Source organism: Quercus suber, unplaced genomic scaffold, assembly GCF_002906115.3.
Source record: "Quercus suber isolate HL8 unplaced genomic scaffold, Cork oak 2.0 scaffold_1040, whole genome shotgun sequence".
Lineage (NCBI taxonomy): Eukaryota > Viridiplantae > Streptophyta > Magnoliopsida > Fagales > Fagaceae > Quercus > Quercus suber.
This window is the reverse complement of record NW_027070451.1, coordinates 1-51,987: the sequence shown is the minus strand read 5'-3', so window position 1 is coordinate 51,987 and position 51,987 is coordinate 1. Positions and strand designations below refer to the sequence as shown.

General features: G+C 33.2%; 4 protein-coding genes across 4 annotated transcripts; 1 reads left to right on the top strand and 3 right to left on the bottom strand.

The window, feature by feature from the left end:
- The first annotated feature begins 9,281 nt into the window (after positions 1 to 9,281).
- On the top strand, positions 9,282 to 14,499 carry LOC112032645 (probable pectate lyase 12). Its single transcript, XM_065769065.1, has 5 exons — positions 9,282 to 9,793; positions 10,093 to 10,553; positions 12,494 to 12,936; positions 13,294 to 13,502; positions 14,259 to 14,499. Exons 1-5 carry the CDS (start codon positions 9,663 to 9,665, stop codon positions 14,449 to 14,451), a joined length of 1,437 nt encoding a protein of 478 aa, XP_065625137.1. The 5' UTR covers positions 9,282 to 9,662; the 3' UTR covers positions 14,452 to 14,499.
- A 6,603-nt stretch (positions 14,500 to 21,102) lies between these two features.
- LOC112022918 (transcription factor MYB27) lies at positions 21,103 to 23,616 on the bottom strand. Its single transcript, XM_024055542.2, has 4 exons — positions 22,123 to 23,616; positions 21,908 to 22,037; positions 21,681 to 21,781; positions 21,103 to 21,578 (listed from the first exon to the last, which is right to left on the bottom strand). The coding sequence occupies exons 1-4, from the start codon at positions 22,235 to 22,237 to the stop codon at positions 21,235 to 21,237; spliced, it is 690 nt and encodes a 229-aa protein (XP_023911310.2). The 5' UTR covers positions 22,238 to 23,616; the 3' UTR covers positions 21,103 to 21,234.
- A 372-nt stretch (positions 23,617 to 23,988) lies between these two features.
- LOC112022919 (uncharacterized) lies at positions 23,989 to 28,179 on the bottom strand. The gene is made up of 4 exons (XM_065769068.1): positions 27,727 to 28,179; positions 27,525 to 27,635; positions 25,045 to 25,113; positions 23,989 to 24,271 (listed from the first exon to the last, which is right to left on the bottom strand). The coding sequence occupies exons 1-4, from the start codon at positions 27,874 to 27,876 to the stop codon at positions 24,221 to 24,223; spliced, it is 381 nt and encodes a 126-aa protein (XP_065625140.1). The 5' UTR covers positions 27,877 to 28,179; the 3' UTR covers positions 23,989 to 24,220.
- A 3,781-nt stretch (positions 28,180 to 31,960) lies between these two features.
- LOC136061450 (serine/threonine protein phosphatase 2A 57 kDa regulatory subunit B' beta isoform-like) lies at positions 31,961 to 37,334 on the bottom strand. The gene is made up of 2 exons (XM_065769067.1): positions 35,935 to 37,334; positions 31,961 to 32,546 (listed from the first exon to the last, which is right to left on the bottom strand). The coding sequence occupies exons 1-2, from the start codon at positions 37,126 to 37,128 to the stop codon at positions 32,223 to 32,225; spliced, it is 1,518 nt and encodes a 505-aa protein (XP_065625139.1). The 5' UTR covers positions 37,129 to 37,334; the 3' UTR covers positions 31,961 to 32,222.
- Between the last annotated feature and the right edge of the window lie 14,653 nt (positions 37,335 to 51,987).

The window sequence follows — 51,987 nt, the reverse complement described above, 5'->3', positions numbered from 1 at the left end:
ATGCCATTTTTTTATTTGTTCAAGTAGTGGGTTATGAATAATGGAAAATAAAAATATCAATAATGGATCCAATTGAAATTAATTGTATAGTACTCACAACTTATCACCTCAACAAATTGGCATATTCAACCTAAAAGCTTACTAATAGAGATTTAAGATTAAAAAGTTTTTGGACCCCATCATACTTGCGAATTGGAGAGTTGTGTGTTTGAATAGTAGTAAGCTCCATTATTACTTAGGCAGTCTCATGCTACAAGAGTAGAGTTTAAGTGGAAGGAGAACAATGACCACAAATGGAACCCCCCCCCCCCCCCCTCCCTCGGCGCTCTCTTCCTTTTTTTTTTTCTTAGCCAAAAGAAAAATGATTAGGATCCTTGATAGTTTTCATGTAACTCCATACAAGAGTTTTTTAAAATTATATTCATCTATGTTAAAATAAGTGGATTGAATTTTGTCAAATGGATATTGTAGGACATTGGCCCTGGAGCCATTATTTATATATATAATGGACCTAAGGCCCAAGTAGAGAACTGAAGGCGTCCGAGGAGGGGTAAACGCTGTCAAAAGAACCCATGTTGGCAAACAGAGAAGTCAGTTTAGATCATAACGGCTTAAGGAGTTGTGCGAGGGCGAGATTTGTAAGGTGATCTGCCGTCTAGGGAAGGTCACAGAAATACTCGGTTGATACGAATAAGCACTAGGGGAGCTTAGGACAAGGAAATGTCCTAAAATATCTAAGGAGAAAGCTGCTACTTCTGCATTAAATGTACTACAGCTAACTCCCTATTCGCATTAATGTGGAGGTGTAACCTGAACAATGGATTTCAACTTTACAGCTATTACATGAAGACTTATGAGAGAGTTGATGGGACAAGTATCAACACCAACCATCTGACACGCACGTGGAAGGAAGTGATAAAAAGGAGAGACAGGATAAAAGAAGGAGGAGGCAACGAGATGAAGGGATCGAAAAATCAGAGAAGAAACACTATAGCAATCTAGAACCAAACTTGTAACCACATTTAAGAGCATTATATAAGAATCAGTCTTCTCGACATTGCCGATGACATTTTTTCTTTAGTCTAAATTGTCTATCTTCACTCCTTCGTCACCAACCTACTTAACTTATTGTTTGATTAACTAAAATCCAATTTTCTAACTCATTTCTCTACAAATTCATTGTTTTGGGCATAAGTCCACTCATATTTTGACTAAGAATTCAAATCTGATCTTTACAGATATAAAAATAGTTATAGTCAACATATGTTAAATATTAATAATTGGATAAATCCACTCATTTCTTCGTCTTCTTTTCTTTTGTTGGATAGAAAATCACTCATTTTAAATCAATGAATAAGATTTTGAGAATTTTACAGTAACATTTTCATAACACACTTGTTTTAGAGGGTTGGGTAAATTTTGTTTTAAAAAAAGTGTGTTATGAAAAGAAAAAAAAAAATCTCAAAATCTATGCTTCTAGTGAAACCAGTTTTCCCTCTAAAAAGTGTCAATTTGACAATTGTCAATTTGACACTTGTTTTACGGTGACATTTTCACTCACGCATATTTTCACAAGAAGCATAGATGTCAAGTGTATAATTTTTTTAAAAAAATTTGACCACTGGTGGATTGACAATTTGACACTTAACATCTATGCTTCTTGTGAAATATAGTGAGATTATGTTGTGTATTAGAAGAGCTCTATCAAAAACAAAATTGCCGTCCCTACTAATGTCATGGACTTTGAAACATCATCTCACATTTAGGTTAATTGGGTTATATTTTTTTAATATGTATGATAGAATTATTGCTCCAAAACACTAATAAATTTTTTTTTGGTGCAGACTTTGGTGTAAACTAATTGAAATTTTAATAGCTTTAAAGAGGCATAGAGTCACCCTCAAAAAAAGAAAAAGAAAAAAAGAAAAAAAGAAAAAGAGAGGCATAGAGGACCTATCCAAAAAAAAGGAGGCATAGAGGAGTATTTGAATTTTGACCTTAGTTTGGCCCACCAAATTTTGTTAGAATATTTTGGAGGAATTTGCCGGCCCTAGTTGCATGAATAAAAACCAACAGAGTTATGACTTATGATATTCTGAGTTTAGGTTTGGCTTTAAATTAAAAAGTTAACTTATTTTATTATTGAACTTATTTATACTCGTATTTATGAGTTTTATTACACTTTTTAGTACTATTTATAAGTCTCACTATATTATTAAAGTTAATTTTTACTTTTAACTACAATACCTTTAATAAATTTTTTTTAATTTCAACAAATAATCGACTCCCAAATAACTTTATCAATCAACTGACGAAGAACCAAGTAACCAAAGTGCTGTGCTCATCAACTTCAAGGATACAATCGGCTTTTCCAGTTTACCTACCTTTCCACGATGCGACTCGCACGAGTTTGGTCTAAAACGGTCCAATCAACTTGCTAGCAGTTTGCTAAAAAAAAAAAACTTGGTAGCAGTCAGCTTCGCCTGCAGAAATGTTATTACTATTTTTCTAATACATTTTAAGAGCTGACGGCCCCTGAAAATATTAGAGCATTCATATTTAAAATTTGGAAAATTCTTAGTAAGTCTGGAAATACAGTAAAAGATTTTTTTTTTTTTTTTTTTCATATTCAAAATGAATCCCCATAAATTTAATGAACAAACCCCACTATAAATGTGATAAAAAAAAAAACTATTTTCCTTACTTCAAAAAATCTAAGAATGCCCTTAAAATTTTTAACATTTAGTGCTCGTTTGGAGGATTTATTAAAAATAACCAAATTCCTTAAACTATATTATTAATTAGGCAAGGTTTGAAACATATTTGGTTGATAGCAATTCGACTTTTCTGGATCGATTCGCCCTTTGAAAATCCACTGGAAAATCGAGTGTTAGAACTCGATTTCCCTCGATTTTGGAAATCGACAAAGGGCGAAATCGACTCCAAAAAAGTCAATTGCTATAAACAAAATATATTTCAAACCTTACCTAATTAATAATATAGTTTGAAATTTATAGTTATTTTTTAAAAAACCCCTCGTTTGGATAGGAAAGCTGCGTTTCCTGTGTATGGCGTTTCACGTTCTTCACTTCTTCTTCTCCTTCTTCTCTCTTTCTTTTTTTCTTTTCTTTCTTTCTTTTTTTTTTTTTTTTTTTTTTTTTTTTTTTTTTTTCTGCTGCTGCGCAGTCTTTAATGGACAATGGCTACTGTCATGTGAACAGTAGCGGCAATTGCTGACTTTCAGGCCTTTTATCAGTTCTGTGGGCCGTGAACAATGCACGACCCACAAACCTCACTTTTCAGCAACTTTTTAATAAACTGAGTCCTACAGTACTATTTACATATTAAAAATTATTTTGCTACAATGTTTTCAGTTTTCAATTTCAATTTCAGCTATATCCAAACGGACCCTTAATTTCTAAGAAATTAACTTTTATAACTTTAACACATTATTTTACCATTCATCGTATATCAAAACTTCTATTTTTTTAACCCTTTATTTAAATATTCTTTTTATTTATTTTTTTTACATCTCTCTCTCTCTCTCTCTCTCTCTCTCTCTCTCTCTCTCTCTCTTCTCTCTCTCTCTCTCTCTCTCTTCTCTCTCTCTCTTCTCTTTGTTTTCTCTAAACCTCCATGGCCGTAGATTTTCAAGCTCACCTAAACCTCAATGGCTGGAGCTTTTCAAGCTCATCACCTCCAATCACGCACCATTGCTAAAACCCAGCCAAAATAAAATCCAAACAACCACCACGACGGTGAAACCCAACCAAAATCAATCACAACAACCACCACCACTGTCGAAACTTAGCCAAAATCAAATCGCAACATAGACCCACGAGAATCTAACCATGAATCACGACCCATATAACAGAGAACCACAAACCCATGACCTACCAAACCCATGGTGAGAGAAAGGAGACCCATTAGCCACCATGTGAGAGATGTGACGTTGGGAAGAGAGACAAAGACCACTCGTGGCCATAGCAAAATCGAGAAGTGAGAGAGCAGAGAAATCAGAGAGGGTGAGAGGAAGAGAGAAGAAAAGAGAGAAAATTAGAGAGAGGGTGAAGTTCAGTTGGGGAAGAGAGAAAGAGCTTGGGAAGAGAGACGCTGGGAAAGAAAACACTTTTTTAATTAAAATTCGATAAACAAATGATTTTTTTTTACACATGCTATAGTTGGTTGATAGAGCATGTTTGGGTGGTCGTAGCTTTTGTTTGAAACATGCGTTTTGTTATTTAAAAATATGTGTGGAAATTGTGTGAGTGAAAAAGTATATGAAAATGTGTATAATTGTTTAAAAATTGAAAATGTGTGTTTGAGTGGGTGTACAAACACTCCAAATGTAAAGTATTTTTTTTTGGAATGAGATGTTAAAAAATAGCATTTGTAGCATATAGCATGTTTGATGAGAATGCTCTAATATGAAAATGTCATTTTGATTTTAAAAATAGGATAAAAATTATAAAATACTATTTGAATCTCTAAATTTTTACTAATATTTTCTTTTTTTCCTAATCTTTAATTTTTTTTTAACTTTATAAAAAAAATTTAATAGTTTAGAGGCTAAAATATAAATGAAAAAAATTTCAATAATTTAGAGACTATTCTTTTTTTTTTTTTTTGATAAAGCTTAAAGAATGAAAGTAAAACTTTTTTAATTTAGGAATAAAAAATAATTTTTTAGTAAAATTTTGGGATAAAAATAGTATTTTACCCTTAAAAAAAATTAGTTCCTAGAATTGCTTTAATATGTTTGGTTAAAAGTTTTGTAACTTTTTTTTTAGAAGAAAATTTTTGTAATTTAGTTGACATTTTTTAACGTTTTCAACGCAACATTCTCCATGCAATTATCCAATTATTATTATTTTAAAATGTGGTTTTGGTTTGGATAAACTTATCAAAAATATTATTTTATTTTTACCTGACTTTAAGCAAATAGGGAGATAAGCTCCCAAAAATTATTTAGACCAATAATTTATAGTTTTGGATCAATTTTTATAGCCTCACTTAAAAAAAGAAAGTATATTTTTAATATATATTAAATGAGAATGAAAATAAACTCATCCAAATTAAACTCAAATTCAAGGTAATTAAAAGCATCCTCGAGACCAATTGGATTCTCATAGAAAAGCGTTTCGCTACAGTATAGAGACACTTTTCCAGTTTTTTGTGTTTCTTTCCCTTTTACCGCTGATAGGTGAGTTACCATAAAAGTCTGCAGCATGATTATAAAAGAGGAATGAAACGGCATTATAAGGGTTACTGTGATACAGAGCGAGTGAGAAGTTACTAGTGAATAGTGATCATCTTCTTAATTCACTACTGTACATTCTAATTAATTCTAATTACTATGTATCATTTAACTTGTTACTGGTTAATGACATATTTTTCATCTTAACAATGCTTACTAAAAACTGGTGAGTGTACATTTTAGAACAAAAAAGGGAAGGAAAAAAAATTCTGATAGTGAAGCAACACAAAACTTGGTTCTGCAGCTAAAAATGCTCCCAAGGACCTGCATTGTCCTAATTTCTCTTCTCTGCTCATTTTCTCCACTTGGTAGAGCAATGCTCAACCTCACTCTTCCTGGTCAACATCCCAACCCCGAAGCTGTTGTCCAAGAAGTTCACAGGTATATAGTTCTAATTAAGGCCTTTGGTTCTGTTTACTCTACTTGGATACTCTTTTCTAGGCTTATAATGTGAACTACTACTCAGTGTACACACTTTGTTAGTTTTTATGTACTGGGTTGTTCTGCATTTTGTGTTTTCAACTTTATCCTCCTAGATCTGGGTCATTTTGCATGTCTTTTAACTACATTCTTGAGTTGCTCTCAAGTCACAACCTCAATTTGTTTCTTTTCTTTTTATGTTAAGTAACTAGTTTGTTTGACCGTGTCAGGACTAAAGTTTGATTTTTGTTGTAATTAGTTTGTTTCTTTCTTTTGTTACAGGAAGGTAAATGCTTCTATAGCAAGAAGGGAAATGCTACAGGTCTCTCAGAAAGACCAGGCCACATGCCAAACAGGAAACCCCATAGATGACTGTTGGAAATGTGACCCGAATTGGGCCAACAACAGACAGAGACTAGCAGATTGTGCAATTGGGTTTGGCCAATATGCTGTCGGTGGCAAGAATGGTGAATTCTACCTTGTCACTGACTCCTCAGACGATGATGCTGTGAATCCTAAGCCAGGCACGCTAAGATATGCAGTGTCCGTTGCCGTTATCTTTATGTGTGTCCGAGGTTCCTCTCCCTCTTGACACTTGTCAAATAGATCACTTGAACCTCCCATACTCGTGCTTGATCAAACCTCTTCGGATCCGAGGGCTCATGACTACTCGGACATATGAGCATCTCCTCGGATGGAATACGTGTTCATCTCCAGGCATCCCCCATTGGCGTGGGCATCCGACTGAAAACCCGATCTCCTCGGATGAAGAGTGTTCCTCATTCAGGGCCTTGGGCCCAATAAGTTGGGCTGGGTTTTTCTCCCCCCACATATAGTATATGATTTTAAGTGCTGATGAAACTTGAAAATCTCATTAAATAATATGAAAATGTCATTTTGATTTTAAAAATAGGATAAAAATTATAAAATACTAATTGAATCTCTAAATTTTACTAATATTTTTTTTTTCTTTTTCCTAATCTTTAAAAAAATTATTTTTAAACATTATAAAGATTATTTTTAATAGTTTAGAGGCTCAATTATAAATGAAAAAAAAATTCAATAACTTAGAAACGATTTTATTTTTATTTTTATAAAGTTTAAAGAATGAAAGTAAAACTTTTTAAATTTAGGGATAAAAAATAAATTTTTAGAAAAATTTTGGGATAAAAATAATATTTTACCCTTAAAAATAATTAGTTCCTAGAATTGCTTAAATATGTTTGGTTAAAAGTTTTGTAACTTTATTTTTTAGAAGGAAATTTTTGTAACTCAATTGACATTTTTAAACAACGTAACATTCTCCATGCAATTGTCCAATTATTATTATTTTAAAATGTGGTTTTGGTTTGCATAAACTTATCACAAATATTATTTTATTTTTACCTGACTTTAAGCAAATAGGGAGATAAGCTCCCAAAAATTATTTAGACCAATAATTTCTAGTTTTGGATTAATTTTTATAACCTCACTTAAAAAAAAGTGAGTATATTTTTAATATATATTAAAGGAAAAATGTAAAACTGACCCTTTAACTTTAACTTTTTATTTTATTTTAATATTTTAATTTTCAGTTTTGTCAATTCAATCTTTTAATTTTCAATTTTTGCCAGTACAAGACTCCATTAAAACTCAGCTAGTGACTGCTGTTAGACCCACTAAAACGGCACCTTTTTTTTTTTTTTTTAAATCGAAATTAAAAGAAAATAAGAAAAATCCGAAAAAAGAAAAAAATCCCAGGCTAAGTACTGGTTAGCAAGTGAATCGTAGTGATCGGCTAAGCAGAGCGACGGCGAGGTTTCAGCCCGAGAGTTCCCAGGCGGTACGAGATCTGGCGAGATTGACATCGAGAAGAAATTTCGCTGCATCGTCGGCGGAGATGGCGGCGGCGGCGGCGTTGGAATTAGAGAGAAGATCGGTGGCTTTCTCGTAGCAAGAGGAAGCGAGGTCAAAGCAGCGAAGGTCATGCCAGATGAGGCCGGTTTTGTAGTAGAAGGAAGCGGACTTGATGGACCGAGATGGAACGACGGAGACGTTGCTAGCGAGGGAGAGGATATCGGCGGTGATGTGGCGAAGCTTGGCGAGATCCAGAGAGAAAGAAGAAGAAGAGGAGCGGAGTTTGGGATTAAGGTTGGCGAGGTTGACACAAGAGTTCCAGAGACGGTAACTGAGTTGAAAAATACAGTTTTTTTTTTTTTCTTATTTTCTTTTAATTCTAAATAAATAAATAAATAAAAAGACAAAAATCTAAAACTGAGCTTCTAATTTTTAACGTTTTTTATTTTAGTCATTTTACTTTTCCTTTTATCATTTCAATCTTTTAATTTTCATTTCAATTCTTTAATTTTTAATTCCTGTCAATTCAGTAATTTGAGCCAAAACGACGTCGTTTTGTTTTGTTTTGTTTTTTTTTCAAAAATTTCAGAATTAAAAGAAAGAGAATAAAAAAACTATCATTAAAAAAAATAAACATTTAGGTGATGAGACTGAGATGAAACTGAGTTGCAGAGAATATTGAAACCAAGACCGAGATATTCCCATTACCTGAAATAAAAAACAAAGAAACATTGAGAGAGACCGAGATGAAACCGAGACCGAGATATTGAGATGAGACCGAGATGAAGGTGATGGAGTTCTGATATTGAGACCGAGTTGCAGAGATTGAGATCGAGATGAAGATATTTATAGGGTGTACTCCGTAGCTCCAGCGCCGACCAGTTCATCCTTTTCCCCAAATGTTCAGCACTGTAACTGAAGGGTGTTGCAGGAGGGAGCTTTGGAGAAGACTCTTCAGTGTCCGATTCCATAGCCATGGATGGAGCGGGCACAGGAGCTTCAAGCGGAGAGTAGAAGCCATCGCCTTCAGTTTCAGGTGCCACAGCTTCAATATAAGGTGGAGGAGAAGCATATTCTGGAGAAAGAGAGTTGTCTGATCCATATTCAGGAGCCTAGGGTTTTTTTCCCCTAAATGTTTTTTTTTTTATATAACAATTTTTAATTTTCTTTTAATTCTGAAATTTATGAAAAAAAAAAAAATCAAAACAAGTTGTTTTGGCTCACTTAACATAGCAGGTAACTGAGGTTTAATAAAGTACTGCATTGACAATAATTGAAAGGTAGAGGACTGAAATGATAAAACTGAAAATTAGAGGACTAAAATGAAAAATGTTAAGGGCCTGTTTGGTACATGTGTTTAAAAACTGAAAATTGTTATTTAAAAATATTTGTGAAAATACGCGTGGATGAAAAAGTGCTTTGAAATGCGTAAAATGTTGTTTAAAAACTGAAAATTGTTGTTTAATAAGACTTACCAAACACCCCCTTAGAGGATCAGTTTTGGATTTTTGCCAAAAAAAAACAATATGCAAAACGGCGTCGTTTCAGTGGGTCTAACGGCAGTCACTAACTAATCTGTAATGAAATCCTACATTGACAAAAATTGAAAATTCGAAAGCTAAATTGACAAAATTGAAAATTAGAAGGCTGAAATGAAAAAATGTGAAAGTTAAAATGTCAGTTTTGCATTTTTACCTATATTAAATGAGAATGAAAATAAACTCACCCAAATTAAAGGTAATTAAAAGCATCCTCGAGACCAATCGGACTCTCATAGAAAAGTGTTTCGCTACAGTATATACACTTTTCCAGTTTTGTGTTTCTTTTCCTTTTACCACTGATAGCGAGTTACCCTAAAAGTCTGCAGCATGATTATAAAAGAGGAATGAAACGGCATTATAAGGGTTACTGTGATACAGAGCAAGCGAGAGAGAAGATCTAGTGAATAGTGATCATCGTCTTAATTCACTACTGTACATTCTAATTAATTTCTAATTACTATGTATCATTTAACTTGTTACTTGTTAATGACAGATTTTTCATCTTAAACAATGCTTACTAAAAACTGGTGAGCGTACATTTTAGAACAAGAAAAGGAAAAAAAATTTCTGATAGTGAAGCAACACAAAACTTGGTTCTGCAGCTAAAAATGCTCCCAAGGACCTGCATTGTCCTAATATCTCTTCTCTGCTCATTTTCTCCACTTGGTAGAGCAATGCTCAACCTCACTCTTCCTGGTCAACATCCGAACCCCGAAGCTGTTGTCCAAGAAGTTCACAGGTATATAGTTCTGAGGCCTTTGGTTCTGTTTCCAACTCTTTTCTAGGCTTATAATGTGTACTACTACTCACTTCGTTAGTTTTTATGTACTGGGTTGTTCTGCATTTTGTGTTTTTCAACTTTATCCTCCGAGATCTGGGTCATTTTGCATTTCTTTTAACTACATTCTTGAGTTGCTCTCAAGTCACAACCTCAATTTGTTTCTTTTCTTTTTATGTTAAGTAACTAGTTTGTTTGTCCTTGTCAGGACTAAAGTTTGATTTTTGTTGTAATTAGTTTGTTTCTTTCTTTTGTTACAGGAAGGTAAATGCTTCTATAGCAAGAAGGGAAATGCTACAGGTCTCTCAGAAAGACCAGGCCACATGCCAAACAGGAAACCCCATAGATGACTGTTGGAAATGTGACCCAAATTGGGCCAACAACAGGCAGAGACTAGCAGATTGTGCAATTGGGTTTGGCCAATATGCTGTCGGTGGCAAGAATGGTGAATTCTACCTTGTCACTGACTCCTCAGACGATGATGCTGTGAATCCTAAGCCAGGCACGCTAAGATATGCAGTGATTCAGACTGAGCCTCTATGGATTGTGTTTCCTAGCAACATGCTCATTAAGCTGTCTCAGGAGCTCATCTTTAATAGCTACAAGACTCTTGATGGGCGAGGGGCTAATGTGCACATTGTGGGTGGTGGGTGCATTACTCTCCAGTTTATAAGCAATGTCATTATACACAACATTCATATCCACCATTGTCATCCGTCAGGTTAGAAAATTCTTTCTGGTATTTTTTCTTCAAAATCTGCATTGAGTCTGATATTTTTGTTTGTGGATGATAATATTCCACAGTTTTTGACCTTTTGAGAAGTTTCAAAGTGGAAAATATTGTTGTCCTACACACTTGGTGAACGAATGGAAAGTGTTTCTCAGATTCTCATAATGATCATTTATTTATTTATTATTTATTTAATGAAAGATTTTTTTTTTCCTTTTTTCGTAAGACAAGCCATAAATCACTCACAGAAACTTCATGTCTTTAATAATGTAGTTTTTCTTTAACCAAAAAAAAAAAAAAAACTGTAGTTTCTCTATTTATTTTTAATTTTTACATGCATTTTGGTAAGACAATAAGGTGTCATAAATCATTCACATAATTCATGTGTTTGATATAAATGAAGATGCAAAATGTAACCCTTCAGCATGCATAACAATTAACAACATATTCATAAAAAAAAAAAAATTATAAAAGAAATACAATAAAAAATTTGTAAGAAAGAAAAAATAAATTGAGAAATACAATTTACCTATTTTTTATATGAGCTTTTAAAGTTTGGATTAAACAAAATAAGAAAAATTCCCCTCAAACTATCTTATTTCAAATCAAAGCAAAAATTATCTTATTTGTCCATTCAATGAAACATGCTTCTCACAAATACGTGAGATCCATATCATCATATGATTGCGAGACGTCCGCTCCATGGAGCGAATGATGAAAAAAAAAAAAAAAAAAAAAAAAATCTCCCGCTCCATGGATAGAAGTAACTTTTTACACAAAAGAGTGATAAATTGTAATATTCTCAAATAAATATTTTTATTATTCATTGCTATCATCATGAGTAGTCCGTGACCATGAGGCAGTAAAAGCAACAATTTTCACCTCTTTTTTTTTTTGGCTAATACAATTTTTACCTCTCTAACAATTTTTGTCCCATGCGATTTTATTTCAAACTTTTTTTTTTGAGAAACCTTTTTTTTTGTCCCATCCGATTTTATTTCAAACTAGTTACTGAGCATGATGACTTTTAGCCAAACACATTACTATATCAATATTCTACTTTCTCCAAGGATTTTCCGTAGGGCAATGATTGACACCCAAACTTGACAAATATGCATTAAATGGGACCTATGAATTGGGGGGGTCCTACTCCTACCAAACTTATTAATAAAGGCTATTTATTTATTTTTTATTTATTTGTTTTTAATACAATATAGAATTTTTACTTTAATTTAATCTAAGTATATAAGTGTGTAAAACTCTCTTCCGGAGATTTGAACCATGACCCTTACTTTCCACATCTTACAAGTATTTATATTTATAGAGTGATCATCGCACCAAAAGTGCGCGGTAGTATTAATAAAGGCTTGATTACTACAGTAATGAAAATCTCTTTTGTTTTTATTTTTTATTTTTATTTTTATTTTTTGCAATTAAAATGCAAATGTGACTCTTTAAATTTCAATTCATTTCAGTTATTTAGTTTTGTTTTCTTTTATTTAAGTCCTTTAATATCAAGTTTATTCCTCAACTTCTATTAAATATTTTTTAAAAATGAAAAATATTTATCAATCATTAATTAAATTTTTTTATTTTACTAAATTAAAAAAGTTGAACAATTAACCACAACATTTAACAGAAACTAATGAAAAAACTTTAATTGAATAAACATAAAACTAAAATAACTAATATGAACAAAAATAAAGTTAGAAAACTGAAGTAAATTTTGCTAAACATAGAGAATAAATTCTACATTTTAGCTTCTTTTTTTTCTTTTTTTTTTTCAAAAATTATAATTCGATAGTATATAGGAATGATGTCGATCTTTATAATTCGATAGTGTAGAAATGATTGTGTCATAGTAATGTTGGAAGTAAAATTCTAACTTTCAAACCTGAAATGATATATTTATTCCCTCAACGATGTTGCAGGCGATACTAATGTGCGGTCGAGCCCAACCCACTACGGCTACCGCACAAAATCAGACGGCGATGGGATCTCCATCTTTGGGTCGAAAGACATATGGATAGATCACTGTTCCCTCTCACACTGCAAAGATGGGCTGATTGATGCAGTTATGGGGTCCACAGGGCTCACAATATCAAACAATTATTTCTCGCATCACAATGAGGTGATGTTATTGGGCCACAGCGATGACTACTTGCCAGACACAGGAATGCAAGTGACCATAGCATTCAATCACTTTGGTGAAAAATTGGTGCAGAGAATGCCAAGGTGTAGACGTGGCTACATCCATGTGGTTAACAATGATTATACTCAGTGGGAGATGTATGCTATTGGTGGCAGTGGTAACCCTACCATTAATAGCCAAGGCAATCGCTACACCGCTCCTCTTGATCCCAATGCCAAGGAGGTACTATTACCTTTTGTTTTTGTATTTAAATAAAATCAAATTCTAGACTAATTTGATAATTGAGGATGAGTGATTTGAATCCTAGACGTTTTCATTATAAATACCAATTTTTTTGATATTTAAATTATTATTTTTTTCCAAAACATTATTTAATGAAATACAAATATTTCTAAACATATATAGCAACAACACTCAATGTACAAGATCAAAAACCTAAACTGTTATAATAAGTGAGAACGATGATTTGATATATTATTCTCCTAATAAGGAGATCAGACAATATCATTGAGTTATAAGAATTTCTATGATGGGTCTATGTGTTTATACAATTTTTAACCTGCCTACATATGTGAGCAGATAACGAAGCGAGTGGACACGGAGGAAGGAAAATGGAAGGGATGGAATTGGAGGACAGACGGCGATATAATGGTGAACGGAGCAATATTTGTGGCCTCAGGTCAGGGTGTAGAGGTTAAGTACGAGAAGGCTTATAGCGTGGAGCCCAAATCAGCCGTGCTTATTGACCAGCTCACTATGCATGCCGGCGCCCTTGGAGTTGGTGGCAGGTTTGTAAATTTCTTCTCTTTTTGCTTCTTTTCTCTTTATTTCTTCTTTTATCTTTTTTTCTCACTTTTTCTTTTTCTTTTTCTTTTTCTCTCTTTTTTTTTTCTTTTACTTTTACTTTTGGTCAATTATAATGATTTCCCTTTACTGTTCAATTGTCACATATGGTCCCTAAGAAACTAAAAAATTTAGAAAGTGTATGTTTTCACCAAAAAAAAAGAAAAAGAAAGTGTATGTCTTTATTGGACTGCTTTACCCAAATTCTATGTTGAGGCCCAAAGTTGTTGCATGTTAACCCATGCCTGTTTTAGATGGACTGATTTCAAAACCGAAAGCAGAGGCCCAAAGACAATATTCAACAGGAATTACTTATATTTGTTAAATTATTATAAAGTATCATACTTTTATTATCTTTGTATGATTTTATTAAAACATTATAAAAAAGACTAATTAAGTATTTAATATATTTAACATCTACTTTTTTTTGTCAATGTTTGGCTAAATTTTCAGAAAAATAAAAAACAAAATCATTTTTTTTCCTCATATTATTATAATGTGAAATAATTTGATATATATGTGTGTATTTACTTTTTTAAGTATGATATGTAATTTAATTTCAATCCTTGCAACACAATTTCTGACTTATGTGCTGATTTTCGCACTCTTTAAATGTGATTGACGTAGCTATTATAGACTTAAAGTATGTGATAAAAATGAATAGAAATTAAGCAAAATTTTTCTAACGTATAAATAAGCAGGGACAACAACTTGGGAATGTGGAGTACAGGACCCAATGGTGGTGGAACAGATTTAGACTCAGGCCCAGACTACACGGATGACTGGTCGGGAAGCAGTGGGCCACTGTTACCTTCTACTTCGACTTTCTTATCCCTTTTGATTGCATTGTCATGTTTGTTATTTTATAAAATACATCCCACTTTTATGTTATAACAGGAAATTCAGTTGTGATTTTTATTCAACGGAGATGTTCAAGTTCAAGTTCTCCCCCTTTATTGTTGTGACTTTCAAATTATCAAAAAAATAAAAGTAAATGCGATCGCGAGACTCTCAACACAAAACAATGGCACATCTATGATAAGATATATCATAATTGCTTATATATTAGTTAAGATCTTGGGAGTTGGGAATTAGCTCACCCCCACAAAATATACGATCATATCTAATGAAATCCACACCATCTAAAGTATCACAAGCTACCAAACTAAAACCTCGAAATTATCCAATTGAGACAGAAAGAATGAAAACACTAATAAATTCGAAGAATGATTCTTTACTCATTGATATGATAATCCATATATGTTATATTGCCAAGAAGGCTCCAGAAATTTTTCTCAAGATATTCTTTAAGGAGTATAAATTACACAACTTACTGTGCATTATCCACAGCTCAATCCACTGCCTAACATAATTTAATTTGTTTGTCTTTTATAATGTATTGGTTAATTAAATTATTAATTATTTTTATTTAGTTGCTTCATTATTTTTTTTTACTGACTACTAGCAGTCTAGCACACACTCTATTGTGCAATAGCACACACCTCATGTGCAATAGCACACACCTCATGTGCATTATCTACGGCCAAACCCATTGTCTAGTGCCTAACATAATTTAGTTTTTTGTCTTTTATACTGCCTATGCATGCCTTCAGCCTTTAGTGCCTCTACCTATCCACTTCCCCAATTCAAATATTCCACCCCACGGCCCCCATCCACTACTCACTCAACAGACAAGAGTCACAAGAGCCAATCAACATTCCACAAAATATTAAACATATAAAATATTCACAACACACAAAATTCACAATTCACAATACACAATACACAAAACGACAAACTCACAAATCAATAAAGTCAAAATGTCAAATAAAGTTATACAGCAAAGGTAATTAGACATTTAGATATAGAGAAACAGAGAGATAAAGAGAATCTCATTTCAGTTCAAAGAGAAAGAAAGAGAGAGCTTCGCTTTCACTCAGTCACTCTCAGATCAAAGCACAGCAATTAGCAAAGCCAAAGATGTAAGATTTAGATGAGATAGACTGATAGAGAAAAAGAGAGAGAAGTAAAGAACTAAAATACCTTGAGGCTTGAGGAGAAGCGCCACGATAGCACGTCGAGGTGAGGACTCGAGGGACAAGGGTCGAGGTGACGAGGCAAGCCAAGCAATTTCTATTCTGATCTCCAATCTCCTTGTCGTTGTTGCTCGAGTTTGAGGCCCGATGTGCTCTATTGCTTGAGTTTGAGGCAATCCAAGCAGAGGCGCCGATGTGCTCGGAGCTTGGTCGTTGATGAGGTTTTTTTAAAAAAAAAAAACTTAGGCAAACCCAATCAAAACAAATCCTAAGATGTTGGGCTTTTTTCCCCTAGGGTGTGCTTGCTATGTTTTTTTTTTTTTGGCATTTTCTTTTTACTTGAAAGTAAAACAAATAATGGAGCAAAATTTAATTTTATTGGCATAAAAAAAATTGAGGGTGTTCCCAAATTTTTTTAAAAGGGTATTTAAGTTAAAAAAAATTATTATATATAAATTATTATTTTTTTCTTCAGGTCAGGGTGGTCCCCCTGCCGTGGCGCCGCCACTGCCAAGAATGGTTGGTAGATAATCCATTCTTCCAATATTTGTGGTGGCTCACCTGGCTGTTGTAGACTTTGACTTCTATGCTTTAAGGATTAAATAAAAAACTAGTTATTGGATATGGATAAAAGATATTGTAGTTCTAATGGAGTTAATGAGTAATGATTATTCTTATATTTTGAACTTCGTGAAATAGGGTGGATGAAAAATTTTGGAGAGAAAATGAGAAGAAAAACTTTTTTGAGTATGTTTGGTTGGGTGGGGAGGAAGAAAAATAAATTGTAAGGCCCATGTATTTTCTCTCCAGACCCATCAAAAAGTTTTATTTCCAAAATGGAGAGAACTCTAAAGAAAAAAATGAGGCTGCTTAATGGACAAAAATGTCCATGTCTAGTTCATTTCTTTTTTTTTTTTTTCTTTTCTGGACGTTGCTTTTTTATTTTTCTTTTTTTGATTTTCTGGGCTATGAGTGGGCATGTTGACTTTTTTTTTTTTCTTTCTTTCTGGGTTGTGGGTGTGATAGTTGTTATTGTTGTTGTTGATTTTTTTTTTTTTTGGATTTAACTAGACATGATATTTTTTGGTTCTTTGTCACTCTTTTGTATTAATTGATCATCATTTTTTCATAAGGATATATGAGTAAATTTATACATACTCACTTTTTCCATCCATCCACTTTTCCACTCCCAACCAAACAAAAATGAGAAAAATTAAAATCTTTTTCATATTTCCACTTTTCCATCCTCTCACCCCCACTTTTTTACCCTTCCAGCCAAACGAACCCTTAGTGTAGTTGCCTTAACTTTATCTCGATTCAATCTAATTGGATAAATTAAGTGATAATTGTAAGGACCAGATTTGAATTCCTAACCCAAAATACGAATGGATTTAGGCCCAAAAAGCCCAAAATAATGAATTTTTAGAGAATGAGTTAGAAAACTGGGCTTTAGTTAATTAAACAACAAGTTAGGTAGGCTTGATGACAAAAGAGTGAAAATAAACAAATTTAAACTGAAGAAAAAAGCCCTCGGCAGAGTCCGAGGAGACTGGTTCTTATATAATGCTTTTAAGTATGGTTACAAGTCCGGTTCTGGATTGCTACAGTGTTTCTTTCTTGATTTCCTGATCTCATTCCTTCTAGGGGTCTCTTACATTATATATCTCCCTCTTCATGATCTTGGCCCTCCATTTGTTGATCATCTAAGTCACTACTTGAGTGTTTGTCCTATCAGACACCCTCCTTAGCTCTTTATGAGTTGGGATAGCCAAGACAGCACTGTTCATGAGTCTTCTCCACATAAATGCGGCCAGAAAGTTAGCTGCATAACATTTAATGTGGTGGCAGTAGTTTTTCCTTATATATTTCTGAGCTTCCCTCCTTCTTGTGCGTTTGCCATACGCATCCCTGTCAATAGAACATTTAGGAAGATCACCTTGAATGATAAGACATGTATTTGATCTGTGCTTTGCTCATCTGAGGAGGTGAGCCTCCTTAGACTAACTTTCTTATTCTCTCTGTTTGCATCTCACTCATGGGACTCTGAACTTGACATTCTCATTACCATTTATTGGTTCTCGAACCAGTCAGCCTCCTTGAACAAAGCCCAAGACCCAATATACAACTTTGGGCCCTAGTCCCTACAATTATGTTTAGCTAAATTTTCCCCTAAAAAATGTTTAGCTAAATTTAGTGAAGGTGATGTAGCAAATGTAGCCATACTGAAAGAGAAAATTATTAAGTACTCTTGGAATACCTTAAATACGTACTCCCCCTTCTCATATGAATGGTGGATTTCATTATGAATTTAATTAGTGGGACCTACTATTCATGTGAGAGGAGAAAATATGCATTTATGGTATTCGGAAATTACACAATAATTTTCCAACTGAAAGACATTAAAGAAAAAGAGGAACAGGAGGTATGATATTTTCCCTAAAATGTGACATTTAAGTATGTGACGTATTCTGAGGCTTTGGTTAAGTTCATCTAACCTTCTCAAGCTCCCACCTCATGCTCTACTTTCTAAATGGATAATATTATCTTGTTCCTTTGTTTGCACTTGACCAACCTGGTATTCCATCAATATCACAATCAGCTTATTATATTGCAGGGTTTTTATAGCTCAATTAGTGACTTTTGAAAAAGCAAATAACAGTTGTTGATCACACACAGTTTGAGTTTCAATGTGTTACTTTACAGTTTAATTTAAATGCTTGATGCAACACATGTTAGACTGATGTGCTAAAGATTTATTCTTTTTTTCCAAAATTTAATAGACAGCTAATTGATATCCCTTTTTGCTTGCAGTTTGTGCAGAAAATTGACACAACCATGAATTCATAATGTTTCTTTTAGATGCCATAATACAGAGAAAGAAGGGGAGGTCTAATATATATTTTCAATTATGCTACCTGAATAAAATTGAAGCGTCCTACCTAATGGCTAGTTTGGATGAAAGGAGAGTAGATTAGAGTTGGCCAAATCATAAACTCATGTTTTTGTTCTACTATGAGTATTTTGTCTCTATTGGTCAAAGCCCATAACCATCTCCATTTATGGGATTTTTTTTTTTTTTGGATTTAACTAGACATGATATTTTTTGGTTCTTTGTCACTCTTTTGTATTAATTGATCATCATTTTTTCATAAGGATATATGAGTAAATTTATACATACTCACTTTTTCCATCCATCCACTTTTCCACTCCCAACCAAACAAAAATGAGAAAAATTAAAATCTTTTTCATATTTCCACTTTTCCATCCTCTCACCCCCACTTTTTTACCCTTCCAGCCAAACGAACCCTTAGTGTAGTTGCCTTAACTTTATCTCGATTCAATCTAATTGGATAAATTAAGTGATAATTGTAAGGACCAGATTTGAATTCCTAACCCAAAATACGAATGGATTTAGGCCCAAAAAGCCCAAAATAATGAATTTTTAGAGAATGAGTTAGAAAACTGGGCTTTAGTTAATTAAACAACAAGTTAGGTAGGCTTGATGACAAAAGAGTGAAAATAAACAAATTTAAACTGAAGAAAAAAGCCCTCGGCAGAGTCCGAGGAGACTGGTTCTTATATAATGCTTTTAAGTATGGTTACAAGTCCGGTTCTGGATTGCTACAGTGTTTCTTTCTTGATTTCCTGATCTCATTCCTTCTAGGGGTCTCTTACATTATATATCTCCCTCTTCATGATCTTGGCCCTCCATTTGTTGATCATCTAAGTCACTACTTGAGTGTTTGTCCTATCAGACACCCTCCTTAGCTCTTTATGAGTTGGGATAGCCAAGACAGCACTGTTCATGAGTCTTCTCCACATAAATGCGGCCAGAAAGTTAGCTGCATAACATTTAATGTGGTGGCAGTAGTTTTTCCTTATATATTTCTGAGCTTCCCTCCTTCTTGTGCGTTTGCCATACGCATCCCTGTCAATAGAACATTTAGGAAGATCACCTTGAATGATAAGACATGTATTTGATCTGTGCTTTGCTCATCTGAGGAGGTGAGCCTCCTTAGACTAACTTTCTTATTCTCTCTGTTTGCATCTCACTCATGGGACTCTGAACTTGACATTCTCATTACCATTTATTGGTTCTCGAACCAGTCAGCCTCCTTGAACAAAGCCCAAGACCCAATATACAACTTTGGGCCCTAGTCCCTACAATTATGTTTAGCTAAATTTTCCCCTAAAAAATGTTTAGCTAAATTTAGTGAAGGTGATGTAGCAAATGTAGCCATACTGAAAGAGAAAATTATTAAGTACTCTTGGAATACCTTAAATACGTACTCCCCCTTCTCATATGAATGGTGGATTTCATTATGAATTTAATTAGTGGGACCTACTATTCATGTGAGAGGAGAAAATATGCATTTATGGTATTCGGAAATTACACAATAATTTTCCAACTGAAAGACATTAAAGAAAAAGAGGAACAGGAGGTATGATATTTTCCCTAAAATGTGACATTTAAGTATGTGACGTATTCTGAGGCTTTGGTTAAGTTCATCTAACCTTCTCAAGCTCCCACCTCATGCTCTACTTTCTAAATGGATAATATTATCTTGTTCCTTTGTTTGCACTTGACCAACCTGGTATTCCATCAATATCACAATCAGCTTATTATATTGCAGGGTTTTTATAGCTCAATTAGTGACTTTTGAAAAAGCAAATAACAGTTGTTGATCACACACAGTTTGAGTTTCAATGTGTTACTTTACAGTTTAATTTAAATGCTTGATGCAACACATGTTAGACTGATGTGCTAAAGATTTATTCTTTTTTTCCAAAATTTAATAGACAGCTAATTGATATCCCTTTTTGCTTGCAGTTTGTGCAGAAAATTGACACAACCATGAATTCATAATGTTTCTTTTAGATGCCATAATACAGAGAAAGAAGGGGAGGTCTAATATATATTTTCAATTATGCTACCTGAATAAAATTGAAGCGTCCTACCTAATGGCTAGTTTGGATGAAAGGAGAGTAGATTAGAGTTGGCCAAATCATAAACTCATGTTTTTGTTCTACTATGAGTATTTTGTCTCTATTGGTCAAAGCCCATAACCATCTCCATTTATGGGACGGAAATGGCTTAAAAACCTTTCAAATCTTTCCATGTTTACGCATAAAAGAAGCTTTTCAATCCTTTAATCAATAATGGTTAATTCTACTGTGTCCTCCGGGATGCAAGACATTTTGTTGAATTCTGTCAAGCTTGCTGTAATGGTACCTTTTATTTTGCTATCGGTTATCTTTTAGGGAAAGTTGAATTGGACCTAGGAGCACTCTTCACCCTTATATATGCCATTACTCATCACTGTTATGTTATGACCACAATGATTATTTGGTTTCCATAAAATTACAAAACTTCATCTATATACAATTTTGTTCCCCTACCACAAGTATTTGGATTTATAAGAAAAAAAGAAAGTAAAAACCTAAACTTTCAAGAGAGAGAGAGAGAGAGAGAGACTGAGATTTACATAATTAATGATTTTTAGCAAATGTAGCTAGATTATACGAACAAGTATAGATACAATATTCATGATGCAGTTTGTATAATGCATGATACAAAACATGACTTTTTTACAGTTTTTAATGTTCTTTATGTTCACATTTAATTACAGTAACTTTCTGCTTAATCCATGTTCCATAGGAAGCCAGCGTAGTCCCATATATTGCTATCATCTGGGATCAATGCCGGATAACAAAAACAAGACTCTAAGCTATTACAGCCCTCATGATGTTCTATGTCACTTTGATCCTTTATAAACTCTAAGATTGGATCTGATAATTGCGTTTCATATGGAGAACTAATCAATGAAAATTTTGACAACCCAAGAGCATCAAACGAATCGTCTGTGGTTCCACAAAAGTCCTCAGCAGTCCCATGGTTTTCATAGTTATGGTTTAGGCCACTCATATCACCTTTCTGAAAGAAGAAATCTTGTTTACCATTGTTTAGTTTGCAATAAAAGTTTCCTGTGGAGAAAACAACCGTTAGTAATGCGGAGAAAACATAGTATCTAGAAAAAAACCAATGGCAATAATATCATGAAGAAGAACAAAATGCATTGCATGAACCTTCATGTTGTGCTTGTGCTTTCTTCCTTAAATGAGTCCTCCAGTAATTCTTGATCTCATTATCTGTTCTTCCTGGCAACCTTCTAGCAATCCTTGACCACCTACAAAAAAAAAAAATTAGAACTCAACTATGTTATATTAATTTCTCAACTTGTTTATAATTTCTAAAATGTGGGATTTCCAATTCCATTAACTAAAAAATTGGAAAACAAATTAAAAAACCTTACTTGTTACCCCATAGCTCATGCAGTCGAAGAATGATCTGCTCTTCTTCGATGCTTATATGACCACGTTTAAGATTAGGGCGAAGATAATTCAACCACCGCAACCTGCAGCTCTTACCACTCCTCTTAAGACCTGCATTAAGAACAAGTTCTCCATAAGCTTAGTTTATGACATCAAGCAAATATCTGTTTTGTTCATTCATATAAAACATATATACCTGAAGCCCTTGCTATGGAATCCCACCTCCTTTCCCCCATTAGGGTGACAAAGGTCGAGAGCAGCTCATCTTCCTCTTCGTGCCAAGTCTCTCTGCGCAATTTCTCTCCTTGCATTGTTGCTTTAAAAGCCGTTGTCGTTTGCAACAAACTCAAGAGGAGTTTTGAGTCTTTTTATATGAGGAACAGGGTGGCAAAGGAGTCGGGAAAAAGAGAGAGGGTGACGAGACCAGAAATTATTACATGGTAACATAGGTGGACAACACTAGTTGGTGGGAACTTTATCATTGACTTATTTATACATGCAAATAACATCTTGATTAAACCATCCACCGATCTATCAATGATTTTATTCCAGTTCTATCTTTCAGCACGACCATTTTTGGCTCTATATGCAAAAGTGGTTCTCCACTTCTTTTGATATATTTGATAGCTACAATGGGAAGAGGGGAAGGGGATTCGAATCCTAGGCATCTCTGTTGCAAACACCAAAAGATATCAATTGAGTTATAAAGTCGTCATTCTTCACTTAATACTTTTTGCAAGTCCATAGATAAGCTTTGTCTGCCCATTATTAAATGACAGGAATTCAATCTCCATTAAATATATAGTTAACGAGAAAGGCGTAAGGATAGGGATGAGGTTAGAAAAGAAAACCAAGATCAAGATGATATTTGATATATTTCTCTCTAGCTTTTAAATTACATGGAAAAGATGCAGGCTCTTTAGCAGGCCGCCAAAAACAATAGACATGCTCTTTGATTAGAAGTGAGCTCGGACCATCTCAGTCCACTCTTGTATTGAGGCATGGACCATAGTTAAGGAACTCTGATAGTTATAACTCATAACTGCCCAAACTAGGGTGGCAATAAGTATCTCCCACTGGACCATCTTGCTTCATCTCCCTCACGTTTTCCTTTTGTCACGCAATCTGCTCTGGCCCTTTAACCCAAAACAAAGAGTCCCGCAGTCTGCTCTGGCCCTTTTACCCAAAACAAAGATTTTTAGTCACGCACTCGCACACATACTTAGCCTAACCATGTACTTTGTGCATGCACTCACTCTTTTTGGCATCTGTATCCTTTTCTGGTAGATCGTTCAGCTTCAGTGTGGTGTAACAAATAAGATTTCATCTTGCTAGTTGGTTATGCTCTGAAACCTACCACAAGAGGATTTGGGGACTTGAGGGCCATTAGGCACTTTCAGCTCAAGCAAAGAGCTTACTCTTGAAGTTGAAATTGGCCAGTGATGTACCACATCAAGAATTTAAACAAAACTCCGTAATAACTGGAATTGCAATTTATATATTAAATGACTAGAATTGCCATTTCATCTTCAGAATGAGATGACATTTTTGAAGATTATAAAGCAATCCATATATTAACGATATGTTTAAAGGTTTATAAAAGAATGGAATAGGATGGAACAGGTAAATCATAAAGGAATACAATAGAGAAAAGAATATGATATTTTTTCTCTTGTATTTGAGAGTTCATAAAAAGGTAAATGAAAACAAAAGAAATATTTCATTTTATTATTATACCTTTCACTTTTAATTTCCATTTCTCAAACATAGAGATGAAAGCATAATCCAACTCCATTTTATTAAAGGATTGAATATTCCATTTATTCCCAATAAACTTTCAAACGAAGTTGAATAGATTGAAATTAGAATATAATATACTTCAAAAAATTCATTCCATTCCATTTTCTTTCCCCCTCCTAAACAAGCTAGAAATGGAAGAGGATATTAAAGAATCAATCAAAAGACTATTCAACGCTTAGAAAAATAATAAAATTAAAACTCTACACCTGACTCAACCTTATGGATTTGAGGAAAAAAAACAAGTAAACATACTTACTCAAGATTATCTATGTGGAAAAGCATCCATTAAATATATAGCCAAAAGTACATTGGAGAAACAGAACCTCTTTAAATGTCACCATGCCATATAAATTTACCCGCAACTGATCTACAACTTATTTGAGATCTTATTTACAGTCAAACTGCCTGGCTAGCCTTATGCTCATTGCAACAATAGTAACAAAAACTTGCGAGCAGAAATGTGCAGCCAACTGTCCTCTTAAAACCAAACGCCACTAGCGATCTATAAATGATTTGTTCATGAGGTTGACAGCATCATCCATGAACTGCATCAAAGGAACCAGTGACCACATTAATTGTCACACGCTACTGGAAAAGCAGAATTCCATGTTTGATCCACAAAAGCTTGAATGCCTTATTTCTCCCAACAACTAACTACTACTACTACTACTACACACACACACACACACACACACAAAAACCAAAACTTCTAACAATGAGAACCTACACTATTACTGCATAAGAACATGGCCACAAGGAATGGATGATAAGCACAAGGTATCTGTTGGACTTGCCTATCTACTGTAAAATCAATGATGAAAATAACTACAAAATGCTGCTCATAGTTGGAAGCATCTTTCACAAGAAATGTAAAATAATTTCAGTTTTATATTTTTCACCAAAATGACTTGAAAGACTAGTCACCAACTTTACCATACATGCATTTGCCAGCATGCACACATTATAATAATTTACTAGTACACACACACACACACACACAATTTCATTCACAATGTCCTTGATATTTATGAAATTTATTAGTAAAATTAAGAATACTATCCTTATGTCTAAGCCAATTGAGCTTATCAAAAACAAAAAAGTGTAAGGCAATTGAAATTCCTGGATTATGTGTAACTCTTGTTTTCAATCCTCAGATCAGTTAAAGGATCTAGTCCTTTCCAAATTACAGTCCCCTGAAATTGCACTGGCAGTTCACATTCTATTACTTAGCTTTGTGTGTGTGTGTTTTTTTTCCTCAAAAACATAAGTAAACAAGTTAAGACAAAGAAGAAACAACTCTAAAAACAAGAAAATTTACCTTCCCAAGCGACTTGAGTTCTCGTCCAACTGGTTCCAAAAATTTCAGGTTAACATCTATAGGCCATACCTGTCCATAAGTAGAAGAGAAATTAACAATAAGGAAAATATCTCGAAAAAAAAAAAAAAAAACCAACAACAACAACAATTTTCAAAATTTAAAGCAAACAAGAGTAAAATGCTAAAATCGTGCTAATTTCAGACCCAACATGACATTAGATATAGAAAATACCCTCCAAAACATCAGAGAGCATTGAAAGCAACTACAGCCTTCCATTTGATAAGATTAGATACAAGCATAAACCTAACTCATTCATAATGCTTTGTCACATAGTACAATATCAAAAATCAAAATTGATAAGTTAAACAAAAACTCAAAAGGAAGAGACAGAACAGACAACTTCCACTGGAAGCCAAACAAAGTTTTATCAAAAGACCACACAAGTTAATTATTGAGTTTGAATGCTCTCTCTTAGAATTATTAAAAAAAAAAAAAAAAAAAAAAAAAAAAAAAAAAAAAAAAAAAAAAAAAAAAAAAAAAAAAAAAAAAAAAAAAAACAACAACAACAACAATTTTCAAAATTTAAAGCAAACAAGAGTAAAATGCTAAAATCGTGCTAATTTCAGACCCAACATGACATTAGATATAGAAAATACCCTCCAAAACATCAGAGAGCATTGAAAGCAACTACAGCCTTCCATTTGATAAGATTAGATACAAGCATAAACCTAACTCATTCATAATGCTTTGTCACATAGTACAATATCAAAAATCAAAATTGATAAGTTAAACAAAAACTCAAAAGAGACAGAACAGACAACTTCCACTGGAAGCCAAACAAAGTTTTATCAAAAGACCACACAAGTTAATTATTGAGTTTGAATGCTCTCTCTTAGAATTATCCTTGCTTTAGCGTCACTAAGTTACCTAAGGTAGTCATTTTTGAAGTATCATTAAAGAAATCAGTATCTTATTTTGAGAGAGAGAGAGAGAGAGAGATCAACAGTGTTCCAAAATGAAGATAACGGATTAATATAAATCTATCAGTCTGTCACAAATAGTCTACCTTTAGCCACCAACAACCAGTAGATAGTCAAATTGTGCCGCTTACTTCCAAAACAACGCCTAACATGAAATCATGGCTGAAGTTTCCAATACTGAAACAAGCTAATGAAGACAATATTCTTGCAGTCTTGGCCTTCAACCATTTTATTAACATCTACCACTAACAAACCAATACTCTCAAATCATTCTCAATCCTAACAGATCATGTCGGAGACATCTGCCCATGGTGCACTATGCTCATTTTCAACCCCTGTTCCTGTCCTAAATTCTGGGCATGGCACGCAATTTGAATAAAGACCAGTTCAGTTCTCTATTACAGTTGATATGAATGGGACTGTTGTGTAAGGATGAGCTAGGTTTAATGTGTTTTAGGAGTGCACAAATTGCCTTTACCAAAGAATGTAAACAGCTAGGAAAACACACTTGATATCACAACTGGTTCCTTTTCAGAAGTAATTAACCACCATGAGGAAGGAGAACAACGAGGGATGAGGGCCAAAGGAAATTCCTTATGTCCTAGATTGATATTATGTCCTGGCACAAATGTATCTAGTCCCATAACTAAAATTTTTCCTTTCGAAAGTGAAAAAGGTGAATGCTCAAGCAATAGTGCAACTCATGCCTCTCACTTCAGTAATATAATTCCCCTCCAATACTTTCACCTTCAAATCATCTGAGTTCATGTCTAGGAACCACGACCTGTAGAACAATTTTCCTATTGCAAATTTGGTGTATTGAACACTTGAAGACACAATATAAGTGTTTATCCCAGCTACCATTTCTCTGAAGACTTACAATAAAGGTCCACTTTTATTTATCTAAAATCAGTTCAGACTCATGACAGTTTTATGTAATTTTAGTGTTATGATTTTAAGAATTGTTTTACCGTCCATTGTTTGTGCATTCAAAAAGGCCAAATTCCATACTTCTGTCTGTACACACATGCTAGTGCAACAAACATTCATACAATCTAATCCAATTAAATCCACACAATCTAAGGTATCGCAGTAACCATATTGATAAGCTCACCACAAAGTTGTATTGTGATGTTCCTTCCACAAATTCTATTATTTCACCACAACCAAGAGCCTTAACGAGATAAAGCTGTCACAACTAAGAGAAGCTAATAGGAAAAAAAAAAACAATGATGTCCGTTTGCCTCAGTTGATAGTTAGTATTTGATACATTGTAGAACTGCCTGAATTTAGTGTCATTAGCAATTTCACATTCACAGGTACCTACAAAAATCTCCATAGCATAAATATGCCAAAATAGATTTTATCAAACAAAATCAATCATGTACGAATCAATGAAAAATTAAAAGAACCCACTTACAAATTCGCCAAATTTCAAATTCAAAGAACATAATTTTTTTTTATTTTAAAAAAGACAGCTTTCTGATGAAAAAGAAGAACCTTGAGACCAAGCAATTTGATGGGTGTAATCTGGCCTGGAACAATACACTCTGGTCCCGCGGCTTCCACAATAGCTTCCATTGCTAACCCATTTCCTATCGGATTAGAATGCTGCAAATACACCCAGAAACTTAAAAATCAACAAAAACCCATTATAGAACAACACCACCCAAGTAAAAAATATGCACACAAAAAATATAACCTTCATGACAGAGAGAGCATAGTCTGAATGAGGAGTTTGGGGGAGGCGGAGCAGTGGGGAGTGGTGAATTTTGGGTATGGGTTTAACAGAAGGAGAGGCCCTCCATGGGGCATCCTTTTGAAGCGAGGTTGCTCCTCCTTTTTTGGACATATGTACGCTTTAAGGCTTTAGCTGCTAAAAAGCTTGGTGTGGGACTTTTGAGAGGTTTATGTGTTTTTGTGTGAGAGAGAGAGTGATAGAATTAGAGGATATGGAACGGAATGAAGGAGTGGAGTGTAGAGGAGATGAGGAAGGTGACAAGGTTTGGGAGATTAGGATTTTGAAGCAAGCTGGGGTTTTTGTGATTTGTATTTGAGCTATAAAGATTTTAACGAGCAAGATTATGGGAATGTTGTTTTTGTGGACGGAATTGGTATAAAAGGTTTGTTGTGTGAATGGCTAATTAATGAAATGACTTTGACTTGGGCACCAAAGGGATCTTCCCAACTTATATTCTTTTTAGTTTTACCTTCCTTCTTTCCTCTTTTTGGAAAAACATTCAAAAGACAAAATTTTAATTGGTAGGATAAGATTTATGATCTATGATAGATTTTAGGGTAAAAATATACAATAAATTGTTATTGAGGATTGGGCTAATGATAATCAAGTCCAAGACATTTTAAAATTGATAAATTTGGCCTCTAAATACAAATATACAGTTAATAAATTTGTTCATGTTAGCTGTAATGATTTGATTGATCTTCATATAAGTTAGCTTTAACGTTATTTATCAGTCAAGCGGTCAAAACAAAGAGTTAAAGTGATAAATGGTATTACGTACTTAGGAGCCAAATATATCAAATTTTAAATATGTTGGATATGGTTAGCATTATCTCAAATCTTAGGAGTAATTACTATATTTTACCCTAGATTTTAATCTATAACATTAATTTTTGATATGGAGAGAGTTTGAATTAATTGAGAGAGAGAGAGCTAATGGTTTTATCAAATCAAACACCCAAAATTACATAGGATTATTACAATTACTTAGAAAGCACAAAATCGTGGATAAAACTTTGATGGTATTGCAAAAAGCTCATCACGTTCAGGAGAAGCAGGGGCATGACAAAGGATGATACAAGACTATGGATAAAGGATTTTGCTCTTAACCTTATAATTTCTTGGAGTATCATAAATGGAGAAGGGTGGGCTACTTATTTTGAACTTCAACAAAAAATTTTAAGGGAAAAAACGGGTAGTATAGCTATATAGGCCCATCAGAGTAACTTCAAGTTCAACTACTGTGAAACATTGGATACAAAATAATAGTATTGGAAATTGACTTGTTATTGGCAACCAGATGGTCAACAAATGCACTATGAATAGAATTAAATACTAATAGTAATGCAAAAGGCTCATTGGATTCAGCCGAATATAAGGGACAAATCAAGTCCTTAAGTTGATTTCAGGTCATTAAGGTCAGGTGAAATAAACCTGAAATTGGGTAGGTTAAGTTGAATATGGATGGGTCCTTGGGCAATCCGGGTTTGGCTAATAGAGGGGGGGCCTTATGCAAGACCATAATGGGGCTTAAATAAAAGGCTCACTCGTTTTATTGGGGTCTCTATCAGCGTTGATCCAGAGCTATGGGCCGTAAGGAAAGGGTTAATAATGTGTAGAAATTTCAATCTTGGAGTAGTGGAAATTGAAATAGTTGCTAAAATTGTGTTTGGTTGGATAATTGAGAAGTATAATAGTAGTTTATATCATGCTTCTCTTATCTTGGATTGTAAGATCATCATCAGCTAGATTCCTCAAATGAAAATGAGTCACTGTTTCCATAAAGCAAATAAGTATGCTTATCCGCCTATGGACTTATGTTTGCTTTTGTTTTATGACAATCTGAGTTTGTATTATAAGAGGCATAATTCTCTAAATTCTATTGTCATTAATTCTATTTGTTAATGCTATCTAGATTTACCACCCCCCCCCCCCCCCCCAAAAAAAAAAGGGAGTGGGGTGGGGAAGATGGATAAAGATTTTGCACTTAATCTAGTAATTTCATAGATTATCATCAATGTAGAACTATGGGCTATTTATTTTGGACTTTCAACGGCTATGCAACATGGGATACAACACAGTAGTATTGGAGATTGACTCATTATTAGCAACCATTGGTTAACAATTATATTTTTGTATTTTCCTCATGATTTAACTAGCTTGATCATTGATTGCAAACACTTATGCCAGACCTTAACAAGTCTCCTGACGCTATAACCATTAAGAAATACTTTGGACGCCTATTAGTTCTTTTTTGTTTTTGGTTTTTATTGTTTTTTTTTTTTTTTAAATTTATTATTAGAGTTTCAACTTTCAACCTAATTCTTTTTTTATTTTTTTTTATAGAGTTTCACCCTAGTTCTTTTTTTGTTTGATTGTATATTTTGGGTTATGCTGGTCAATTCTCTCTCTCTCTCTCTCTGTATATATATATATATATTCTTATTTTTTATGCTTATGAAACTAACCATAAGATAAGACCCATACCAATTTTTGCCAAAAGACATGCCCAAAAAGAAAGGGTTGGAGAGGTTCCCAATTAAAAACTAAACATCCAACTAGAAAAAGCTGTGAATGCCAATTTTAGAATTCATCAACAAAAGACAAGATCACAAGAAGCAGAGAACATGAAAACGGGCATACATGTTCACAGTACCTTTTATTTTTTAGATAAAATGTACCCTTAAATTAAGAAGAAAATTCTCACCTCACATTTCACTTTTTTTTTTTTTTTTTTTATAATAAAAATGTTAAATTACAAGTTAACATTTCTAACTTAGTTAAAAATAAAGTCAATCCTATAACTTATGATTTGTTCATTCAAATCCTAGAACCTCTATTCCTTTCTGTCCACTTTTGTTAGTGAAGTTGCTGTTAAGCATCCCAAAATAGTGTAGTTTTGGTAGTTTTTGAATTTCCAAAACAATATCACTCTTAAGTTAGGAGTCTCGAAATTAGAAAGAGAAACTTTATCAAATAAAAGTGAAAATTATAGGACTGAATTGTGTTTTATGTAAAGTTACAGGATATAATTTGTAAAATTCATAGTAATTATATATATATATATATAGATAAATAAAAAAGGTGGGTTTTGCCAGGTGAAGAGTGAATTCCGTGCTCCCATTGAGTGTCTATACTCAGCCCCGTGCCAGGATTAAAAAAAAAAAAAATTCACGTGCAATTGACCCCGCTGTTTGAGCTTTGCCATACAACCCACCTCAAAAAAAATAAAGGATAGAAATCGATGGATTACAAACTCACCTTGAATTTTTACAAATTTCTCAAAATTATAGCAACACGTGCAAGCTCGACGATCCACAAGATCTAGATAACAATAACTCAAAAAAGGGCGCACAGCACTGAGAAGTGAGGATTGCCAAGTAGTTAGTTCTTCACAGATAAAGTATCGTCTTCATATAATTTATGAATACCAAAAAAATTAAATAAATAAACATGCACGTGAACAGTGAACTTGAATTATATCCTCTATTGCAAATGTCATATATTCAACAAACAACACAGAGAAAAACCCCCACCAGCTGAATTTTGAATAATTTTATGTATCTAATGTGAAAGACAATTTAAGTCCTATTCATAATTTCATGAAAGTACAAACAAAAAGATTCATACTTCTCTTTCTAGAGGAACAAAAAAGGTAAAAAAGAATACAAATTATATTTCACAAATCATTCTTAATAAAAAAAAAAAAATCACGTGCAATTGACCCAGCTGTTTGAGATTTGCCATACAACCCACCTCAAAAAAAATAAAGGATAGAAATCGATGGATTACAAACTCACCTTGAATTTCTACAAATTTCTCAAAATTATAGCAACACGTGCAAGCTCGACGATCCACAAGATCTAGATAACAATAACTCAAAAAAGGGCACACAGCACTGAGAAGTGAGGATTGCCAAGTAGTTAGTTCTTCACAGATAAAGTATCGCATTCATATAATTTATGAATACAAAAAAAATTAAATAAATAAACATGCCCGTGAACAGTGAACTTGAATTATATCCTCTTTTGCAAATGTCATATATTCAACAAACAACACAGAGAAAAACCCCCACCAGCTGAATTCTGAATAATTTTATGTATCTAATGTGAAAGACAATTTAAGTCCTATTCATAATTTCATGAAAGTACAAACAAAAAGATTCATACTTCTCTTTCTAGAGGAACAAAAAAGGTAAAAAAGAATACAAATTATATTTCACAAATCATTCTTAACAACAGCATATACCTAACAAATTCCATACATTTAAATTACATTTTTATCGCTGCTTCTTCTTCTTCTTCCGATATCTTCAATGATCGGATTGAGATCAAAAAATAAAATGTGAACAAAAAATATGCAAAAGAATACCCACCAAAATGGAGAGGATCAGATTCATGATCTTCCATCCTCCGCATCATTTTTCCATTGTGGTCCAACTAATCCTGAGTTATCAGTTACACTGTAATCATATCCTCTCCCCCTCTCTGTGCAGCCACATCGGCCAGTTTCTTCCATGTCAGTTCCCGTTGTTCGTCCATCTCTCTGGCCCTGGCCTCTCTCTCTGCATGCTGCCTCTGGCACTCATCAAACAACTCAGCATCCATTTCCAAGAACATTTTCCGAACATTGACAGTCAGCCCGTGTACTGCCTGATTCCAGTGACTCTGAATATTCTTCTCCAATGCCTCAAATATAATTGGTAGTATGACACTCCGATTCTGGGCTATTAAGCTCACAATGTGCTCATTATTCCACAAAAAGAGGGCTCGTTCTGCAACCTGCAATACGAGTGTTCATAAGCAAAAAGCTTGAAAGAAATGACATTTATGCTTTTATTGATAGTAAAAGAGGTTATTTTATACTGAGCGTGAGAAAGAAATCAAAGAATGTTTAAAGGTGATTCTATATCTGAACAACTTGTCAACTTCTAAGGCCAATCCAAAAAAGGCTGGTAAATTAGAAGGATTAGAGTGCAATCTTATGACAAGAAGATATGTACTCCAAGCAACACAATGGTTCCCAAAAAAATAAATAAAACCTCCTTCGGAGGACTGCCTCAATGACATGAACACAAAATTTTGTAATCAAGAACAAACATGCAGGACAAAGTTCACCATATATCATGAAAACCCACTAAATAATTCCAAATGATGATTGCCTCCAGCTCTCTCCTACATAATTGTTCTTTAACTAAAAAAAACTGCAGTAGTGTGTGCTTGGATGAGCTTCTTTTTTATCAGTTTATTTTGTTTATTGGGTAAAAGTATTGGCATACCTTACAAAATGTGACGCTTAGAAAAGTTATTCTCTTTAACTATGAAAATAAGCTTAACCAAACAGGCAGCAAGCATGCATAACATGCATTCGCAGGGTAAGGCATGACAGCATGAACTTATGGAATCTTATACCCATCCTTTTTCCCTACTTCCAGCTGGCAACATCTATACTTCATCTATCCAACATTTGGCAGTGTGGCTGTAACTACCTGATTATGGATGCAACCTTAATAGAGCACCAATTGTTTCAAGAAAAGGATGTTGCACAGAAATCTGTCCGAGGACAAAAGAGTAACTTTTGGGCTATTTGATCCTGAGCAAATTGTAGAGAAAATTTCACAGGGTTTATTATAAACCACTGACATTGATGGAGCCAACAATAACAACAACCAAGCCTTAGTACCAAAGTTTTTGAGTCAGCTATGGATCCTCAAGAAACTAGTCAAGGTCGACCACATATATTATTTTCCATCATTCTATTCTATCTGAAATCATGCTCTGTTATTTCCTTAATAAACACGCCAATTTTTTACTACTTGTAATAATGTTATTTCTCAATCTAAAGTCATAGTCTCTATCCAAAGTCACTCTTTCTCAATAATGCATTAATCACCCTCCCTTGAACAAGTTAACGAACTAAGAAAAGACCCATTAAACAATATATCAAGATGCAACAGAGAAAATTTTCAGGAGAAACAGGAAAAAACCTGTTACCTAAGCTTAATGATGGATAGGTGTACTAGAGTTCAAAGGAGATAGAACTAACCTCCAAACCATGACACTAAGACAGCTGTATTATTAAGGGAAAATTACAAAAAAATCTGAAGTGAAACAGGTTATTGGAAAGATAATTCTCAGTGATGCATTATATAGTGGCATTGAGAGAAACCACACAACAATGTTACGATAGATATTTGCTGCTAAAAGATCAGTTTGCATTGCTCATGAGTCATGACCAATCAATCAAAGGTATCTCCCCACCCCAAGAAGAAAACAAAACTCGATTCAAAACAAGATTTTGTTTATTTGTATTTTAAAATTTTTAAGTAAAGTAATAGACAGTGAGTTCACAAAGGAGTGCTACTCCTCTACCACTAGGATTCCAGAAGTAGAGAGAAACAACAGATATGCAAAGAAAAGGAGGATATTTTATTTGTTTTTTTGATAGGCAAAGTGCTAAAAAGAGACATTATGGCCTTTATATATATATATATATATAAAAGTAAAAATTTATTGGACAATAAAGAAAATAATGCCCTTCTCAAACTAGGTAAGATTTCCTTCAGGTTTAAATATTATTTTTAAACATAATATGGAGCTCACTCTCTCTCTCTCTCTCTCTCTCTAACACACACATACACAGATATGCACACACTTGTACATATTTTTCATTTCAATATGAAATCTTTTTCTTTTTCTGATAACACCAAGGGAAAGGGCAACAAGAGACTCAAACTAGCAACCTCTGAATTATAAGTCATGATCCCCAGCCAATTGTGCAACCCCTTGGGTTTATCATTTCAAGATAATCTATCACTGACCAAAAAAAATTTCTTAACTCTAACACCTTGTTCTTCAAATCAACACTCCCCAAATAACTCCCTACGTGTCCCAACATGGTCACTTTAGTGCCCTTTTTAAACATGTTTAAAAATGCACTTACCCGAGACATTGTAAGAAAGCATGAAATAACTCAATGAACAAGACTTAGCCATTGAATATCAAGTCAACATATAAACCACTAGATACTCAAAATTATCAACTAGTTAAACCATATAAAAATATAAGTAAACCACTAATCACTGATTGAAATTCAATTGAAGTTGGCATGCTGGATCATTTAAGAACATCTCTTTTGACTCCAGGATGAAGTAATTATGAAATGAAAGGGAAATAAGTGGAGACTGCAGAAAAAGGTAAGAATTGGCTCTAAGAACAGTCAAGGCAGTCCCACTAGCATATAAATAAAAGCACTGGACGGCGAAGTGATTGATATAATATTCCTAAAATGACCAGAAGCACCTGTTTGCCAAGATAAAATACTTGCCATACGAGCCTATGACCATTATTAGTCCCTTCTTCAAACATGTTTTAAAATTGCACTTATCCAAGACATTAAAAGAAAGCAAGAAATAAAACAATGAACAAACAAGTTTGCGACCTCAGACATGGATTGACTAGGTTCTTTGACAGGTTCATGATATAACTGAGTGAACAAAACTTGGCCATTAGAAATCAAGTCAACATGTAAACCACTAGATAGTCAGAACAATCAACTAGTTAGACCATATAAAAATATAAGAAACCCACTAATCACATATTGAAATTCAATTGAAGTTGGCAGTGCTTGGATCATTTCAAAATGTCCCTTTTGACTCCACGATGAAGCGATTAAAATGAAAAGGCAACAAGTGGAAATTGCAGAAAAAGGTAAAAGAAAAATGTAAGAAATGACTAAGAACAGTCAAGGCAAACCCATTAGTAGATTAAAAAGGGCACTGGACAGTCAGGTAATTGATATACCTTTCTTAAAAAGGCAGAATTTTCCTAAAAACACCAGAAGCACCTTTGCGCCAGGATTAAATACTTGCTATATGAGCTAATGACCATTAATAGTGATGAGAGAATGCAATGAATCCCATTTGACCAAAATTCCATATAAAGAGGCCATTCTAAATGCAAAGTTTCAACTTTCAAGATTGCAAACACAAGTGGCACAACGAAGTGAACAACTAAAAGGGAAAATTTACAAAACCAGTCAACATAACATATTCCCAAAAGTGAAAAACAACAAAAGCAATCATTGGCAACCATTTGTCTCAAACAAAAACTGATAGTTCACAGGTTTTAGCTCTGATAAACAACAAATTCTATCCAAAATTTCACAAACCTGAAAATGAGAGCTATTGAGGCACCGTGCAATCTGTCTGAAAAGAGGAACCATACAACGCTGAAACTCGGCGGATTGCGTGGCTTCCAGCACTTCCTCGAGTTCTCCAAGAAAGAGAACTTCCTTCTGGCAATTAGTAACAGGCCAATACTTCAACAAACCCCTTATAACCGTGTCGGCGAGCTTATAATCTTTCTCCACAAACTGAGTAATACAATAAGACAATTGCTGATGGTACATTGAAATCGGTTTCGGCTTATGCAGAGGAATAAGCGCCCGAACCAAAAACAACTTGTGCTCCTCCTTCATTGGCAGTGCAAACCCATTGATTATACTCCCTAGAATCTCCAAAAGCTCGCCGATACCACTATGCCTCTCGGTCTCATATATAAACCGATAAAATATGTTGTTTATCGCTTTTCGGATAAAGGGTCGATGAACCATGAACTTCCCGTAAATCCTATGCAGAATGGTTTTCAAATACTCCCTCTCACGTGGGTCTTCGGAGTCGAACAAGTCCAGAAGCTTCAACACGAAGGAATGGTCGATGTATCGCTTCGCGACTTTCGTATCGGTATCGGACGAAACGACGTATCTTAACAAGAGCTCGTACACGAGCTGCAAGTGTGGCCAACAGGGTTCGAGGTACGGCTCTTCTTCTTCGGGATCGGCGGATTCTTGACCGGTGTTTTCGTGGGAAGCCGGCGGCAAGCACCGAAAAACGTTGACCGATACCATCCGAATCATCTCCTCTTGGCAAGTTTCGGTGATTTTTCCCGAACCGGACTGTATGAAATCGACGAGCTCCATGAGCGATTGCCTCTTGATCTCCTTCTCTCTCACCGATTTGAGCGTGTCGGAGAAATCGAATTGGAAGCAACAGATTTGAAGCTTTCGGATGAACAAGCTCTGTCGCTCCGATACGGGCACGTCTCGGAACAACGGGAGAGGATCCACGTGTCCGGACGGAGGCGGGCCGAGGCCCATCGACGAAATTGGGCCGGGCCCAGATGAGTTCGGTGAAGGCGGAGGCGGTGGGCCCGCACGAGAAGCATGGTTAACGACCACATTGGCGGTTGAGACCGACCCGGAATTTCGGGTCACCGGTTGGCCGTAACCGAATATGGAACCCGGGTCGTTGGAGTCGGATTTGGATGGCTTTCGGTGACTTCCTTTTATGATTTTCTTCAACATTGTCTTCTCAGCTTTGAAAAAACACGAACACGAAACCCTAACCTAAAACTAAAACTAAAAAAAAAAAAATCAGTGGTGGATCAAATTGAAGGGCGGTGATTGCAGGGAATGAAAATGGATCGGTATGCAGGGAATCATTTCTCAAAATCAAATCTTTTGTGAGCTGTGGATCTGAGTGTCTGAGAACAGAAATTTTTTTTTNATTTATTGGACAATAAAGAAAATAATGCCCCCATGTACACAGGCAGTGTGTTACAGTAGTTACACCATGGCCTGTAGTACCCCAAAAAAAAAAAAAAAAATCCACATTTAAGGGGGAAAAAGGGGGGGGGGGGGTGGGGGGAAAGCCCCATACTCCATTCTTGACTTGAATGAAGATTGCAGAGAAATGGAAAAGTAGAAACACCTTAAACTACTTCCAACCATCATTTTGGCCGTTGCCTTACCATGAGATCAGGATATAAGAATCAAAGATATCATTGGTAAAGTTTCTAGCAAACAGGAATTAATGATCATGCCTCGAAAGTTAGATTGTGTGAAGTAACCTGTTGACCTATTGATTGACAAATTACAATCATCATCTCAAACTAGGTAAGATTTCCTTCAGGTTTAAATATTATTTTTAAACATAATATGGAGCTCACTCTCTCTCTCTCTCTCTCTCTAACACACACATACACAGATATGCACACACTTGTACATATTTTTCATTTCAATATGAAATCTTTTTCTTTTTCTGATAACACCAAGGGAAAGGGCAACAAGAGACTCAAACTAGCAACCTCTGAATTATAAGTCATGATCCCCAGCCAATTGTGCAACCCCTTGGGTTTATCATTTCAAGATAATCTATCACTGACCAAAAAAAATTTCTTAACTCTAACACCTTGTTCTTCAAATCAACACTCCCCAAATAACTCCCTACGTGTCCCAACATGGTCACTTTAGTGCCCTTTTTAAACATGTTTAAAAATGCACTTACCCGAGACATTGTAAGAAAGCATGAAATAACTCAATGAACAAGACTTAGCCATTGAATATCAAGTCAACATATAAACCACTAGATACTCAAAATTATCAACTAGTTAAACCATATAAAAATATAAGTAAACCACTAATCACTGATTGAAATTCAATTGAAGTTGGCATGCTTGGATCATTTAAGAACATCTCTTTTGACTCCAGGATGAAGTAATTATGAAATGAAAAGGGAAATAAGTGGAGACTGCAGAAAAAGGTAAGAATTGGCTCTAAGAACAGTCAAGGCAGTCCCACTAGCATATAAATAAAAGCACTGGACGGCGAAGTGATTGATATAATATTCCTAAAATGACCAGAAGCACCTGTTTGCCAAGATAAAATACTTGCCATACGAGCCTATGACCATTATTAGTCCCTTCTTCAAACATGTTTTAAAATTGCACTTATCCAAGACATTAAAAGAAAGCAAGAAATAAAACAATTTTTTTTTGCTTTTGTTTTTGTTTGTACCGTGGGTTGGGTTTTTTTTTTTTTTTTTTTTTGATTTTGTTATGGTTTAGGATTTGGTTGGAATCAGAGTTTAACGTTGAAAGGATCGAAGTGGTGAATCATCCGAGTCGGATCGCCGGAATGCCGGCGAGTTGATCGGACGAGATGGGTCCCGGCGAGGGAGGGAGGGAGAGAGAAAACGGAGTAAAAGGAAAGTTTGGGGGGATATATAAGGAAAGAGAGAGAGAGCTTAAAACAGAGAAATATATATGAAATAATGAGTATCACAGTATGATTGCATATAAACCCTTTTATAAACTGTTTATTTTATCCTAATTAATAATAATCATCGTTTTTTTTTTTTGGGGTTTTGGGAGGCAAGAGCGACTTGAAACGTGGCGTAAGAGAATTGGAAGGGGCCCACTTGAAAAAAAAAATCTACGTTTTGTATAGGATGATCATAGATTTTTGATAATTTAACAATTTTTTTTAAAAAAAAATTTATAGGGTTGGATATCATAAAATACAGTCAGCGTGTACAAGACAGTTCAGAACTAACCGACTTGGTTTTTATTTTTATTTATTTTTACTTTTTTTTTTATTATTTGAACCGACTTGGTATTATTATTATTATTTTTTGGAAACCAAACCGACTTGGCATTCAGGTATTGAACCATATGTTAAATAGTAAATGCAACAATTTCATTTTTAAGTGCATATAATTTAGAAATTAAATTGATTATTTTTTAAATTATCTTTGACCCACTTGACATTAACGAAGTCTGAGCCGTGTCGATTGTATTTTACCCTAGTAAGATTTTACAATGTTTTTTTTTTTGGATGAAATTTTTTACAATGTTTTGTTTACATTTTCTTCTTGCTCTGCTCTGGACCTCTAGATCCTGAGATTCCTGCTCTAGTAGTTTTAGATCCTGGTATGTGCTCTTCTCAAAAAAAAAAAAAAAAATCCTTGAATGTTGTGGGGTCCATTAAATAAGGATAATTTTCCTTTTGAAATGACTCAATTTATATATATAAGAAAATTAAGTAATGTGTTTAGGTTTGGTGAGAGAGTGTAAGTGTGTGTGTTTAGCTATTAATTTGTTTTTAAAAATAAAAAATAAGAATTTTTTTTTTTTTTAATGATGGACACTTTTTATGTATTATTTTTCTATTTAATATTATTTGTTTATTTTGAAGGCTTAATCATTTATTTTTATTGTTATAAATTATATACACAAAATGCAATATCATTATTTATTATTATGTCAACAGTTACAATTAGATAAGTACGACACATACCAAAAAAAATGTACCATAATTAAATGACCTATATATAACAATTCCAAATTTGTTTGAAGTTATCTTCTTACAACTTCTTTTTTTAAGGAAAAAAAACCCTTCTTACAACTCATTATATAGCAATTGAAGATTCATTGTCTCGAAAAAAAAAAAAAGTTCATATTTAGTCACATAATTTTTTAAATGAACGATGTTGATGATTTATTTTACCATCACATAATGAGTTATGTGATTAATGACAAAAACTTGCACTTTAAATATTTGATTGATGACCTAATTATTAATATTTAATTATTTTAAAATTTTGCAAGCAATGAGAATATACAAAGATAATATAATTCAACGATGGAATTATCAAAATTTGCATACAATAAAGATATATTGAATGGTATAATATTGATTAAAGCTTCATCATGTGTAACTTAAATCCACACATATATATATATATATATATATATATATATATATAATTGAGTATTTATAATATTAATATTATTACTATACAACTAGTGGCTAATTCATGAAAGGGACTACAACAATTATCCAAAATGTTTATAAATGACACATAATAAAAATTACAATTAAATAATTTATAGAAAAATATGTAATTTAAGTTAATTAGAGTTTGTATAGTGTTGAGTTGGTCTATTCTAGTATAATCGTGAGTTCTAATTGTTTTAAACTAACATGTAACAAAACAAAAAAAAAACAAAAAAACAAAAAAATTATATATAATAGTGATGCTATAGAAAATTGCAAGCTTTCAAACATTTACGGGGTAGTATAAAAAACAGCCAACTAAATGCCAAAGGCTTCTAATATTTTAAATATATTATTAGATTAGTTAACCTATATAATGCATGAGAAATTTTTAAAAAAATATGTTTACACATTCTAAACATTTAATTAGTAAAGAAAAATTCATTTTTTTTTATAAACTAAATAAAATTCTAATTAGAGATTTATAGAAAAGAACATACCTAATTTAATAAGAAAAGGTTTAAAGAATATCAAGCCTACTTTAATTAGAATTTTTTAGTAAAAGCATGATATTCTGCATTTCACTTCAAATAGAAATAGTCAATTTCACAGTTCAAATTTTATTTCCATTAAGAGGAAGAGATTGAGATTATTTAATCTGATTAGTGTTCGGTTGTTTTATTAAAAAAGATGGTGAATTTCAATTAATTAACTAAAATATTTTAAAACTATTTGTTATTCTAAGACCAAATTATATATATATATATATATATATGTATATATATCTTATAATGATGACCTTGAAAAATGTGAACTCTAAAAAACTTATGCAATACTATTTGAGGAAGTTAATAAAAAATAAAAACTTTTATTTTATATTAGATATAAATAGAAATAAAAATATTAAGTGATAGAGATATCATAATATATCAAAAAATATATAATAATATTACACATATCAGAATATAATACACAGCACTTATCCACAAAGGGACCACCAACATTGTAAGTTTGTCTACACTCTACACTTCAATTTGCTTCTCAAAGTATGCTTTACAGCAATATATAAAATATAACTAAACATGTCTTTTGTTGTAAACTTAAAAGTAAATATACATTAATAAAATTGTGAAAAATATACATAACTAAATCAAGTATATTGCAATTCCCATAAAATCTAGTATATTTTTTTTTTTGAAGCAAAAAAAAAAAACATCTAGTATATTGTTCTTTATTAGTTTATTTGCCTAATTTTAGAACTTTACCTATGCACTATTGTACAAACCTTATCATAATGGAATTATTGCAATATACCCATTCAATCTTCTGAAACCTCAATTCATTCTTCACCCATCTACAGATCTACTACAGCATCTTCTAAATCCACTAAGAAGAGGAATCAACATCAATCATCTTCAAAAGTAATTGATTAGACTTTGATAAGTCACCATAAGGAGTTATATCTTTACCTAAAGATCTTTGGCCTAATATTTTTGTTTAAGATGTTTATTAATTTATGTTTTGCATAACATGATAACATGTACACTACACTGTTATCATGATATAATAAGAAAATGATAACATGTTTATTAAGGAATTACATTGCTACTTTACCCAAAGACCATTGGCCCAATATTTTTGTTTTATATGTTTATTAATTTATGTTTTGCATAAGATGATAACATGTGCACTACACTTTATCATGACGACATAATTTATATCTTTGATTGCATTTTCATTGAGAGCAATTCTAAAGTTGTTTTGGAGACTCTTTCAAAGTCGGAGCTCGAAATTCAATGGAGAATGCATAATACATGCTCTGACATGTATTTTTTACTCTCTCAATCCCTAAACATTTTTGTAAATTGGGTTTTTAGAAATTCTAATGGTGTAGCCCACACCATGGCCAAAAAGCCTCTCAAGCATAATAGTTTTAATTCTAATGGTGCATAACATGCAAGACATGTAACATGCTTACGGCTCGGACAACTACTATTAAGTATTAACACCTCTCTTCATCAAATTACTACTTAAGAAAAGTAATGTTTGTTAAAAACCATAAGTGATGTGATAAGCTAAATACTTTGCCATTTGTTTCTCAAAAAAAAAAAAAAAAACTTTGCCATTTTGGTAATGATTACTGTCTGCATCTTTAACTACAAAGCGGAAGATAATGAAATTACCATTTAGAGACTTTGATTAGGAGGCTGCCTTGCTTAAACAACTTAACAGAAAATGTCCGTTTAACTTTCGCATGAACTTTGACCCTTTAGTAAATTGCAATCTAAAATTCTTTCTTTTTTAAAGCCTTATTATAGATTTGGGTTTTCTTACTAATATGGAAATGATGGGAAATGATTTTTTTTTTTTTTGATGATGGGAAATGATTAGAATAATAATTGGGACCTACTATTATAAGTCCTTAACAACTCTTCAAGTAAGTAATCAAAGGACACGAAAGCCAAAAATTGGCATCAATGATTCAATGTACAAGGTGCAATAAATTTGATACAGATTCTGGTCAATTTTTTGTTTCCCATTTATGTTAAAAGTTGTATTCTATAGAGCAACTTTATGAAGACAAATTGAACAAGACACAACACGGTATGATTGAGTCAAAGTTGTCAAACCATGTTGAGTTTGACACAGTTTAACCGAGTTGGAAGTCGCTACTGTGAAGGCATGCATTACTTGACTTAGTACCTTATGTACTCAGTCAAGAATGGCTGATAAGTGTCACTTAATAGAGTAATTTACATCATCATAGGATTGGACTTAGAAGAACCTTTATATATATATCAATTATTATAAAACAAACTTCTTATGTCAAATAATTTACATGAGGAAATTTAAGTGTGGGCGTGTGGACCCAGTTGATAATAAAAGATTGTTAATTTGGATGGGATTTCCATTATTGAAAATTACCCTAATTTTTATTTAAGAGATTTTAGATAAGATAAGGCTGTAGCTAGAAATATAAGCTTTAATTTCCTCTAAAAACTGTCACCAAGATTGTGATCCAAGGTGTCCATATCATTGACATCACAGTCTTATTTGTTGCAAGGATAATTGGAAAACGATTTTTATTTTTTTTGGTGTGGATAATTTATATTTATTGGGCCACCCTATTATCTCGATAACAACGATTTATTGCTGTTTATTTTGGTGTTTAGTCACACATATATGTAGAGCCCTTATCAAAAATTGTAGCCACATAAATATGGTTGATCGATGTGCTGACTTGGTCATGGTCAATCACAGGATGCTAAAGCCAAAACAATCACAGGAAGCTGAGAACAAGTAAAGATAGATACTTGTTATAAAGTTAATAATTTCTTAGAGTTATTGATGAAGCAACGGAACTCTTGAATCCAGTACAAAATGATACCTAGCTGTGGTTTGCAAGATTAAAAAGGACTTTAGCTTGTTTGTTTCTCCACACACAAACAAAAAGAGAAAAAAAGAAAAAAAAAAGCATGACAATGTAGACCCAAATGTCTGAGTAACATTGTAAATTCAGATACTTGGGAAAGGAAGAGGGCTCAATTGCATTTAACAACGAGCCCCATTCCCATAATGGGCCAAATTGTTAAAATAATTGCTACCAATTGTGATTGATTGTTCGTTTGAGATTTTTGTGTTGTTGTTGGAAATCAACTGACTTTTAAATGTATAAATATAGGTCAAATTTCAAATTCAAGAATTTGAATCAATTCTAATAGTGTTTGAAGACTTCCATGAAATCTACCTAAAATGTATTAATGGAATTTCATAAAGTGATGGAGAGAGAGAGAGAGAGAGAGAGAAGGATCCCTTAATTCTAGAATATGAATTCTTGTTTTATTCATAAATAAATTTTAAAGAAGAGAAAATCTAAAAGCAAAGAAGACAAGTGAAGAAAAATGTAGGTAGATTCATATGCAAATCAAGTAAGAGAGAGATAACATCCTTCTCACCTAATCTTTGCATGTAATTATTACACATAACACTTTTATAATCATATCTACACACAATTTCAGATAATGTGAAAATTATAATTCTAGGAACATGCTCAAATTCACACCTAATTCTACAATATGCTAGAATGTCAAGTTGTAATTGGTGTATAATAAAAAATAGTATTAGTGATGGTTCCATGTAAAAGTAATGTTACTCTAATTACAACTTGACAATTTAACATGTTGTGAAATTGGGTAGATCTCTACCCAAATAATCATGTAATATGTTTTTCATAGGATTATAATACATTTCATCAACCAAAATGGGATCAATTTGGTATTCTTTTGGCCCCTTAATTCAGTTTTGTTCTTGTTCAAACCAACACCCTTTACATAAGATTGTAAAGGCCTTTGGAGTCATGCTATTCCTGTTTTTTTTTTTTTTTTTTTTTTTTTTTTTTAAGAAAAGGGAGAGGAAAAGGATAGAAAGAAAATGAAGGTGGATTGAGTTTTTCACCAAATTCAAAATTTTTACCCCTTTCAAATTGAAAAGAAAAAAAAAAAAAGAAAAGAAAGAAAAAAGAAGAAGAAGAAGATAGAAAATGACATTGAGAAGAAAAATACAACATTATTACTACTTTTTCATTCTTCTACTTTCAATATTAAAGAAATAATAGTAATTTATTCTTTATTATTCAATTTTTCCGTAATCATTTTTCCAAAATCTCTACCTAACATTCTTATACTTTTTTTGTTGTTGATAATTAATCTTCAATCTTTATTGAATTAAACTGGATAGCAGACAGCTTTTAGTAGTTTTTCCTTTGCTTGGGTTAAAAGAGAGTGTAATAGAGCAGCTAGATTGCCTTATAGGTTGCTCTATTCTAATACTTAATACACAAATATTTTTTATCTTCCCAATCAAACAAAGTCGACAATGCCACGTAACCCTCTTCATAATTTAGTCGGGAGATGATATTGATGATAAAAGACAAGTCTGAAGTCAGAGCTGTAATCTTGCTCCTCTGCTCGAAAATTCAAAGTCATGCCCCCTCTGTTCGGGCCAAAAAAGTAATGATGTCTACATGTAATTGAGTCATTGACCTATGAAATGGCAAAGTTATAGAAGCACATGGCATTTGAGAAGTAACTTGTGAGTTTTTTTTTTTTTGAGAATCAGTAACTTGTGAGTTAAACAGTGTCTTCTTTCATATATAAAAACAAAGTAATTAATTTGTGACATAAACATTGGAAGTATTGCTGCTATTTCACTTTAGGCTGTTTCACATTGTGGGCATGTCTGATCCCTATCGCTTCTTCTCGATCTTGAATAGCAGCCAAACACGGGTGTTGGCCAATGACGATATTCCCCGTGTACAACACAGAGAGCTCGTGAAATACCAAACAGTCAATACCTTCTTTCTAAAATACCCAAAAAAAAAAAAAAACCAATCACAATGCTACATATATATGCCAAACCAAAAAGTAAGACGGACGTCACGGACCCACATCCATCATCAACTTCATTGTCAATATTTTCTTTTTTAAGTCTTTATCCTCCATTTTGAGTCCAAAAGTCCAACAAATCCTACCTCTATTACATTTTTCTTTACTTGATGTAAAATTTGAAATTGTTTTCACCACTCCTTTGTCAATCTCTCTCTAGCTAGCTCCTTCTATATCTCATTTTGGTTCGTTAATGATATATAGATGGACATGGTATTAATACTTCTGCTTATTCCTTATGCAATCCAGATCTCTCTATATGTTTATTAAAAAAAAAAAAAAAACTTTGCCATTTTGGTAATGATTACTGTCTGCATCTTTAACTACAAAGCGGAAGATAATGAAATTACCATTTAGAGACTTTGATTAGGAGGCTGCCTTGCTTAAACAACTTAACAGAAAATGTCCGTTTAACTTTCGCATGAACTTTGACCCTTTAGTAAATTGCAATCTAACATTCTTTCTTTTTTAAAACCTTATTATAGATTTGGGTTTTCTTACTAATATGGAAATGATGGGAAATGATTTTTTTTTTTTTTTTTTTGATGATGGGAAATGATTAGAATAATAATTGGGACCTACTATTATAAGTCCTTAACAACTCTTCAAGTAAGTAATCAAAGGACACGAAAGCCAAAAATTGGCATCAATGATTCAATGTACAATGTGCAATAAATTTGATACAGATTCTGGTCAATTTTTTGTTTCCCATTTATGTTAAAAGTTGTATTCTATAGAGCAACTTTACGAAGACAAATTGAACAAGACACAACACGGTATGATTGAGTCAAAGTTGTCAAACCATGTTGAGTTTGACACAGTTTAACCGAGTTGGAAGTCGCTACTGTGAAGGCATGCATTACTTGACTTAGTACCTTATGTACTCAGTCAAGAATGGCTGATAAGTGTCACTTAATAGAGTAATTTACATCATCATAGGATTGGACTTAGAAGAACCTTTTTATATATATATCAATTATTATAAAACAAACTTCTTATGTCAAATAATTTACATGAGGAAATTTAAGTGTGGGCGTGTGGACCGAGTTGATAATAAAAGATTGTTAATTTGGATGGGATTTCCATTATTGAAAATTACCCTAATTTTTATTTTTATTTAAGAGATTTTAGATAAGGTAAGGCTGTAGCTAGAAATATAAGCTTTAATTTCCTCTAAAAACTGTCACCAAGATTGTGATCCAAGGTGTCCATATCATTGACATCACAGTCTTATTTGTTGCAAGGATAATTGGAAAAAGATTTTTTTTTTTTTTTTTGGTGCGGATAATTTATATTTTCATTGGCCCTATTATCTCGATAACAACGATTTATTGCTGTTTATTTTGGTGTTTAGTCACGCATATATGTAGAGCCCTTATCAAATATTGTAGCCACATAAATATGGTTGATCGATGTGCTGACTTGGTCATGGTCAATCACAGGATGCTAAAGCCAAAACAATCATAGGAAGCTGAGAACAAGTAAAGATAGGTACTTATTATAAAGTTAATAATTTCTTCGAGTTATTGATGAAGCAAGGGAACTCTTGAATCCAGTACAAAATGATACCTAGCTGTGGTTTGCAAGATAAAAAAGGACTTTAGCTTGTTTGTTTCTCCCCACACACACACACACAAAGTGAAAAAAAGAAAAAAAGAAAAAAAAAAGTATTACAATATAGACCCAAATGTCTGAGTAACATTGTAAATTCAGATACTTGGGAAAGGAAGAGGGCTCAATTGCATTTCACAACGAGCCCCATTCCCATAATGGGCCAAATTGTTAAAAGGATTGCTACCAATTGTGATTGATTGTTCGTTTGAGATTTTTGTGTTGTTGTTGGAAATCAACTGACTTTTAAATGTATAAATATAGGTCAAATTTCAAATTCAAGAATTTGAATCAATTCTAATAGTGTTTGAAGACTTCCATGAAATCTACCTAAAATGTATTAATGGAATTTCATAAAGTGATGGGGAGAGAGAGAGAGAGAGAGAGAGAAGGATCCCTTAATTCTAGAATATGAATTCTTGTTTTATTCATAAATAAATTTTAAAGAAGAGAAAATCTAAAAGCAAAGAAGACAAGTGAAGAAAAATGTAGGTAGATTCATATGCAAATCAAGTAAGAGAGAGATAACATCCTTCTCACCTAATCTTTGCATGTAATTATTCCACATAACACTATTATAATCATATCTACACACAATTCCAGATAATGTGAAAATTATAATTCTAGGAACATGCTCAAATTCACACCTAATTCTACAATATGCTAGAATGTCAAGTTGTAATTGGTGTATAATAAAAAATAGTATCAGTGATGGCTCCATGTGAAAGTAATGTTACTCTAATCACAACTTGACAACTTAACATGTTGTGAAATAGGGTAGATCTCTACCCAAATAATCATGTAATATGTTTTTCATAGGATTATAATACATTTCATCAACCAAAATGGGATCAATTTGGTATTCTTTTGGCCCCTTAATTCAGTTTTGTTCTTGTTCAAACCAACACCCTTTACATAAGATTGCAAAGGCCTTTGGAGTCATGCTATTCCTGTTTTTTTTTTTTGCACTTGATCAAGGGCAGATTGGGTGAGACTACTTGGCTATGGCAAACTTGGTCTTGCAGAACGGAGATAACATTAGTACGTAGTTGGGAAGAAAAGGGAGAGGAAAAGGATAGAAAGAAAATGAAGGTGAATTAAGTTTTTCACCAAATTCAAAATTTTTACCCCTTTCAAATTGAAAAGAAAAAAAAAAAGAAGAAAAAGAAGAAGAAGAAGATAGAAAATGACATTGAGAAGAAAAATACAACATTATTACTACTTTTTCATTCTTCTACTTTCAATATTAAAGAAATAATAGTAATTTATTCTTTATTATTCAATTTTTCCGTAATCATTTTTCCAAAATCTCTACCTAACATTCTTATACTTTTTTTGTTGTTGATAATTAATCTTCAATCTTTATTGAATTAAACTGGATAGCAGTCAGCTTTTAGTAGTTTTTCCTTTGCTTGGGTTAAAAGAGAGTGTAATAGAGCAGCTAGATTGCCTTCTAGGTTGCTCTATTCTAATACTTAATACACAAATATTTTTTATCGTCCCAATCAAACAAAGTCGACAATGCCACGTAACCCTCTTCATAATTTAGTCGGGAGATGATATTGATGATAAAAGACAAGTCTGAAGTTAGATCTGTAATCTTGCTTCTCTACTCGAAAATTCAAAGTCATGCCCCCTCTGTCGGGCCAAAAAAGTAACGAAGTCTACATGTAATTGACCTATGAAATGGCAAAGTTATAGAAGCACATGGCATTTGAGAAGTAACTTGTGAGTTAAACAGTGTCTTTTTTTATATATAAAAACAAAGTAATTAATATGTGACATAAACATTGGAGGTATTGCTGCTATTTCACTTTAGGCTGTTTCACATTGTGGGCATGTCTGATCCCTATCGTTTCTTCTCGATCTTGAATAGCAGCCAAACACGGGTGTTGGCCAATGACGATATTCCCCGTGTACAACACAGAGAGCTCGTGAAATACCAAACTGTCAATACCTTCTTTCTAAAATACCAAAAAAAAAAAAAAAAAAAAAATTATAGAGAAGATCCTCGTTGATGCATGCGACTTCTAGAACCCTACATGTGCTAGGATTCTATTTACCTTGGGATTCTGTGGTGTGTGCTGCAAGTACTCCCATCTAGGGGTTCTATATGACATGTGACAAATAGGTCCATCCAAGTTGAGTCCGTACTCAACAGGTCTTGCACATAATGGGCCTGTCCTCCAGCTTCACTCGGACTCCGTTAACTTATTTTTCCCTCTTCAGTTATGTTCATAATATATTCACAATATTTTCAAAACAAATTTTAAATGACAGGTTATTATTGGTTGTTACAGGAGAACAAAAAATAATTTAAATTAAAAATTCAAATTAAAATCAATAATAACTTACCATCTATAATTTGTTGTAAAAAAAAATTTCTCAACTCGATAGGCAATAATGATCTTTAAGTCAATTTCAAGACTCATTTGGTTTTAAAAAAACATTTTTTATTGTCTCGGATTTTAATAATGGGATATGAAAAAAGTCAAAAAAGAAAAAAAAAAAGAAAAAGAAAGGGGTAACGATAGTTCAACTATTACTTCAAGTAACGCATTTGCTCGGCTAGAATTGAGGTAGTAGGACACCTTGAGGTCATCCATGGGCTGTGGTTTTAGGTCGATCCTAATTGAACTGGATTTGCTAGGTCTATTGGTCCTAAGCAAATAAAGATTTACCTCTCTAGTTTCAAATAAATATTTTTAATTTTTAAGAACAAACACTAACCAATTAGTAATATTTATGTCATATTACCGCGCACTCTTGGTACAATGGTCATTCCACAATTATAAATGTTTGTGAGGTGTAGGAGGCAAATGCTAGAATTCAAGTTTTCAAGAAGGACCTTCACACATATATACACTTAAACTATATTAGAATATAATTTTTATCTTGTATAAATTTTTTTTTAAAGTAAAATTTATGTAATTAGATGTCCTAATTCTAGGAGCCTAATAATCCTATCAAAAAAAAAAAGAAAAAGAAAAAGAGCCTAATAATCACCTTAACCGTTAAGGAGTGAGACATAGGGAAAAAGATCCCTTATAGTAAATCCAAACAATTAAAGAATGATCAGTCCTTCTAACTTTAGGTTACTACTACAAATGTTAGGCTTTTTTGTAGTGGTATTCATGTTATATAATGTATTATAAGCCTATTTAAAAAACTCTATATATTACTTTCATGTTTGTGTGTTCTAATAAGTATTATTGTTTCCTCAAAAAAAAATATATAAGGATGTTTATTCCACATTGGTTGTGTGTATTAGAATTTCAGTTCTTATAACCCCATACTACTACTATAAAAATTAGACCATTTTATAGTGGTACCCTAATTATGTAATGTATTATAAGTTTGTTTTTTTAAAAAAACCCTTTTAAAATGGTAGGGGATCCAAGTTATAAAACATTAAATCATGGCCGAACCTAGTACATGTAGGTGGGATGATTGGTGTAACGCCTACAAAATTCTGTACAGTTCTAGACACATGAAAAATCATATAATTTTTAAAGTCATTAAAATCAAGATGAAAGCAACACTTCGTTTAAGGTTATTAATACAGCCTTGAAAACTTTAACAAGTTTTAGAACATTAAATTAAATCAAAACTCAACTACACACTACCAAACAAAATTTATAAAATAAACCCAAGCTACTAATATAAAAATTAGACATTTTTGTAGTAGTACTTTGATTATGTACTTATTATAAGTCTGTTTTAAAAAAAAAATCCTTTTAAAATGGTAGGGGATCCAAGTTATAAAACATTAAATCATGGCTGAACCTAGTACATGTAGGTGGGATGATTGGTGTAACTGTACAGTTCTAGACACATGAAAAATCATATAATTTTTAAAGTCGTTAAAATCAAGATGAAAGCGACACTTCGTTTAAGGTTATTAATACAGCCTTGAAAACTTTAACCAAGTTTTAGAACATTAAATTAAATCAAAACTCAACTACACACTGCCAAACAAAATTTATAGAATAAGCCATGGTTTTATTCACACTCACTCAAACTATCACAACTGTGATAACAACACAAAAATTAAAAGCCAACTAAGATACGCTAAAAGAAAACAAAAAACATAAAGGCTCTCGAGTGTGGTTCAACCAAACATTAATACGAACTTTGTTCAGACAGCCCACCCTTTTAAATGAACATATCAGTTACTTAAACACAAAACTTAATTCTAGCAGGATTACTTAGGAGGTCAAAGACTTGAATGCCTCACCCAATAAAATGAGACCAAACCTTGTCCCTTGGGGTTCCTCCACACAGTCACTGCCCCCCTTTCACAGCACACACTCAAACTTTCAGACACCCAACAACACCCACAAAAACTCAAAAAACAACCAACAGAGACTGTGTGTGACACACTGAGATAGCAAAATCCAAATGGTTGAGACAGAAGCTGATCTCTGTCCCATGCTTTTCTCTGTCTCAGGGGGCCAGTTTTGAGCTTTCTGGGTCTGTCATAGGACTCATATAGGAGAGTGTAAATAGAAGTGAGAGTACTGAGTACTGGTTTATTGTGGTGGAGATGAAT

Coding starts and splice junctions, on each gene's coding strand:
- LOC112032645 (XM_065769065.1), top strand. CDS start 9,663: ATGCTCCCAAGGACCTGCATTGTCCTAATATCTCTTCTCTGCTCATTT. Junction 10,554..12,493: donor CCACCATTGTCATCCGTCAG/GTTAGAAAATTC, acceptor ACGATGTTGCAG/GCGATACTAATGTGCGGTCG. Junction 12,937..13,293: donor TTGATCCCAATGCCAAGGAG/GTACTATTACCT, acceptor ATATGTGAGCAG/ATAACGAAGCGAGTGGACAC.
- LOC112022918 (XM_024055542.2), bottom strand. CDS start 22,237: ATGCAAGGAGAGAAATTGCGCAGAGAGACTTGGCACGAAGAGGAAGAT. Junction 22,038..22,122: donor TTCCATAGCAAGGGCTTCAG/GTATATATGTTT, acceptor TTCTTAATGCAG/GTCTTAAGAGGAGTGGTAAG. Junction 21,782..21,907: donor CATGAGCTATGGGGTAACAA/GTAAGGTTTTTT, acceptor TTTTTTTTGTAG/GTGGTCAAGGATTGCTAGAA.
- LOC112022919 (XM_065769068.1), bottom strand. CDS start 27,876: ATGTCCAAAAAAGGAGGAGCAACCTCGCTTCAAAAGGATGCCCCATGG. Junction 27,636..27,726: donor ATGCTCTCTCTGTCATGAAG/GTTATATTTTTT, acceptor GTGTATTTGCAG/CATTCTAATCCGATAGGAAA. Junction 25,114..27,524: donor TCAAATTGCTTGGTCTCAAG/GTTCTTCTTTTT, acceptor ACTTATGGACAG/GTATGGCCTATAGATGTTAA.
- LOC136061450 (XM_065769067.1), bottom strand. CDS start 37,128: ATGTTGAAGAAAATCATAAAAGGAAGTCACCGAAAGCCATCCAAATCC. Junction 32,547..35,934: donor TCAATAGCTCTCATTTTCAG/GTTTGTGAAATT, acceptor CTCGTATTGCAG/GTTGCAGAACGAGCCCTCTT.